The 72,089-nt window shown below is 36.9% G+C and overlaps 1 protein-coding gene and 1 long non-coding RNA gene across 2 annotated transcripts; one reads left to right on the forward strand and one right to left on the reverse strand.

Moving 5' to 3' along the window:
- Positions 1 to 18,949: 18,949 nt before the first annotated feature.
- On the reverse strand, positions 18,950 to 24,471 carry LOC149189455 (exocyst complex component EXO70B1-like). Its single transcript, XM_089410241.1, has 2 exons — positions 24,281 to 24,471; positions 18,950 to 20,969 (listed from the first exon to the last, which is right to left on the reverse strand). Exons 1-2 carry the CDS (start codon positions 24,469 to 24,471, stop codon positions 18,950 to 18,952), a joined length of 2,211 nt encoding a protein of 736 aa, XP_089266367.1.
- Positions 24,472 to 52,294: 27,823 nt separating this feature from the next.
- LOC149189456 (uncharacterized) lies at positions 52,295 to 53,091 on the forward strand. The gene is made up of 4 exons (XR_016256371.1): positions 52,295 to 52,407; positions 52,506 to 52,576; positions 52,652 to 52,701; positions 52,876 to 53,091. It is a non-coding gene; the product is annotated as an uncharacterized LOC149189456 (long non-coding RNA).
- Positions 53,092 to 72,089: the final 18,998 nt, after the last annotated feature.

The following is a 72,089-nucleotide window of genomic DNA, read 5'->3' on the forward strand; positions in this document are numbered from 1 at the left end:
GGACTCTTTGTAATTACAGTTCAGTACTTATGTATTTAATGAGTTAGTTAAGCAGAAGATAGGAGTAGTTAATAGCAACCTTCGAGCTCCCCTCATGCTGGAGGAGGAAGCTCAAGGTGGTTAAGAATGTATTCCTATATATAGATCAGACTTGGATGTAATTGGGGTTGGAGGTTTTTGAGAAACAAAGTTTATTTTGGCTTGTGTAAAAACTTATTTCAGTAATACAAATGGTTGCTTTTTCTTCTCAGGATTCATACATTGTTTCAGATGCTCAAGATATATGTGTTTTGTTTTATCCTTTATGTTTTACAGCTGTATAAATACACAATCACTCAGAATTCACATTGTTGCTCTGACTTCCTGTGTGTATTTGTAAGTTGAGGTTTATTTGAGAGGTGTCTTGAGTGTTTAAACATTACATGCCCTGACTTCTATGAATGAGTGGTCTTATAGTTTGCTGAGATAATGATTAACTCCATGAGCCCAATGGAAATCTTTGTAAGGTCTGTCCAGCCAATTTATATGTTAAATTTACTTTGCAAGAGTTAGCCATCTCATCAATATTTAAAATCAATAACCCTTTAAGAGAGCCCTCTCAGGCTAAGGAGGCTAAGCCTTAGTCAAAAGTCTGGTTTGAAATAGTTACACAGAGTCTAACTGATTAGCAGCTTTCAGTACCTGATTTTGTGATAACAGCACCAAAGAGAGATGCTTCAAGAGAGACCACAGAAAGCAGTACTAGGGAAGCAGTTGAGAAAGCGCTAGTTGACTTTCCAATATATGTAGAAACTCAACTGTTCATAGAAAAGGAGTCAACACTAACATGGTTGCAAGTCCAACATCAATAGTAGAAGGCAACAATCCAGTGCAAGATCAGGGAAGGAGGAAGTTTCTAACATAATACAGGGAGAAGAAAGATGCATATTGAAAGCAGATTTGATATTCATGTAGGAATATTTGGCATCAGAAGCAAAAGGAAGCAGAAGATACAGACATTAGAGAGGAGGAAGCAAGAAAAGCAGAGCTTGCAGGTAGCAGAACTGAGATCATAGCAAGAAGAACAAGAACTGAGGGAAGAACGGTAGCTGAGGAGGAAATAAAAGGTATAGAAGTAGAAACAGGAAGAAGAACAAAAGAAAGGCGTGATGATAGAGGAAACAACACCCATATAGGTCGAAGAGTTGGAACAACTAGAAACAGAGGAGGAGAGTGAACAAATTCATTAAGGAAAGGGTGATAATGTCAGACACCAGAGTGCATCCATATGTCCTTGCCGAAGACAGATTGGCCTATGAAGGAGAAACAAGATCAAATGTTAAGCAACTGATGGTCGAGAATGAACAATTGGCAAAGCATTTGTAGGTTGTCAGGCAGGAGGAAGAGCAACTCCGAGCATCATTGCATAATGCAATTTTCGCAATGGAGGAGATGAGGAAATAATTACTCACTGAAGTATCAAGATTTGAGGATACCATGTAGAAGATCTATAATGGATTTGTCATCGTGCATAAATCAATTTTCCATGTACATGGCCTACAACATTAGAGAAAAGAGTTTGTTCAAACTCTCAAGAACATACATGTTGCCATCGCCCATGTACAAGAGTGGGGAATACGGTACAACGGGGCCGCACTTGACTTAGTTAAGAAGATGAAGCCACAGGCAGAGCTAGAGAAAGAAAAGGTTCAGATGTTGATCCAGAACTATGAACAACTTGCCCCATTCATCAGTAGCATACAAGCCACATATGTGTGGTTGTACAACAGTTTGGATGTCATGGTGAGAAAGCACAGGATCCCATCAATTGGTTCCCTCAATGAGACTAAACCCAAGAACCAAGTCTAGCTTGAGATCAATGAGTACGTGGAGCAGCTAAGATGAGAGGCCACCAGGGAAGACTTGGATCTGAATGCACATAACATGCAAAGGTACATCAGTGGTCCCATCATTGTAAACAACATGATTCACATGCTTCAGGACAAGTTGCATACAAGTTCCAATACCATATACCCAGATGCTATGGATGCAAGAGTCTGCTATCAAAAATACACCATCAAGCAGTTTGGGGACATTATCTCATAGTACGAAGCTTGGCATGAGTACGTAATAGAGAAACACCAAGTGGAGGTTGGTGAGTTGGTCTTTCACCAAACTTCGAATTCATATTGTTTTTACTTGTTAGGTTGTCTCTAGCCTATTTTGTCTCACATGGGTACATGTGGAAAATGTAATATTATTTGTAAATATGTTGTAAGTGAAATTCCAAGTGTCATTAGTGGAATTAGTGTAATTGATGGCTTCTTAGTATACTTCCTGTGAAGACATTTTGTTGCATGTTACCCATATTCGTGGTAGTGGAAGCATTTTATCTTGCTCAAGTCTTTTTTCTTGCCATTATTTTAGCTAGATTCAGGTTTTATTTGGGTCTTCTTTCATTTTCCCTTCTTCCCCTTTCCAACTAATGAAAAATTCTCTTCATCCTCAGCTTTGGATGATGCTCCATCCATTTTATTTCTCTAGAACTCCTCTTGAACCAAATCAAACCACAACCTTTCCCAATTTGGTAATTTTCCCCTTCCATTCGCAAAGTCTTAATAACTATGCCAGGATTTTGGAAGGCCTAGAAGAGCTAGGCTCACCAGGTCATCTTCTGCAACATTCACCCCAACCCCTCCAAGCTCATCTCGAACTTGTGTAAACTTGTAGAGATATTGTGGAATAATGTCATTCTTCTACATTCTAGTGTTTCGAAGTTTATCTTTCAGGGCCAATTTTCTATGGTCACTGCTATTTTCGAATAGCTTAGTCAATGTCTTCCACATAGAAAATGGTGTCTCTTTTCCATGGATATTTGAGACCCCATGGTCTCTCACACCTTCTAGAAGAATTCTCCTAGCCTTTCCATCATCCTTATTCGACTGGGCTAAATCTTGTGCATTAGATTGTTGGGGTTTTGCAATGTCAGTTTTAGCATATTCTAACGCACCATTATCATCAAGCACTGCTTTCATTCGATCCTTTCAGGCTATGAAATTTGAGCTGCTCTCCAAGGCATACTCCAATCTCAATCCGTTGAAAGACATTCTCCTGATCCTGAAGAAAAAATGTTGTACTAAAGCTACAAATTCGAAATTCCTGAGAGACAAGTTTAGAATACTTGTTCTAATGTGATTTCAGGGCTCTTATACCATGTATAAATTTGATAGAAATTGCAACTACTCAAGATTTCAAACTGAAAAACAAGGGAGACAATTCTACCCTACTAATCTGCGGAATAGAAATAACAATTTAGAACAACATGCATAGACATGCAATAATACAAACCACAAGTAAACAATAATTTCTAGGGGAACCCAAGTACGAAAACCCCTCAAGTCTCTTTTCATTAATCAGTTGAATAGAGAAACTATTACAATTTCTTGCTCCAGCTTTCAGCACAACCTGAAAAAGAATAATTATTCTCTCTGTTGAATGGGAAAATCTGGCCAACACATAGCCATTTATTTTATCCTTTAGCCTCCTATTTCCTTGTGTTTTTTCTGAGGAAATTAGCCCATAAAATATAGGAATTTCCTCCTATTTCATTGTGCAATTCCAAAGGATTGATCTCCTGACCCATGCAACACCTGTACACTCAAAACTAGTCCACAACTGATGTTACACTGCCTTGTCATCTCACTACAGCTGAGGAATTTGAATTTCTTGCATGCAATAAACACATATTTCATTAAGATTTGAAAAAAAATGATTACACAGAAATCACTAGAATTTAGTTTTTTGGTTATTTTGAAATTCTATATCCACTATTTAATTCCAAATTTAATAAAATATGTGTTATTAGCTATTTTGGGTCTATTGATTTAGATTGTTGTCCCATTGCATAATTGACCTTCAACTATCTCTATCAATAATTAGAGGTCAATTAACTGAATACAATTGAAAATCATTGAACTAGATTGCTAAAATTTAGCAATCACCCATGCATAACTGAACTCCAAGCCCTCTAATTTGAATTTATTGAGCTAATGAAGTGACAAGAGCCATGTCACACTAGTTAACTGCCTCCAAGTTGTCCCAATGATGTGGAAATTTGATTTACACAATTTGACTAAGGCTAAAGTCAAATTGAGCCTTTCTTGCTACATTTTTTAACAGAATCTAGTTCTTTATTATTAAATATTGTTTGACAACATTTGTATCAAATGTATGATTTTTCATTTATTTATTTTTATCAGAAATTCCTTTCCACAATATGATAATATTCATTAGTTTTTATGAGTGGGATATAAGAGCTCATTTCATCCTATCCCAATAATTTATAATTTCTTATTGGTTAACAATTTCTATTTAAAAGGTTATTGAGTTTCTGAATTGTTTTTGCAGTATTAAGAACTCATATTTTTTCTTGCATCTACTTATGAAATAGTTGTATGCTATTGGCTTGGATAAGTATTTAGTATAGATTACATTTTGTTAATTTTAAATTTATTTTAAGTATAATATTAGCTTAGAGTTTTTCCTCTTTGGAGAATATGTACTTACATCTTCTTTTTTCAATTGTTGATTGATCTAGATATTAATTGAATGGTGCCATCTAGTACTTATCCCTTAGTTGATGAGAAATATTCTTGTCTATCAACAATTTGATGCTAGAAAGAAAGCCTCATAAAATGAATGGTAGGCAAATCTTCACACAAATCTTAGCTTACAAAATGTAGAAACATTTTCTAGTGAAACTTCTTAGTCTACTCAATCCCAGGTAGTTGCTAAAGAATATCATGTTTCAAACTTGCATAGGCAACCTTCACAAGTAGAATCTTTTGATCTAGTACAATCTTTACAATTTAGTCCACTCAAATAATGCTAAACTTAGTTTCTCAAGCCCAAGTACTTCTTGAAGAATCTCATGTTTCAGACTTACAGAGACAACCGTCATAAGTAGAATCTTTTGATCTAGTACAACCTTTACAATAAGAATTTTTTTATTTTGGTGTTATTGGCTAATAGTTATGAGAAGTCCATAAACCCTATTAAAAAATAAAAATGAATGATCACACAAATTGTATTTATATATGATTTATCTTATCTTATTATTTTGTGTATGTTCAACCAATTTAAATTGAATAATTAAATTTTAGTTGTTTTTGGAAGAAAAAAAAAATTACTCACCATTAATATCGTGTAAAGACGTTATTTGAAAAAGAAGAATTTATTTGAAAATAAAGAGAGGCAACGTTGAGTTAAACCTATTGGGATTTTTGCAAAAATAATTTTCAATAGGTTTATTTTAACAAAATCAAAAAATTAAAAGATGAGGTGCTTTCCTATATTTCCTTATATGGTAGAATGAGTTAACTAATTCACATTTAACTTGAGAGTGATTAAGTCGGTAATTTTATATACATAAATATAAATATACAATTTTTTTTATTTATTATTATGTTGACGGTGTTGGACCCGCCAACATGTCCGGGGATCTCCCCGGTAAGAAGTCCCAACTAGACCTCAGACCATTTGGTGTAGGAGTCCCAGCAGTGGGTCGTACAGTATCACCTTGACCGCGGTTGCACGCAGAGGCAAGCGGGATGTCCTTGTTGGTAGTAAGGAAGGTGCATTCAGGGTTCTAACACATGGAAAGGGGAATGAGTGCGCCCCTTAAAAACCTGTGGAAACATGCAACTTGAAACGAAACACATGAGCAAAGATCCAAAGTGATGGTTAAACCAACAACACGTCTAAGTTGGATTCATACATACATATATAGAAAGAGTACATATATACATGTGCAAGAAATCAACTACATATATTATTAGAGTAACCAAGATAGCTAAAATACAATAACAACATATGCATTAAACGTGATGGCTCTGTTATATTAAGAGTGAAACATCCAATCATACAATGCAACGATGACCAACCACTACTTTCGACAGCGGAATGTTACAATCACTACCGCCGGCTCCTCCAAAGAGATATACTTGCTTTGCACTATGGAGAAGCCAAGCCTCGTTACAATGCACTCCAAGCTTTCTCTAAGATACACCTATATGAAGCTTGGCTCCCAAAAGCCTCTACAATGATTTATGAGGTTCTATAAATAGAAAAGGGTGGAGTGACCCTTGACATTCCCCTTTGTGACTCTTCACCTACCCTCATGACTCTTCAACTACTACATGACTGTTATATTCTACTATCAACACTTGTTCTTTCACTTTTACAAGATGTTACATTAAAATCTGCACATGTACTCATGTGAGAAAAAATAGGCTTGAGTAATCCATGCAAGACATCACTAAGACTCGGACAGCTGTGGGAAGACCAACTCTTCGACATCCTTATGAGGATTGATGATGGCGAACCAATGCCAAGCTGGGTAGTCCGTGATGTTGTCCGTGTACTTTATGTTGACATCCTTCTAGAAGCGAACTCTTGCCTCTGTTGCATCCGGGTACACTGATTTGGCTCCTCTATCCAACTCGTCTGATAACATGCACATCATAGTCTTGAGTGTAGCATGACCAGCAAAATACTGATGCATAGTGTCTGTCCTGATCTCCAAGTCTGTGCTGGTGGCTATGTGCATCAACTCGTCGAAGTACATGTCCAGCTCCAGTCGGACCTGGTTCTTTGTCTTTGCCTCAGTGAGTGTGCCAATGGATGGTATCGCATGTGCATGCACAATGACGTCCATGCTCCTGAACACCTGTGAATGCGATCGAAAAAAATTCTCACCCTGTCTGCTCTGTGCCAGCTACCGGCATGGGTCCATAACCTTTATAGGTGAAGTTCCATCTGTTTGTGAATGTTGCGCCTCCTGTTGTACATGTTCCTGCTGTACATGTTCCTGCTGCTGCACTTCCTTCTCTCCATTGCACAACACCTGTTCTACCCTGAGTTGCCTCTTCAACTCCTTCAACCCCTTCTCTATTTCTTCCATCCTCTTTGCACAATCCTCTTGATGCACTGTCACCTCTTGGCCTCAATCTCCAAAGCTCCTTTCATCACAAGTGGATCTGCTTTGAGCTTGCAACTTTGCTCTGCCTCTGTGCTTTCAACAACCTTCCTCTTTCCTTGGTCATGCGCGAGTCTGCTATCCTCTGTTGTTGATGATGGTGCTGCTCTCTACGATGTCGTGACCATTTCATCTTGACATCCTTGTCCATGAACAACTTGGTGTTTTCATGGATAGGCAAGTGTTGAAATTTCTAAGTATTAACCCTTAGAAATTTTATCTGTATTCTCTGGTTTATTTCTCCTACTTGTTAATTACGAACAAGTTATTTACACATATAAATATCGAAATAAAAACAATACAGTCTCAACCATCTACAAATCAACAGCTCAAAGAAATAGAAAACACACAAGTGACAATGTTAATTTTGGACAACTTGTCCCCAAAAAAACCCAACTTGGGAAAACCGGTGCAATAATTCTGAGGGTTAAATTCAATTATGCAATCTATCCTTGAGTACAACTCGGTGCTAAACTGGCTCACCCGACAGAGAAAATAATCTAACAGTAATACCTCTCTATTTGGAAGCAGATATTCAAAAAATTTGCCCCACGAAACCCTATCCAACAACCTTTGAAGCTCAGCATCAGCCTACCTCGCCTCAGCGTTAGCCCAAAACCCTTTGCATCAACCCTCCGAGGCACTGCGTAACCTCTACGGCCCTCTGCGTCACTCCTGCTACCCTCTACGTGGATGACGCAGGACCTTCTAGATATGCATGGCTCCCTCTAGCTCAGCGTTTGCCTCTATTTCTTCTGCGCTGGTCTCTCGACACTATCTCTGCCTCTCTATCTAGTACTCACTTCCCCTCGCTGTAAACTAATCACTCATTCGACTTTTCTTAGCAAACCCCACTCTAGAAAATCAAATGACTGATCACTCTAGTGTGTTCTCCAACTAACCCTCAAGCCTCCTCTTATAATTTTCCTGTTGGTCCTTCAACGGCCGAGATTACATCTCTAATCAACGACTAAGATTAGATTTGGCTTGATCCATGTCATTTAGAACCTTCTAAGCCAGTTTTATATTAATACCCATTAATAATTTTTTTCCCTGAGTTTAGACTTAGGAACTCCATTAAAAATATTAATTATTTTAATATCTCCTAAACTAGGTAGAACCTCCCCAAACCATTTCTCGGTCTTGGAGATCTCATGTGCTTTATCCTGTCCAACAATTTTCATGGCTAGAGAACATTCGATGCTACCCAAATCAACACTCCCTCTTAGTGAAGACCGTGCTCTAGTAATACTCTACATTGAGCATCACTCTGATTATACGGCACCGGTACTTGTGCTGATGCTAGGGCTCCCAGCCCAACATCCTTTGCAATGCTACATCATGTGCTGTTGCCCGTGACGCTGCCACTACCACTGTTGTAACCGTATGGCAGTTTCCTCTACATCTGTGCTGCTACTGGTCCTTTCTCCCAACACTACATATGCACTACAACCCCCTCTCATCATGTTGCATCGTGCTACTGCGTACTACTACTGCACTGCAACTTAGTTACTAAGAGGTACATAACTGATCCACCCAACTACTGACATCCATGTCTAGCTAGAAACACTCCCGATAGTGAAGCTCTCTCTGTTGCTATCAAGTGCTCCCTCTACTGCCTCTGCGCTACTGCAAGAACTCCCTGCCTCTCGCACTGCTGCAAAACTCTCTGTGTCACCCTGCACTATTGCAACCTCCTCTGTGCCTCTCGCACTGATGCAGCCTGCTAGCTCTGCGTTGCCTAGGACTACTGCACTATAGCACTCTCTGTCACTTCGTCCTCATCCGTTTCCACTGACATCTGCTAGTCCTTCTACCCTCTCTTCGAGGCTCCCGTAGTAAGGATTTGATCCAAGAGTTTGGGTACCTCAAGGATCCTGCTCCTCATTGCCTGTAGTCCTCCTGACTACAGCTCGATATCTCCCCACCTCTTCTCTAGAGGTGCATGAGCACTCATGGCACAATCTTCATCCTCCTCGACCTGCTTTTCTGCCTTCACTGGCGCTACCTTGGAGTCAGACGCCTCTCCCTTAGTCTTCTTTCTCGGACACTGGTTCGTATAATGCCCTAGTTCCCTACACTTGAAGCACTTAATCTTGGCGAGGTCCTTTTTCTTCCTCTTCTCCTGCTTCCCCGGAGATGACAAATCTGCATCCTCTTCCTCTTCCTTCTTGATCCAGACTCCTTGGTTGCTACTTCCCATCTTGGATAGCTTCCTGATCTCTTCTTGGCGAAGAGATGCCCATAATTCTACCCAATCTAAAAGATTTGCCCTGCCCAGAATGTTATGGAAAAATGTATCCAACTCCTCGAAGACTGCATTTAGGGTGGTCCTTACCATCAACTCCTGATCTGGCGTGGCCCCTATGGAAGTTAGTTGGTCCTGGATCTCCTTCAATCTACCGAGGAAATGATCTGTCTGCTCTCCCTTCTGCATCTTGTATGACCGTAGTTGATTCTCAAGTAACATCTTCCTCTACATGGAAGTATGTTGGTACAACGTCTTCAAGGCATCCCACATTTCCTTTTCTGTCTCCTTCTCAGCAATATGTTGGACCACATGATCCTTGACCCCATCAAGGATGATGCATTTCACCTTGACCATTGCCTCCTCGTACTTTTCATTTTCACCAAGGTGAACTGGGATAACCATTGTTCTCAAGGTGAAGGCCTTGATGCGATGTCTATCTAGAATGGACAGGATCTTGTCCTTCCAGACCACAAAGTTGGATGCCCCGTCCAACTTGTCTTGATCCCTCAGTCCATTCATGGCCATCTCTCTACTCTTCCTTTCAACTCCTCCGAGTCTCTACTTCCCTCTGGAAGTTCTCTCTTCGACTCCCTTTGAGTCACTACTTCCCGTCTGGAAGTTCTCTGCTAGACTCCCTCTGAGTCTCAATTTCCCTCCTGGAAATCCGCCTGCCAACTGTCGAGTCACACCTCTCCGATCTCCTATGCACCTGCAACACTGATCCGGATTCCTTGGCTAGAAATACTCCTCAATAGTGACTCCCTCTACCTTGGTTTTTCCTTGTTAGCTATTGTTCTGTCTCGACATCGAAAACACCCCACCAGCTCCACTCCTTGCAAACTGCCCACAGCTTCCTAAGCCCCAGCAACTGAACGATTGAACCTCTAGGCTCTACACAATCCTCGCACTAGCTGAAATGCTCCCCCTTCCAACTGTGTCAACCCTCCTGGTGTCTCCGTGGCTGTTCGTGAGCCTTTTCTTGCCCTCCTTAGCCTCTATGTTGACGTCTCTCTATCCCGAACTAAAGATGCATCCCCTCTACGTCAACCCTTCTCTACCGCTTTCTGCTAGGAACAAATCATGTCACTCGGGATGACTGTTTCTACTGCAAATGCTCTGCTTCATTTGATGCCTTCATCTCTCATGTGATTTTCATCCACCCTCTCATACCATGTTGAAATTTCTAAGTATTACCCGTTAGAAATTTTATCTGTATTATCTGGTTTATTTCTCCTACTTGTTAATTACGACCATGTTATTTAAACATATCGAAATAAACACAATACAGTCTCAACCATCTACAGATCAACCACTGAAAGAAATAGCAAAAACTCAAGTGACATCGTTATTTTTGTACAACTCATCCCCGGAATAACCCAACTTGGGTAACTCGGTGCAACAATTCTGAGGGTTATTTTATTATGCAGTTTATCCTTGAGTACAATTGGGTGTCAAACCAGTTCACCTGATAGAGAAAATAATCTGGCAGTAATACCTCTCTATTTGGAATAGATATTCAAAAAATCTACCCCACGAAACCCTCTCCAGCAACCTCTAAAGCTCAGCGTCAGCCCAGAACCCTCTGCATCAACCCTCTAAGGCACTGCGAAGCCTCTATAGCCCTCTGCGTCACTCCTACTACCCTCCGCGTGGATGACGCAGGCCCTTCTGGCCTCTACGCAATCCCTTATAGCTCTGTGTGGCTACCTCTGGCTTAGCGTCTGCCTCTCTCAGCTTCTGCACTGGTCTATCAGAACTATCTCTGCCTCTCTGTCCAGTACTCACTGCCCCTTGCTGCAAACTGATCACTGATTCGACTTTTCTTAGCAAACCCCGCTGTAGAAAATCGAATGACTAATCATTCTGGTGTGTTCTCCAACTGACCCTCAAGCCTCCTCTTATACTTTTCTTGTTGGTCCTTCAATGGCCGAGATTACATCTCTAATCAATGGCTAATATTAGATTTGGATTGATACATGTCATTTAGAACCTTCTAACCAAGTTTTATATTAAATAGCCATTAATATTTTATTTTTCCTAAGTTTAGACTTACGAACTTCATTAAAAATATTAATTATTTTAATATCTCCTAAACCGGGTAGAATCTGCCCAAACTATTTATGGGTCTTGGAGATCTCATGTGCTTTAGCCTCTCCACCAATTTTCATGGCTAGAGCATATCTCATGCTACCTTAAATCAACAGCAAGCTCATAGACACTAGCTCAACTACATCTCTAGCTGCACTCTCAACATTGTCCTTTGACTCTACTCCCTGGGAAGCCATGTGCATGTACTGCTGAGAGGAAGACAAACACCTGTGATACCCGGAGACATAGAAACACTCATGGGAAGAAATCTGTTGGATGAAAACCAAAACAAAATAGAGGACTGACATGTAACGTACTTGTGTGAGTGTCTGTGAAGTTTCACAATTTTCACCAGGAGGCTGGGAGACTGACTGCTGGTAGTGTGGAAGGCACAGTCCGGGCTATTAGGAGGCTGACTAACTACTAGAACTGCACGATGCATAATCCATCCTGGCTTACTAAGGACTGAAACTGTGCAATGTGCAGTTTCAGTGAGCAAGGGCATGCAAACCCAGCAAACTGCATTATGTAGTTTCTGGAGCCAACTGGGCACTGTCTCCCAGAATTTCACAGAACAAGCATGGGGATCAATGATGGCTACTTTTGCACATTTTCTGGGAGGAAGGTAGAGCCTTCATTCTCTGGGATGCGCATTGCTAGCTGGGTAAGGCAAGGTCCGGGCCAAGGCAGCCCAGGCCCGCTGACGGACGACTGAAAACATGAGAAAGTTTGAATGCATGGCGAGAATGAGTGTAAGAAAGAGTGAATGATCATGCATGCAAATAGTGAGTGAAAGATTCAGAAAATGGGTAAGCGAGCATCTATGTGATGCGAGTCGCCGCAACGACGATCGTTAGTGTAGAAATAATGTCATGCATGCAACAACAGTGAGATGCAAAGGAAAACTGAAAGAGTGCTTCTACAAGCTGATATACATCAAAACGACAGAAATCGTTCATTGAAACCAGGTAGACAACACTCACACAAGCCAAAATACAAAAAGAAACAGAAACGCAACACAAGTCATGAAAAACAGACTTACCTTGAAGAAATTGAGTTGAATGTGCCGAAGGCTCCTAGATGTGATGTGGGATGTCAGAGCTGCAAGATCGATGTGAGGAATGAGCTCTGCAACATTTGACAAATGAGTTTTGATAAGATCGAGGTTATGACGTGCATGCCACAAATCTAGGAAAAAGAAACACTTGGTGGGAGGTTTCTTAAACGATCCTTACATGTAACCTCCGGCTGCTAAAAATAGATCCCTAAAATCTAGGGATGATTTTGCTTTTTCTTTTTTAGGGGAAAAGTAGCCCATGCATGCAAATCATGATTACTCAGTCTTGGAGAGAACCAGTCAACCTGACAGCACATGCAACAGCCTGCGAGCCTCGGGATGAAATTTGCGCAGTTTCGGGGTTGAGAAAGGCTAGTTATCCCTCAAGCATTGCATAGTTTCTAGGGCCAGCAAGTCACTACCTCCCAAAATTGTGTAATTTCTGAGCTGAAGCCCAGTGTTGGGCTGGATTGCGCAATTTATGGAGGGAAGGTTGCCTGGCCGGATTGCACAATTCTCGAGCCCAACAAGATTGCCCAATTTTTGGAGGGAAGGTTGGTTCCCCTCCAGAATTGCGGAATTTTTAGGGGGAGAATCTCAGCCAGAGAATTGTCTATGTCTGGAATGATAGCCTGTGGGTGGGAGACAAACAAGTTGACATGCACAGGCTGGCAGGCCACTAAAACTCAGCTGAAGCCTATGTACTTGATAGTGCATGCTGCTAAGTATGGTTGGTGGGGAGGCTCCAAAACGAAGCTAAGGAAAAATTTTGGAGGGTGGTTGTAGGCTCTAAAACATATTATTATTATTATTAAATATAATTAATATTTTTAAATATAATTAATTATTTAAAAGTTTTTATATCAATTTTAAGGTGTGATTTCACAATTTTATCAAGTGAAAAAGAATTATAAAATTAATATTAAAAATATATAATATTGGATATGGAAATTAATTACTAAATTAGTTTTACAAATTATTCCACTACAAAAAAAGAAAGAGTTAGATAAATTTATTTAAAGAAATAATTTTATTTAAAATTTAAAATAACATTTTAATTTCCATATACACATTATATTTAAAAAAAGAAATAACAATTTATTTTGAACAACTAAAATCAACTATGATGATCTCAAGGCTCACAAAATATGAATCAGATTTGTACCCTACTATTATAACCATTATATATACACTATTGCCATAAAATGGACATAAGTAAGTTGATATGTAAACCAAAAACCTTATAATCCTCACACGATATGAGCCATATTTGTACCCTACTAATATAACCATTATATAGACACTATTGTCATCAAGTAGACATAAGTAAGTTGATATCTAAACCAAAAACCTTATAATCCTTACATAATATGCTTTGTCAAAAAATTATATTCTGAAAACTAAAGATTAGCATTAAAAAAATATAATTTTTTTAAACCTATACATTTTTTTACAATCTTTACATAATATGCTTGGTCAAAAATATATATATAAATTTTTCATATATTATATAGTTTTTAAAGTTTTATTTTTTTAACACCATTTTTTAGATAATGTATTTATTATTATTATCATTATTGGTTACTATTGGCTAATACACTATGATTCATCACCCTTATTGAAGGAAAATCATGCCATTTGGGATAAGGGATCATAAGCGGGCAAAATTTCACACATGTATGATGCCTTTGTCACTTAAGAAATTAGCGTCATTCTTTTGGTCTCATAAAAACAAGTTTTTAACCAAACAACAACAATTTTAAGACATACTCCAAATCCTAAAATATAAATATACTTATAACAATTTTTAATATTTTAATTTTGATTTCATTTACAACTTTATGTTATAAAAAAATTACTAATATTCATAATCTTATGTGAATTTAATTCAACTCTAATTAATTTTAATTTGTTATTTTTCTGCTTTTAAATCCATGCCACTTGTAAAGTCGCTGAAGAAAGGTAAAGTGACTCCCTAGCTTAGACGTGATAAAATCTTTTTTTATAAATTAAAATTCTTTGTTTCATATTGATGGAAATAAATCCCTACAATATTCAAAAACTGGTCTGAAAAATACAGTCCTCTTTGAATGGAAAGGGACAACCCCCAAAACTGTTACGCATCGAGTTTCTAGTGCATAGAATCTTTGCCCCTCACATGGCGACTGACCACATGTTCCTGAGCGTATTTTTCCACCCATTAACGAAATCATTTTGGAAATGGCAACATCTCAGAAACATGGCAAGTCCCATTCGCTAGGAATAAATGGTGACACACACAACTAGAAATCAAGTTCGAACTTTTATCTCGTTGGAGTGTGGACTGTGAAACATGGAATCTTACATACCTTTGGCAAAAGGGACAAAAAAACATTTAGATTGTTTCTTAATAGGGCAGTCTAACAGTAGTCTAACTACAAACATGGGATTTTATGCACGTGTAGTCTAACTACTAGCTATATGAGATTTTTCATTTTACCAATTTGAACTGTATTTTTTATCATTTTTAAAACATTTGATTTTTCAGATCCCATAAATGTTTGGACAAAATTGACTCAAAAATTTCTTGTATAGAGCACATATTAGCTTTGTTAAGATATCTTCTAGCGTGCATATTATCTTCTATTCGACCCATTTTTTCAAAGAAACTTGTAAATTTTAAAGCACATTAATGATGTTTTATATGTTCCTAGTCTAGCACATAATTTGTTGAGCGTGGGGAAGCTCCTTGAAAATGGATATTTAATTATTTTTAAGAACAAACAATGCATAACCTATGATAAATATGATCATAGTAAAATTATTGCCAAGACTAATATGTTGCAAAATAGAATTTATGCTTTCAATCTCCCTTGTGAAACAACTACAACATTAAATGTTGCTTATGATGATAGTTCCTGGCTATGGCACATGAGGTATGGACATTTGAATATGAAAGGCATGAAATAGTTATATAACAAGAAAATGGCCAAAGGGTTACCCCTTATTAGTTCTATTGATAAAGTGTGTGAAGTATGTATTCTTGGTAAGCAACATAGAGATTCATTTCTAGTAGGAAAATCATGGAGAGAGTAAACCATTGGAGCTAGTGCATGCGAATATATGTGGTCCTATGCAAACTTTGTCTCTCAACAAAAATTAGTATTGGATTATTTTGGTGGATGATCTTAGTAGAAGAACATGGGTATATCTCATTAAGGAAAAATATGATGCATTTGTCATAGTTCAGCAATTTAAAGTTGTTGTGGAAAAGAGAAGTGGTTATTCTCTAAAATTATTACGCACCGATAGAGGGGGAGAATTCACTTTTAATAAGTTTGATTCTTATTGTAAAATGAATGGAATTCAAAGGAAATTGACAACTAGTTATACTCCCCAGCAGAATGGCATTGTTGAACGTAAGAATAAAACAATTGTTGAGATGGCTAGGAGCATGCTAAAAGGTTAAAACCTTCCAAACATTTTTTGGGTTGAAGTTGTAGCTACATCTCTTTATTTTCTTAATATATGCCCAAGAAGAAGTGTGCAAAATATTACCCCTTATTAGGTATGGTGTGGAAGAAAACCCAATGTTTCTCATTTAAGAATATTTGGTTACATTTCTTATGCTCATGTTCCTACTGAAAAGAGAAGAAAATTTGATGATAAAAGTGTGAAATGAATTTTTATTGGCTATTGTGAGGAGACCAAAGGTTATAGATTGTACAATCCACAAACTGAAAAACTAATGATTAGTCATGATGTGTTCTTTGATGAGAAAGAAGAATGGCAGTGGAATCAAAATGTGCAACAACAAACTCCAAGTATTATTGTACAAGAAGATGAATCTTTTTGTTTCTACAAATTCATTCAGTAATCAAAATACTTCATAGGCCACATCCACTTCATCATCTTCTACAACTTCAAGTCATGTTTCAAGTCCAAGTCCTCCTCTAAGAAAGACAAAATCCTTAAATGAAATTTATGGGTATACTAATTTTTCTTTGATGTCTCAGATTAAAGAAGAGCCAAGATGTTTTGAAGATGTCGTAAAAGAGTCAGTTTGGTGCAAAGAAATGGATGAAGAGATGAGAATGATTAAAAGGAATGAAACATGGGAGGTTGTGGATCCTCCTACTGAAAAAGAAGTTATTTGGGTGAAATGGTTGTATAAAACAAAGTATGTAGCCGATGGATCAGTACAAAAGCACAAAGAAAAGTTAGTGGAAAGGGGACATGCTCAACAACCAGGTATTGACTACAATGAAACATATGCTCTTGTTGCAATATTTGATATAATCAAAATTGTTTTGGAATTGACAACACAATATAAATGGTTATTTTATCAATTTGATGTGAAATCAACTTTTCTAAATGTTGATTTGAAAGAAGATGTATATGTTCAATAGCCCCAAGGATATGAAGAAGCAGTTAATGAACACAGAGTCTACAAACTGAAAAAGTCTCTTTATGGGCTTAACAAAATCTAAGAGCATGGTATAGTAGAATTGACACTTATCTTTTGAAAAAGGGATTTAAAAGGAGTGAAAATGAACCCACATTATATATAAAGTAAAATGGTCATGATATACTAATTGTTTTGTTATATGTAGATGACTTGATATACATATCTTCAAGTGATTTGTTAGTGGAAGAGTTCAGACAAGCTATAACGATTGAATTTGAAATCACTGATTAGGATTTGCTGCATTATTTTCTTGGCATAGAAGTGACGTACATGAATGATATAATTTTTATTTCATAAGAAAAGTATGTTTCAAATCTTCTTCACAAATGGAAAATGGGAAACTATAAATGCATGAGCACACTCATGAATACAAATGAAATTTTTTCTGTATAAGATGGAGTTGAAAAGGTAGATGCTAGATCCTATAGGAGTTTGGTAGGAATAATTTTGTATCATACTACCACTAGGCCTGATATTATGCATGCAGTAGGTTTGATTTCCAGATTCATGCAAAGTCCAAGTGAGATTCATTTAGGAGCAGGAAAAAGAATTTTGAGGTATCTTTGTGGAACAAACAATTATGGCATTTTCTATACTTCATCAAATAATTTTGGGTTGGTTGGTTATAGAGATAGTGATTGGGCTAGATCTCTTAATGATAGAAATAACACTTCAGGTTATGTCTTTAGCATTGGGTCAAGTGCAGTATCATGGTGTTCAAAGAAGCAACCAACTATTTCATTGTCTTCTACATAGGAAAAGTATATTGCGGCAACAACGATAACATGTTAAGTAATTTGGCTGGAAAAAGTCTTGTTAGATATGAAACAAGAACAGAAACATGGCAAAACTATTTACTGTGATAACTTGTCTACCAATTACCATTTCATAAGCGACTATGTGGCAAAAGGAGAAATTGAAATAAAGTTTTGTACAACAAATGATCAACGTGCAGATATATTCACCAAAGAAGTTTCAATACATGATCAACGTGCATATATATTCACCAAAGAAGTTTCAATACATGATCAATGTGCAGATATATTCACCAAAGAAGTTTCAATACATGAGGGATATGCTCGGAATCACCTCATTAAGCATTAAGGGGGAATCTTGAGGATAATGCTTAATTATGTTAGAAGGAGAAATTGAAATAAATTTTGTACAACAAATGATCAACGTGCAGATATATTCACCAAGGAAGTTTCAATACATGAGGAATATGCTCGGAATCACCTCATTAAGCATTAAGGGGGGCTGTTGAGGATAATGCTTAATTATGTTAGGTGATTGATGACAAATTCGTCAACACATTTTTTGTTCGTGAGTTATCATAATTAGGGCAACAAAATAATAGATGTAGTGAGTATTCAAAGCTATTATTCAATAAATTATTAGGGGCAGTATATTAGAATCAGCGGTTAGTCAGGTAATTGATAATCCAATTAGAAATATATTGACTATATAATAATGTATTCATTACTTCCAAGAAAATATAGGATTGGAATGAGACTTGAGTTTATGTATTGAAAATATGGGATTGGAATGAGACTTGAGTTTATTTATTGAAAATATGGGATTGGAATGAGACTTGAGTTTATGTATTGAGAACAAGATTTTTCTAATTTTTATTTTTATTTTTTTACATATTTTTATATTTATGCTCTCAATAAATTTAACAAAAATACACTAACAATCCTAAACACATTAATCTCGCTCAACTCTAGCTCAACTATTTGGATTTCAATACGGTAACAAAACTTTCAATCAAACCAGAAAGTGAAAACACATAGAAACAAGTAATTCGAGTAAATACATGCTGGCTGAACCAGTACTTAGTTTCCTTGGTAATATAGGTTCACTGAAAATAGCCATTAGGAAGATCCGTTATGTATAGTCTCACATGACAATTAGTCACAATCATCAAAGAATGTTCAAACTTAAATTTACATATAGTCGGGGCTGAAGGATCTTAATCCTTAATGTGATGCTTGTAATTGCAAGCTATCTTTCACTTGAGATATTTTTTTCCACAGTAAGAGTCCCCTTCCTCGTCGGATGTCCTAGAACTTATCTCGGATCTCCTTGAACTTAGGATGATGTATTGTTGTGAAACAGATCCAAGAGATGCGTTTCCAGGTATTCAGGAGTGTAGTCAATATACATGTTAGAGTGGCTCCCCGGTGTCAAATACGTTCTCAGTCTGACCAAGAAGGACCGATAAGCCGGTATCATCTTCTCTGCAATTGAAATCCTAAGCTCCTCCCGAAGCTCCAAATCCGGGACCATCCAACCAGAATGTTTCCTAAGCACCTCCTCAATTGCGAAATTGAAACCCTTGAATCTATTCTCCAAGGACTGCTGTGACACCCCACTGTGAATTCCTTCATCGCTCAAGCAATTGAGCGCCTTCATCCAGGCCGCTCTCTCGTAATTTTCCGCATATTGCCTCATCTTGCCCTGATTCTTCCTTAACCAGCCATAACCAAGCAGTGCCATGAGCTTCGAACCCTTGATCTTCTTAACAATGTAATGGAGATTGTTCGTGAGAAACAGAGATGACAGGGAAACATCCTGGTAGAGGTTAGATTTCGCATCTAACTTACATTGCAGACTCGTAATAATCCATCCCAGTCTCACTGAGAGAGCAGAGGCTGGGCTGCCCAGTTCATCACCATGCCCATCCAATTCGCCAAACAAGTCCATGACGCTATTGGGCAGGCCCTTGGAGATATCAGTGGGATCATTGGCTGTTATGTTGGTGAGAGTCTCCTTGTAATCGGACAGAAAAATCAGATAATTCATAACATACCTCGTAAGCGGATGAATCGTACCTCCCGGCACCGGACTCTTTGAATTCTCTTCCTCGATTGCATTCTCGAACTCCCTCAAAATCCCCCGTGCCGAATTACCGAGCAGAACAAGGGTCGTAGACGCTTGCGTCCGCATGCTGGCACATGAGTCGTGGTCAAAAACGGTGTCGATGTGGGGCTTTAGGTCCCGCAGAGTCTCGTACATGTCGAGCACCCTGAAGAGCCTTTCGCTCGACCTTTTGCTCATGGCCACGGATTCACCAAACTCTAGAAACTTCGTCGTGGGCCCCTTGACGACCCCGTAAAAACAGAAATTGCTGACGTCGCTAAACCCGGCAAATATCTCGTCGCAGAGCCGTTTCTCGCTGGCGAACAGAATCCTCACCGCAATTCTCACGGCGCGTATCCACTTCCTGATCTTGATGTCCAGAATTCCCCACTGCATCTTCTGCACATCCCTGGTACTGAGCCGCTCGACTCCAATTCTGTTGAGACACCCTTCGATTACAGGCCTTCTGGTGAGCCCGTACATTCGTACGCACTCACTCCCGTACCCGTTGGCAACCATGCGCTTCGCTATGCTGCGGAGTTGCAGCACAGTTTCGACCGACATCAAGTCGATTTCGCAGATCTCGTCGGCGTTAGAATTACAACTCCGACGGCTGCTGCTGCTGCTGCTTTCATCTTCGTCTGTCAAACCGTCGTCCGACGAACCCTGTCTCGAGTTGCAGTCCTCATACGCCATGGTCGGCTCGACGTTGGTCGACAGAATTCGGTGAAACTCCTTCTCAAGGCGCCCCATCGACATTTCCATGAGGCGGTGCGCATGCACCAACTTATCCGATCTGCTTTGAGTGGCGTTCAAAATTTCCATGACGCCGCGTAGGCCGTCCACAGCATCGAGATACTCGTTGGTTTCTTTTGGGTTGTTCTGGAACAGTGAGGGGTTCAACGAGTTGGAGTCCCAGGATGAGATTATTTTGTCGGCCAAAGCCAAATTGGTCTCCAAATCGGTCGATTTTCCCTGGGGATTGCCGGGATTTTGATTGCTCGGTCCGGAAAGGCGGTTGTCGAAGGTACTGATTGTGAGCATGTCTCTCGTCATGTTCTCAGAGGTGCCCGGAGATTTTTCGATATGATGTGCAGTGGCCACTGCTCTGTCTTCTCCTCCTCCCGCTGCTTCCTGTATCTCTATGGACGTGTGTATATAACGATTATATGATATCAAGATATTGCCCGAATTCTTCGGAATTCGTGAGTACGAAATAATCTTACAGCCCGGAAAATCTGAATAATCCCTATTGTTTTAAGAGAGAGAGTCTGCGTATGAACAGCAGAATGATTAATGAGAATTGAAGCTCCAGAGCATCATGAATGAAATATGAGAGAGCGAGAATGAGTGGAAACGTGAGTGGGGTGCGGTATTTGAAGGAGTTTAGGGATAAATAATAAACACATGGATGGCTGCAAGTTGTCGAATTCTAAATTTGGTTTTGCGTGAATAAGGTTCCCTTCGCGTGAATAAGGTACCTTTCGCTCCCCAGTCGAATGGTGGTTGCTGAGTCAAACAACATTTACTTGCTATTATGAAAAATCAAATGTAGATAATTATTTTATATAATCAAACACGTGTTTTAATTGAATTAAGTGGACAGCTACAGTTAATAACGTTTTTTTCCTCCCAGTTGAATGGTTATTGTTGCGTCAAATAATATTTAATTGCTATTATGAGGAGTTAGTGTTCAGTCAAATAATATTTAATTGCTATTATGAAGAATTAAGGTAGATATCATAATTATTTTATATAGTCAAACATATGTTTCAATTGAATTAAATGGACAGTTACAGTATTTAAACATATATTTTACATACTCAAATATGTCAAAAATATTATATAGTCAAACATGTGTATTATATAGTCAAATATAGCAGATTTTAAATAATACAACAGATCATTCCCACCACACAACCAACACTCCCTGACAAAATATCGAAATTATCTATGCAGTCCATGCTGCTCACATAAGCGCTGAGCCTGTCCTTTACAAAGAATGAGTCCCAACATTCGACGTCGTTTTCTGAAGTGCCGAGTCTTTGCTTGACAAAGGGAATTCTAAACGTTTCATGGTTAGTTTTTTTAAAGACGAAAAAGTTTCAACAATTTACCCTTTTTTTTAATTGTATTTAGGTACATTGTCACTATTATTTGTTTGGGGGCATATGCAAATATATATTCACAACGTTTTTCTGATAGTGAAGTTGACACGCTAGTGAAGGTTGAGTGTACTTTTACTTTATTTTTTTTATTTTTTTTTGGGATTAATTTACAATTTTGAAAAATATTAAAACAATTTAAAAATCAATATTGGTATGGTATATTTTTTTTGTTTATTAAATAATTTTTCTAATTAGTTTCGAATATTTTTTTTTAATTTAATTTTAATTAAATTATAGTTTTATAATTGAGTGTACTTTTACTTTTACTTTTTATTGTTTGAGATTAATTTACAATTTTAAAAAATATTAAAACAACTTAAAATGTATGGTATATTCTTTTGTTTTTTAAATAATTTTTCTAATTCGTTTTGAATATTTTTTTAATTTAGTTTTAATTAAATTATAGTTTTATAATTGAGTGTACTTCCTTGAGCTGGACAAAAGTAACCAGTGGGAAAACTGTGAATTACAATCGAAATGGTATGAGACTTGAGGCTGGACCGCAGTCCTGATGCCCAAGATACCGAACTGCGACAGACTTATTGACTGTCAGGAGTAGGAAGAGCTCGGAGGGGGAAGTAGGAAGAGCTCGGAGGGGGAATCTCGACGTAATCGTCGGATCCGTGGCTGGGTGGAGAGACCTTCCAAGAAAGGGAACTACTTACATAGTTATAAACAAAGCACAAACAGATAAGTAATACAAGATATGCTTAGTAATCGTTAACTAAAATGTGTTATTATTATTCAATAATGGATAACTAGTAGCAGACTTATTACTAGATATATATTCTATCTTGGTATATTGCTAAATATATTCTGTCACTTTATTTAAATTGATGAATCATAATGAAATAATACTGGTAGCTTTAAACTGTCCTAAGAAAATAACCCAACCATTTCGGGATAACATTATATCAACGAATTAGAGAAGTTAATAGATGAACAATCTCGGGCTTTTAGAGCGAATACTACATTTAATCAAACCATGAGATGCTTTCCTAATACATAGAGAATACAAAGATTAAACCGAAAGGCATTCATTCTGCAATTATAAACCTTTCTATAGATGTAATATAAAAAAAATTAAATGTTAGACGCAAACGAAAGATGATATTTTCATCATGGGACAATTATCACAAACCATTGCACAACCAGATCAAACCAGTCTTATCTTTAAATGTACAAAAAAAAATAACTTAATCGTGAGGGTTCTTTGTGGCTCTCAGTTGATTTCCATAGGAAAAACCGAGAGCCAACCGCCCACGCTCCTATCTAATTTCCAAATCATTCAAGCTGTGAACACTGTTACTCATAATGAACATAATAGTGCTAGAACTAACCAAACAAAGTAATAAAATTCATGTATGGAATTTTCTTGAATTATAACTTTATGTCAGAATGGAAAATATCAAAATCAGATTTAAACCCTTATAGTCGGAGTCAAACCAGTTCATAGAGCCGTCCCATCTCGGACTATTTAAAGAACAATACAAACCCTCATATAGGTTGTCTCTAGCATATTTTTTCTCACATGGGTACATGTGGAAAATGTAATATTATTTGTAAATATGTTGTAAGTGAAATTCCAAGTGTCATTAGTGGAATATGAAAGGTCATCATATTATGTAATTAGTTATTTCTAAAGAAGTTGAAGAGGCACAAGGGTAGTTAAAGACTCACAAAGGGGAATGTCAAGGGTCACCCCACCCTTTCTTATAAATATAACCTTATAACTCATAGAAAGGGGATTTTGAGAGCCAAGCTTTTGGCTAGGCTTAAGCTTAGAGAATGATTTGGAGTATTATGATGAGCCTTTGCTTTTCCACAATGTAGAGCTAGTATACTTCTTTGGAGGAGCAAGTGTTATTGAATGTAATGTTCCACTATTGGGGATAGTGGTTGTCAATGGTGTATGTATGGAGGGAAATTCCACCTATAATAACAATAACAGAGCCAACACACTTTCAAGCATATGTTTTTATTGTAGTTGGACTATTCTACTTGCTTTAGCAATGCATGTTGTTTAACTTATGCATTTTCTTATGAACTATTTTGTATGCAATTGTATGAATCTGGTTGAATGCGTGTTTTTGGATTAACCCATCACTTTAATTTGTGGACTATTCCACATTTTAGATTATGATGTCATCCCGCTCATGTATTCCTTTTGAGTTGTGTACTATTATATGATTATAAGGGGCACACTTCCTTTTCACCTATGTCTGTTAGAACCCCCATGCATCTCACTTGATTTGTTGCAAGGTCACATACTTGCTTCAGCCCAAAATTATCATACTTATCTCTGCGTGCTATCGTGGTCAAGGAATTACATTACCACCCACTGCTGGGACTCCTACTCCAAATGGTCTGAGGTCTAGTAGGTACTTCTTACCGTGGGGATCCCCTAAATTTTGGTGAGTCCAGTACCGTCAACATTTTTGGTGCTAGAATGAGGGCCAGATGACAAGCTGATCCCCTGAAGTCTTTTTTGAATTTCTGCACCCATTTCATAACTTCTTCCACAATAAAACCCCCGACATGTTTTTCCAGAGACAGAAAACTACAGGTGTCAGCGAATATCATTGATAACTTGTCACATATTAATTTTAATGGCGAGGGTGAAGCAACCTTGCTTGAGCATACTAAGTGTTTTCTTCAATTTTTCCCAGAGCACAACATCTTCGATGAGGATGTTGCCTGTAGGTTGTTCATTCTCACGTTCGAAGGGCACGTAAGGAAATAGTGTTACACATTGACTAATGCCTTCATTCACTCTTTCAAACACTTTGTCACAAAATTTTCCCATGATTTTGGCAAATATGCTCACGAACATCTGTGCCAAAAAAAATTAGAATTGCAAAAATTACGTGATGAATCGTTATGCCATTTTCACAATCGTTTTGTACATATTTGTTATGAAATTCTAGAAAATAAAGTTGATTGGGATATCTTAACCAGAACATTTCTACATCTTGTTTGCATTTCATTAACTTCTCAGTACTTATAATATTTCAAGTCACTCCAAGCTTAGCACGGGGCTAGAGCTTCCAAATCTCTGACGAACAAGGTTGTTGTTCCAAATAACCCCCCATCTTCTTCTCATCAAAAAACTCTAGTGCCATGGGTTGAGGTGGGAGAAATTCAAAATCTATTTGTTGAACTGTCACCTTCTCTTCCCATATCACATGGTCAGGACCCTTGCATAGTTTTGGACTACAAGCCCGATGTGTGTGATGAAATTTTTTCCCCTTATTTTCCACCCTTCGCTCCCTCTGATCCTCCAAATTGCAGGTTTTTGTGTTCATCTGTTTCAAATATTTTCTTTGATGTTCATGAGGATCAATTTTTGGATGGAGTTGTTGTTGAGCAGCCAAATTGTGATATCATTTGCAATGAGTATGTCTGGAAGTCAAGAGTCAAATAAGAATTTGCGATGAAGGGTGAACCTATTCCTTTCGTAGATCTTCCGCACTATCCTCACACTGTCAATGATTCTGTCATTCCTGTTGAATCATGTGAGAGTTTAATTTTTTATCATATTAATACTTCCAATCATTCATGAAATTCGTGGAATGTTATCTTTTCATCTAAATGCAGAGAGGTTTAATTTGTTATCACGGATCTTCCCAATTCCTCATCATGCCTTTCTAGAAACATAAGGGGTGAAATTTATCATTTTTCATCCTCCCCTCTATACGGTTCATCAGATCACGAGGATGCCCCCATTGGTGATCTTGAATTTTCTGATCGTGGTCGTCGCGACCTGTTCATTGATTCAGCAGGTCACGATGTTGATTCTTCCACTATCAATTTTTCAATGCCACCTATCTTTAATGATCTACGCTCCGATGAGGTGGAACTTCCTCAAGTTGTCGAGACACATCAACCTGAGCTGATGGTTATGTCAGGTTCTCATAGCCTTGAGGTCAGTTCCATGTCTGATTAGAAGAATGTTGAATCTGTTGAGGCTCCTCGTCACTTCATCGCACATATTGAAGATCCTTCTGTTTTACAATTTTCACATCCTCCATCCATTTTTCACAATCCTATCGCTCAATATTTGGGGGGGGCTATTTGGTGAGCACCACGATGAAGAAAAAGTTTATTTCTTTCTTTATGTTTTCTCAACTTCACAGTTCGAAATTTTGCGCGTGTAAGTCTTTGGCTCACAGTGTGTCAGGACACCATGACATAACCGTGGAATGTCTCCCTTACACTTTTCGTTCTTAGTTTTCTGTGCCTTCATTCAAACTTTAAACATTTTGATTTACACTATTTTATCTTTATTGTTTTGTGTGTTACTTGAATATTTTTCTTGACATGTATCCCCTTGCCTCCGTAGGCCTACCAATGTGTTGGTGGCTGCATTGGAAATATCACTTTATGTGAGATTAGCCTACTTTTTTCTTAGGTTAAGAATAGGAGTAGTGATTTTCTTGCTTGTTTCTTGATGTTCTTACTTTGTTTTGCTTTTTTCTTGATTCTTTTCTTTTCTTGTTTTCTTTTGCACCCATAGGTTAGTTTCTTCATGAAATCGTGTTTGGCTTCTTCGATAAGCAGGGTCAAATCCAAGAGGAACTTGTACAACTATAAAAATTTGGTTATCTGTCTATTCTCTCTCATTTGACAAAGTTCTCCAACATCTTGAATCGACACTTTTTCAGCCTTACTTCTCAATGCATTGCAATCTCCCACCTCAAGTTTGTATAGGTTCTTCACTCTAACCCATATCTGCTTCACTTTCCCAGTAGCTATGTGTCTCATAAAGGATTTTCCTTTACTGAAAATAACATCATAACCTCTATCGTCAAATAGTAATATAGAGATCAGGTTCTTCTTCAACCCAAGTAGAAACATAACATCTTTGAGGCGAAGAGGAGAGGATTTCTCCCTCTCAAAGGTGACAATACCAATTCCTATGGCATTGTACCTCCCATCATCCCCAATTTTGATACTCATATGGAGATCCTTCTCCTCCATGCTACTGAAAAACTCATTGTACCCAGTCATATGAAATAAGGAATCGAAACCAAGGTACCACGCACTCCCCATAATAGTGTTGGCCATGCATGCTATCATGGTGAAGTTTAATTCGAATTGTGAAGCCAATGCTTCACCTATTGCTCTTCTTCAAGGCTTCTTTGTATACTTCTTGTGCAAACATTTTGTTGCATAGTGCCCGTATTCGTGGTAGTGGAAGCATTTTATCTTTCTTAAGTCTTTCTTCTTGGCATTATTTTAGTTAGATTCAGGTTTGATTTGGGTCTTCTTTCATTTTCCCTTATTCCCCTTTCCAACCAATGAAAAATTATCTTCATCCTCAGATTTGGATGATGCTCCATCCCTTTTATTTCTCTAGAACTCCTCTTGAACCAAATCAGACCACAACCTTTCCCAATTTGGTAATTTTCTCCTTCCATTCACAAAGTCCTAATAACTATGCCAGGATTTTGGAATGCCTAGAAGAGCAAGGCTCACCAGGTTATCTTCTGCAACATTCACCTCAACCCCTCCAAGATCATCTCGAACTTGTGTAAACTTGTAGAGATATTGTGGAATAATTTCATTCTTCCACATTGTAATATTTCAAAGTTTATCTTTCAAGGCCAATTGTCTATTGTCACTGCTAGTTTCGAATAGCTCAGTCAATGTCTTCCACATAGAAAATGGTGTCTCTTTTCCATGGATATTTGAGGCCCCATTGTCTCTCACACCTTCTAGAAGAATTCTCCTAGCCTTTACATTATCCTTCTTCCATTGGGCTAAATCTTGTGCATTAGATTGTTGGGGTTTTGTAATGTCAGTTTTAACATATTCTAACACAGCATTATCATCAAGAACTACTTCCATTCGATCCTTTCAGGCTATGAAATTTGAGCTACCCTCCATGGCATACTCCAATCTCAGTCTGTTGAAAGACATTCTCCTGATCCCGAAGAAAAAATGTTGTACTAAAGCTAAAATTTGAAATTCCTGAGATACAAGTTTAGAATACTTGTTCTAATGTGATTTTAGGGCTCTTATACCATTTATAAATTTGATAGAAATTGCAACTACTCAAGATTTCAAAATGAAAAATAAGAGAGACAATTCTACCCTACTAATATGCAGAATGGAAATAACAATTTAGAACAATATGCATAGACATGCAATAAGACAAACCACAAGTAAACAATAATTTCTAGGGGAACCCAACTGGGAAATCCCTCAAGTCTCTTTTCATTAATCAATTGAATAGAGAAACTATTACAATTTCTTGCTCCATCTTTGAGCACAACCTGCAAAAGAATAATTGTTCTCCCTGTTGAATGGGAAAATCTGGCCAACACATAGCCACTTATTTTATCCTTCAGCTTCATATTTCCTTTCATTGTTTTTGAGGAAATTAGCCCATAAAATATAGGAATTTCCTCCTTTTTCCTTGTGAAATTTCCAAGGATTGATCTCCTGACTCATGCAACACCTGTACACTCAAAACTAGTCCACAACTGATGTTACATTGCCTTGTCATCCCACTTCAGCTGAGGAATTTGAATTGCTTGCATGCAATAAAAACATATTTCATTAAGATTGGAAAAAAAATGATTACACAGAAATCACCAGAATTGATTTTTTTGGTTATTTTGAAATTCTAGATCCACTATTTAATTCCAAATTTAAACAAATATGTTTTATTAGCTATTTTGGATCGATTGATCAGTTAAATGACAAATCTTTGAGTTAGACTATTGTCCCATTGCATAATTGACCTTCAACTGACTCTATCAATAATTACAGGTCAATTAACTGAATACAAAAATAATTGAACTAGATTGCTAAAATTTAGCAATCAAGCATGCATAACTAAACCTATTGGGAATTTTGCAAAAATAACTTTGAATAGGTTTATTTTAACGAAATCGAAAAAGTAAAAGATGAGGTGCTTTCCTATATTTCCTTATATGGTAGAATGAGATAACTAATTCACATTTAACTTGAGAGTGATTAAGTCGGTAATTTTATTTACATAAATATAAATATACATTTTTTAAAATTTATTATTATGTTGACGGTGTTGGACCTGCCAACATGTAAGGGGATCTCCCCGGTAAGAAGTCCCAGCTAGACCTCAGACTGTTTGGTGTAGGAGTCCCAACAGCGGATCGTACGGTATTGCCTTGACCGCGGTTGCGCGCAGAGGCAAGAAGGATGTCCTTGTTGGTAATAAGGGTGTGACCTACACATCAAGCCAAGGAAGGTGCATGAAGGGTTCTAACACACAGAAAGGGGAATGATTGTGCCCCTTAGAAACCTGTGGAAGCACGCAACTTTAAAGGGAACACATGAGCAAAGATACATCACAAGCTGGAAGGCAAGGAAACAAATGATCCAAAGTGATGGTTAAACCAACATCACATCTCAGTAAGATTCCTACATACATATATAGAAAGAGTCCATACATACATGCGTAAGCAAATAACTACATATATTATTAGAGTAACCAAGATAGCGGAAATACAATAACAACATATGCATGAAACGTGTTGGCTCTGTTATATTAAGAGTGAAACATCCAATAATACAATGCAACCATGACCAACCACTATTTCCAACAGCGGAACGTTACAGTCACTACTGCCTGCTCGTCCAAAGAGATATACTAGTTTTTCACTGTGGATAAGCCAAGGCTCATTACAATGCACTCCAAGCATTCTCTAAGATACACCTATAGGAAGTTTGGCTCCCAAAAGCCTTTACAATTATTTATGAGGTTATTTAAATAGAAAAGGGTGGAGTGACCCTTAAAATTCCCCTTTGTGACTCCTCACCTACCCTCATGACTCTTCAACTACTACATGATTGTTACATTCTGCTATTGACACTTGTTCTTTCACTTTTACAAGATGTTACATTAAAATATACACATGTACTCATGTGAGAAAAGATAGGCTTGAGTAAGCCATGCAAGACATCACTAAGACTCGGACAACTGTGGGAAGGCCAACTCTTTGACATCCTCGCGATGATCGATGGTGGCAAACCGATGCCAAGCTGGGTATTCCGTGATGGTGTCTGTGTAGTCTATGGTGACATCCTTCTGGAAGAGAAGTTTTGCCTCCGTTGCATTGGGGTACACTAATTTGGCTCCTCTATCTAGCTCATCTGATAACATGCACATCATAGTATTGAGTGCAGCATGACCAAAAAAATACTGATGCCCAGTGTCTGTGTTGATCTCCAAGTTTGTGTTGGTGGCTATGTGCATCAACTCGTCGAAAAAAAATTCCAGCTCTAGTCGGACCTAGTTCTTTGTCTTTTCCTCGGTGAGTGTGCCAATGGATGGGATCGCATGCACGTGCACAATGACATCCATGCTCCTGAACACCCATGCAAGCAATCAACAACAATGCTCACCCTGTCTACTTTGTGCCAGCTGCTGGCATAGGTCCATAACTTTTATAGGCGCAGTTTCATATGTTTGTGCATGTTGCGCCTCTTGTTGTACCTGTTCCTGCTGCACCTCCGTCTCTCCATTGCACAACAGTTATTCTACCCTGAGTTGTCACTCCAACTCCTTCGACCCCTTCTTTGTTTCTTTTATCCTCTTTGTGTAATCCTCTTGTCGCATTGTCGCCTCTTGGCCTCAATCTCCAAAGCTGATTTCATCACAAGTGGATCTACTTTGAGCTTACAACTTTGCTTCGCCTCTGTGTTGTCAACAGTTACCTTCCTCTTGCCTTGGTCGTGCGTGAGTCTTCTATCCTCTATTGTTTTTGTTGATGGCGCTGTTGTCTACAATGTCGTGACCATTTCATTTTGAGATCCTTGTCCATGAACAACTTGGTGTTTTCATGGATAGGAAAGTGTTGAAATTTCTAAGTATTACACGTTAGAAATTTTATTTGTATCCTCTGGTTTATTTCTCCTACTTGTTAATTATGAACAAGTTATTTAAACATATAAATATAAAAATAAAAACAATACAGTCTCAACCATCTACAGATCAATAGCTTAAAGAAATAGCAACCACACAAGTGACACTGTTATTTTTGGACAACTCGTCCCTGGAAAAACCCAACTTGGGAAAATCGATGAAACAATTCTTAGGGTTATTCTATTATGCAATCTATCCTTGAGTACAACTGGGTGCCAAACTAGCTCACCTGACAGAGAAAATAATTCGATGGTAATACCTCTCTATTTCGGAAGCAGATATTCAAAAAATCTTCCCAATGAAACCCTCTCCAGCAACCTCTGAAGCTCAGTGTCAGCCTACCTGGCCTCAACATTAGCCTTGAACCCTTTGTAGCATCCCTCTGAGGCATTGTGCAGCCTCTATGGCCCTCTACATCACTCTTGTTGCCCTCTACGTAGATGACGCATGACCTTCTGGCCTCTGCGCAGTCCCTTATAGATATGTGTGGCTCCCTCTGGCTTAGCGTCTGCCTCTCTCTGCTTTTGCACTAGTCTCTCGGCACTATATTTTCCTCTCTATCTAGTACTCACTTCCCCTCGCTACAAAGTGATCACTGATTTGACTTTTCTTAGCAAACCCTACTCTAGAAAATCGAGTGACTCATCACTCTTGTTTGTTCTCCAACTCACCCTCAAGCCTCCTCTTATACTTTTCCTGTTGGTCCTTCAATTGTCGAGATTACATCTCTAATCAACATCTAAGATTATATTTGGCTTGATCCATGTCATTTAGAACCTTCTAAGCTAGTTTTATATTAATACCCATTAATATTTTATTTTTCCTAAGTTTAAACTTAGGAACTCCATTACAAATATTAATTATTTGAATATCTCCTAAACCGGGTAGAATCTCCCCAAACCATTTCTTGGTCTTGGAGATCTCATGTGCTTTATCCTCGCCACCAATTTTCATGGCTGGAGAACATTCGATGCTACCCCAAATCAACACTCCCTTCTAGCGAAGACTAAGCTTTAGTAATACTCTACACTAAGCATCACTCTAATTATATGGCAATGGTACCTGTGCTGATGCTAGGCCTCCACACTCAACATCCTCTGCACTGCTACATCCTGTACTGCTGCCCATGACCCTACCACTTCCACTACTGCATCCATACGGCAACTCCCTCTACATCCATGCTGTTGCTGGTCCTTTCTCCCAACACTGCATATGCATTGCAGCCCCCTCTCACCGTGTTGGATTGTGCTACGGCTTACTGAGAAGTACGTAACTAATCCACCCAACTATTGACATCCCTGTCAAGCTAGAAACACTCCCGATTATGAAGCTCTCTCTGTTGTTATCAAATGCTCCCTCTATTGCCTCTGTGCTACTGCAACAACTCCCCGCCTCTCGCACTACTGCAAATCTATATGTGCCATCCTGCACTATTGCAACATCCTCTATGCCTCTCGCACTGATGCAGCCTGCTAGCTCTACATTTCTTAGGTCTACTGCATTGTAGCACTCTCTGCCACATCATCCTCATCCATTTCCACTAACATCCGCTAGTCTTGCTACTCTCTCTTCGGGGCTCCCATAGCAAGGATCTAATCCAAGAGTTTGGGTACCTCAAGGATCCTGCTCCTCATTGCTTATAGTCCTCCTGACTACAGCTCGATGTCTCCCCACCTCTTCTCTAGAGATACATGAGCACTCGTGGCACAATCTTCATCCTCCTATACCTACTTTTCTGCCTTTGCTGGAGCTGCCTTGGAGTCAGACGCCTCTCCCTTAGTCTTCTTTCTCGAACACTAGTTCGCATAATGCCCCAATTCCCCATAGTTGAAGCACTTAATCTTAGAGAGGTCCTTTTTCTTGCTCTTCTCTTGCTTCCCTGTAGATGCCAGATCTCCATCCTCTTCCTCTTCCTTCTTGATCTGGACTCCTTGGTTGCTACTTCCTATCTTGGACAGTTGTCTGATCTCTTCTAGCGAAGAGATGCCCACAATTCTTCCTAATCTAAAAGATTCACCTTGCCCACAATACTATGGAAAAATGTCTCCCACTCCTTGAAGACTACATTTAGGGTGGTCCTAACCATCAACTCTTGATCTGGCGTGGCCCCTATGGAAGTCAATTGGTCTTGGATCTCCTTCAATCTACCGAGGAAGTGATCTATCTTCTCTCCCTACTGCATCTGGTATGACCGCAGTTGATTCCCAAGTAACATCTTCCTCTGCATGGAAGTATGTTGGTACAATGTCTTCAAGGCGTCCCACATTTCCTTTTTCGTCTCTTTCTTAGAAATATGTTAGACCACATGATCCTTGACCCCATTAAGGATGATGCATTTTGCCTTGGCCGTTTCCTCCTCATACTTTACATTGTCAGCCAGGTCAACTGGGATAGCCACTGTTCTCAAGGTGAAGGCCTTGATGTGATGTCTATCTAAAATGGACAGGATCCTAGCATTTTAGATCACAAAGTTGGATGCCCCATCTAGCCTATCTTGATCCCTCAATCCATTGATGGCCATACCTATGCTCTTCCTTTCAACTCCTCCAAGTCTCTACTTCCCTCTGGAAGTTCTCTCTTCAACTCCCTCCGACTCGCTACTTCCCGTCTGGAAGTTCTCTACTAGACTCCTTCTGAGTCTCAATTTCCCTCTTGGAAATCTGGCTTCCAACCGTCGATTCGCACCTCTCCGATCTCTTATGCACCTGAAATACTGATTGGGATTCCTTGGCTAGAAACTTGCCATGGTAGCGACTCCCTCTACCTTGTTTTTTACCCGTTAGGTATTGTTCTATCTCGACATCAACAACACCCCACCAGCTCCACTCCTTGCAAACTACCCATAACTTCCTAAGCCCAAGAAACTGAATGACTGAGCCTCTAGGCTCTGCACAATCGCGACACTAGCTGAAATTCTCCCCATGCCAACTGCGTCAACCCTCCTGGTCCCTACGTGGCTCTTCATGAGCCTTTTTCTGCCCTCCTCAGCCTCTGCGCAGACCTCTCTTGCCCAAACTGATGACACAGCACCTCTATGTCAACCCTTCTCTGTCACTTTCTATTAGGAACAAATTCAGTCACTCGGGACAGTTGTTTCTACTACAAATGCTCTGCTTCAACCGGTGCCTTCATCTCTCATGTGATTTTCATCCACCCTCTAATACCATGTTGAAATTTCTAAGTATTACCCATTAGAAATTTTATCTGTATTATCTTGTTTATTTTTCCTACTTGTTAATTAAGAACATGTTATTTAAACATATTGAAATAAACACAATACAGTCTCAACCATCTACAGATCAACAACTGAAAGAAATAGAAAACACACAAGTGACATCGTTATTTTTGGACAATTCGTCCCCAGAAAAACCCACCTTGGGAAAATCGATGCAGTAATTCTGAGGGTTATTTTATTATGCAGTTTATCCATGAGTACCATTGGGTGCCAAACTAACTCACCTGACAAAGAAAATAATTCGACAGTAATACCTCTCTATTCGGAAGTAGATATTCAAAAAATCTACCCCACGAAACCCTCTCCAACAACCTCTGAAGCTCAGCATCAGCCTACCTAGCCTCAGCGTTAGCCCAGAACCCTCTGCGTTAGCCCTCTGAGGCACTGTGAAGCCTCTACAGCCCTCTGCGTCACTCTTGCTGCCCTCTGCATGGATGACGTGGGCCCTTCTCGCCTCTCCGCAATCCCTTCTAGCTCTGTGTGGCTCCCTCTAGCTCAGTGACCGCCTCTCTCTGCTTCTGCATTGGTCTCTCGACGCTATCTCTACCTCTCTGTTGAGTACTCACTACCCCTCGCTGTAAACTAATCACTGATTCGACTTTCTTAGCAATCCCTGCTATAGAAAATCGAATGACTAATCACTTCGTTGTGTTCTCCAACTGACCCTCAGGCCTCCTCTTATGCTTTTCATGTTGGTCCTTCAACGGCTGAGATTGCATCTCTAATCAATAGCTAAGATTAGATTTGGATTGATCCATGTCATTTAGAACCCTCTAACCCAGTTTTATATTAAATACCCATTAATATTTTATTTTTCCTAAGTTTAGACTTAGGAACTCCATTAAAAATATTAATTATTTTAATATCTCCTAAACATGGTAGAATCTGCCCAAACTTTTTCTGGGTCTTGGAGATATCATGTTCTTTAACCTCTACACCAATTTTCATGGCTAAAGAACATCTGATGCTACCCCAAATCAACAACAATCTCATAGACACTCGCTCAACTCCATCTTGAGTTGCGCTCTCAATGGTGTCCTTTGACTCTGCTCCCTGGGAAGCCATGTACATGTACTGCTGAGAGGCAAACGAACACTTGTGATACCCGAAGACATAGAAACACTCATGGGAAGAAATCTGTCGAATGAAAACCAAAACCAAATAGAGGATTGACATGCAGCGTACATGTGTGACTGTGTGTGAAGTTTGCGCAATTTTCACCAGCAGGCTGGGAGATTGACTGCTGGTTGTGCGCAAGGCACAATCCGGGCTATTAGGAGGCTAACTAACTGCTGGAACTACACAATGCATAGTCCAGCCTAGCTTACTAAGGACTGAAACTGTGCAATGCGCAGTTTTGAGTTAGCAAGGGCATACAAACCCAACAAACTGCATTGCGTAGTTTTTGGGGCCAGTTGAGCACTGTCTCCTAGAATTGCGCAGAAAAATCCTGGGGGCTAGTGATGGCTAGTTTTGCACATTTTCTGGGAGGAAGGCAGGGCCTTAATTCTCAGGGATGCGCATTGCTAGTTGGGCAAGGCAAGGTTCGGGCCAAGGCAACCCAAGCCTGCCAATGGACGACTGAAAAAATGAGAAGGTTTGAATGCATGGCGAGACTGAGTGTAAGAAGGAGTGAATGATCATGCATGAAAATAGTGAGTGCAAGATTCAGAAAATGGGTAAGCAAGCATGTGTGTGAAGCGAGTCGCCGCAACAACAATTGTCAGTGCATAAACAGTGTCATGCATGCAACAAGAGTGAAATGCAAAGGAAAACTGAAACAGTGCTTTTACAAACTAACATACATCAAAACGAGAGAAAGCGTTCATTAAAACCAAGCAAAAAACACTCACACAAACTGAAATACAAAAAGCGACAGAAATGCAACACAAGTCATGAAAAATAGTCTTACCTTGAAAAAATTGAGTTGAATGTGCTGAAGGCTCCTAGATGCGATGTGGGATGTCAGAGCTGCAAGATGGATGTGAGGAATGAGCTCTCCAACATCCGACAAATTATTTTTAATAAGATTGAGGTTATGACGTGCATGCCACAAATCTAGGAAAAAGAAACACTTGGCGGGAGGTTTCTAAAATGATCCTTGCATGTAACCTCTGGCTGCTAAAAATAGATCCCTAAAATCTAGGGATGATTTTCCTTTTGCTTTTTTGGGAAAAGAAGCCCATGCATGCAAATCAATATTTCTCAGTCCTGGAGGGAACTGGTCAACCTAACAACACATGCAACAACCTGTGAGCCTGGGGATGAAATTTATGCAGTTTCTAGGCTGAGCAAGGCTAGTTGTCCCTTAGGCATTGTGCAATTTCTAGGGTCAGCAAGTCACTGCCTCCCAGAATTGTGTAATTTCTGAGCTAAAGCCCACTGTTGGGCTAGATTGCGTAATTTCTGGAGGGAAGGTTGCTTGGCTGGATTGCACAATTCTGGAGCCCAGTAGGATCACGCAATTTCCAGAGGAAAGGTTGGTTTCCCTCCAGAATTACAGAATTTTCAGGGGGAGCATCTAAGCCAGAGAATTGTCCAAGTTCGAAATGACAACCTGTGGGTGGGAGACAAACAAGTTGACATGCACAGGCTGGCAGGCCACTAAAACGTAGCTGAAGCCTATGTACTTGACAGTGCGCTGCTAAGTATTAATATCAATTTTAAGGTGTGATTTCGCAATTTTATCAAGTGAAAAAGAATTATAAAATTAATATTAAAAATATATGATATTGGATATGGAAATTAATTACTAAATATAGTTTTGCAAATTATTCCACTGTAACAATTTAATTGCCAATTGTCTTGTTATGAAGTATTATGTAAAACCATGAAATTTAATATTGGAATCCTATCTGGGTCAAACTAAAAATAAAGAAAGAGTTAGATAAATTTATTTAAAGAAATCTTTTTATTTAAAATTTAAAATAAGTTTTTAGTTTCGATATACACATTTATTTAGAAAAAGAAATAACAGTTTATTTTGAACAACTAAAATCAACTATGATGATCTCAAGGCTCACAAAATATGAATCAGATTTGTACCCTACTAGTATAATCATAATATATACATTATTGCCATAAAATAGACATAAGTAAGTTGATGTGTAAACCAAAAACCTTATAATCCTCACAAGATATGAGTCATATTTGTACACTACTACTATAACCATTATATATACACTATTGCCATAAAGTAGACATAAGTAAGTTGATATCTAAACCAAAAACCTTATAATCCTTACATAATATGCTTTGTCAAAAAATTATACCCTTAAAACTAAAGATTAGCATTAAATAAAACATAATTTTTTTAAACCTATACAATTTTTTATAATCTTTACATAATATGCTTGGTCAATATATTATATTATATTATACAGTTTATATATATATTATACCTTTTTTTAAGTTTTATTTTCTTAACACCATTTTTTATATAATGTATTTATTATTATTATCATTAATAGAGTTCAGGCTTCTGTGATCCATATCAATTAAGAGAGAGATTTTTTGGCGAAAATCACATGGAAAATCATTTGTCGACGCGTTTCGAACCAACAAGTGTGGTTCATCGTCAGGACAAGTTGAAGAAATAGATGCAGCCAAGCAAGTTAAATAGGCAGAACGGAACCTCCTGACCAACGGCTAGTTTGACTCAAGGATTTCTGCCCTTATTAAAGCCAGACTCGCCTTAAGGAAAACCTGATGGTTTCGTGGAGTGTGAAGGCGGTGCTTAATCCGGGCAAAATTGGGAATGATGGAGGAGTCTCTGCAACGCTTAAGAAAAGCTAGATCTGTTTTCAACCTAGAAACCTGCAAGCGAGCCCGTTCAAAACGATGAACTTTGGAGATAATGGCTTTTCCATGCAGGGGTTCAATAATAGAGTTCAGGCTTCTGTGATCCATATCAATTAAGAGAGAGATTTTTCGGCGAAAATCACATGGAAAATCATTTGTCGACGCGTTTCGAACCAACAAGTGTGGTTCATCGTCAGGACAAGTTGAAGAAACAGATCCAGCCAAGCACGTTAAATAGGCAGAACGGAGCCTCCTGACCAACAGCTAGTTTGACTCAAGGATTTCTGCCCTTATTAAAGCCAGACTCGCCTTAAGGAAAACCTGACGGTTTCGTGGAGTGTGAAGGCGGTGCTTAATCCGGGCAAAATTGGGAACGATGGAGGAGTCTCTGCAACGCTTAAGAAAAGCTAGATCTGTTTTCAACCTAGAAACCTGCAAGTGAGCCCGTTCAAAACGATGAACTTTGGAGACAATGGCTTTTCCATGCAGGGATTCAATAATAGAGTTCAGGCTTCTGTGATCCATATCAATTAAGAGAGAGATTTTTCGGCGAAAATCACATGGAAAATCATTTGTCGACGCGTTTCGAACCAACAAGTGTGGTTCATCGTCAGGACAAGTTGAAGAAACAGATCCAGCCAAGCAAGTTAAATAGGCAGAACGGAGCCTCCTGACCAACGACTAGTTTGAATCAAGGATTTCTGCCCTTATTAAAGCCAGACTCGCCTTAAGGAAAACCTGATGGTTTCATGGAGTGTGAAGGCGGTGCTTAATCTGAGCAAAATTGGGAATGATGGAGGAGTCTCTGCAATGCTTAAGAAAAGCTAGATCTGTTTTCAACCTAGAAACCTGCAAGCGAGCCCGTTCAAAACGATGAACTTTGGAGACAATGGCTTTTCCATGCAGGGATTCAATAATAGAGTTCAGGCTTCTCTCTTAATTGATATGGATCACAGAAGCCTGAACTCTATTATTGAATCCCTGCATGGAAAAGCCATTGTCTCCAAAGTTCATCGTTTTGAACGGGCTCGCCTGCAGGTTTCTAGGTTGAAAACAAGTCTAGCTTTTCTTAAGCGTTGCAGAGACTCCTCCATCATTCCCAATTTTGCCCGGATTAAGCACCGCCTTCACACTCCACGAAACCATCAGTTTTTCCTTAAGGCGAGTCTGGCTTTAATAAGGGCAGAAATCCTTGAGTCAAACTAGCCGTTGGTCAGGAGGCTCCGTTCTGCCTATTTAACTTGCTTGGCTGGATCTATTTCTTCAACTTGTCCTGACGATGAACCACACTTGTTGGTTCGAAACGCGTCGACAAATGATTTTCCATGTGATTTTCGCCAAAAAATCTCTCTCTTAATTGATATGGATCATAGAAGCCTGAACTCTATTATTGAATCCCTGCATGGAAAAGCCATTGTCTCCAAAGTTCACCGTTTTGAACGAGCTCGCTTGCAGGTTTCTAGGTTGAAAACAGATCTAGCTTTTCTTAAGCATTGCAGAGACTCCTCCATCATTCCCAATTTTGCCCGGATTAAGCACCGCCTTCACACTCCACGAAACCATCAGGTTTTCCTTAAGGCGAGTCTGGCTTTAATAAGGGCAGAAATCCTTGAGTCAAACTAGCCGTTGGTCAGGAGGCTCCGTTCTGCCTATTTAACTTGCTTGGCTGGATCTGTTTCTTCAACTTGTCCTGACGATGAACCACACTTGTTGGTTCGAAACGCGTCGACAAATGATTTTCCATGTGATTTTTGCCGAAAAATCTCTCTCTTAATTATTATCATTATTGGTTACTATTGGCTAATACACTATGATTCATCACCCTTATTCAAGAAAAATAATGTCATTTGGGATAAAGGATCGTAAGGAGGCAAACTTTCACATATGTCTTATGCCTTTGTCACTTAATCCATTAACATGATTCCTTTGGTCTCATAAAATCAAGTTTTTAACCAAACAGTAACAATTTTAAGGCATTCTCCAAACCTTAAAATATAAATATACCGATAACAATTTTTAATATTTTAATTTTAATTTGATTTACAACTTTATGTTATAAAAAATTATTAATATTCATAATCTTATGTGACTTTAATTCAACTCTAATTAATTTTAATTTGTTATTTTTCTCCTTTTAAATCCATGCCGCTTGTAAAGCCGCTGATAAGAAAGGTAAAGTGACTCCCTAGCTTAGACGTGATAAAATCTTCTTTTTATAAATTAAAATGCTTTGTTTCATACTGATGGAAATAAATCCCTACAATATTCAAAAACTGGTCTGAAAAATACAGTCCTCTTTGAATGGAAAGGGACAACCCCCAAAAATGTTACACATAGATTTTCTAGTGCATAGAATCTTTGCCCCTCACATGGCCACCAGCCACATGTTCCTGAGCGTATTTTTCCACCCATTAACGAAATCATTTTGGAAATGGCAATGTCTCAGAAACATGGCAAGTCCCATTTGCTAGGAATAAATGGTGACACACGCAACTAGAAATCAAGTTCTAACTTTTATCTCGTTGGACTGTGAACTGTGAAACATGGAATATTACATGCCTTTCACGAAAGGGACAAGAAAACATTTAGATTGTTTCTTAATAGGGCAGTCTAACAGTAGTCTAACTACAAACATGGGATTTTATGCATGTGCAGTCTAACTACTAGCTATATGAGATTTTTCATTTTAGCAATTTAAACTATATTTTTGATCATTTTTAAAACATTTGATTTTTTCATATCCCATAAATGTTTGGACAAAATTGACTCAAAAATTTATATTACAAAGCACATATTAGCTTTGTTAAGATATCTTCTAGCGTGGATATTATCTTCTATTCGACCCATCTTTTCAAAGAAACTAGTAAATTTTAAAACACATTAATGATGTTTTATATGTTCCTGGTCTAGCACATAATTTGTTGAGCGTGGTGAAGCTCCTTGAAAAGGGATATTTAATTGTTTTTAAGAACAAACAATGCATAATCTATGATAAATATGATCATAGTAAAATTATTGCCAAGACTAATATGCTGCAAAATAGAATTTATGCTTTCACTCTCCCTTGTGAAACAACTAAAACATTAAATGTTGCTTATGATGATAGTTCCTGGCTATGGCACATGAGGTATGGACATTTGAATATGAAAGGCATGAAATTGTTATATAACAAGAACATGGTCAAAGGGTTACCCCTGATTAGTTCTATTGATAAAGTGTGTAAAGTGTGTATTCTTGGTAAGCAACATAGAGATTCATTTCTAATAGGAAAATCATGGAGAGAAAGTAAACCATTGGAGCTAGTGCATGCAAATATATGTGGTCCTATGCAAACTTTGTCTCTCAACAAAAATTAGTATTTGATTATTTTTGTGGATGATCTTAGTAGAAGAACATGGGTATATCTCACTAAGGAAAAATATGATGCATTTGTCATAGTTCAACAATTTAAAGTTGTTGTGGAAAAGAGAAGTGGTTATTCTGTAAAATTATTACGCACTGATAGAGGGGGAGAATTGACTTTTAATAAGTTTGATTCTTATTGTAAAATGAATGGCATTCAAAGGAAATTGAAAACCAGTTATACTCCCCAGTAGAATGGCGTTACTAAACGTAAGAATAAAACAATTGTTGAGATGGCTAGGAGCATGCTAAAAGGTTAAAACCTTCCAAACATTTTTGGGTTGAAGTTGTAGCTACATCTCTTTCTTTTCTTAATATATGCCCAAGAAGAAGTGTGCAAAATATTACCCCTTATTAGGTATGGTGTGGAAGAAAACCCAATGTTTCTCATTTAAGAATATTTGGTTGCATTTCTTATGCTCATGTTCCTACTGAAAAGAGAAGAAAATTTGATGATAAAAGTGTGAAATGCATTTTTATTGGCTATTGTGAGGAGACCAAAGGTTATATATTGTACAATCCACAAACTAAAAAACTAATGATTAGTCGTGTTGTGTTCTTTGATGAGAAAGAAGAATGGTAGTGGAATCAAAATGTGCAACAACAAACTCCAAGTATTATTGTACAAGAAGATGAATCTTTTGTTTCTGCAAATTCATTCAGTAATCAAAATACTTCATAGGCCACATCCACTTCATCATCTTCTACAACTTCAAGTCATTTTTCAACTCCAAGTCCTCCTCCAAGAAAGACAAAATCCTTAAATGAAATTTATGGGTATACTAACTTTTCTTTGATGTCTCAGATTGAAGTAGAGCCAAGATGTTTTGAATATGTCATAAAAGAGTCAGTTTGGTGCAAAGAAATGGATGAAGAGATGAGAGCGATTAAAAGGAATGAAACATGGGAGGTTGTGGATCCTCCTACTAAAAAAGAAGTTATTGGGGTGAAATAGTTGTATGTATAAAACAAAGTATGTAGCTGATGGATCAGTAAAAAAGCACAAAGCAAAGTTAGTGGAAAAGGTATATGCTCAACAACCAGGTATTGACTACAATGAAGCATATGCTTTTGTTGCAAGATTTGATACAATCAAAATCGTTTTGGGATTTACAACACAATATAAATGGTTATTTTATCAATTTGATGTGAAATCAACCTTTCTAAATGTTGATTTGAAAGAAGATGTATATGTCCAACAACCCCAAGGATATGAAGAAGCAGTTAATGAACACAGAGTCTACAAACTGAAAAATCTCTTTATGGGCTTAACAATATCTAAGAGCATGGTATAGTAGAATTGACACTTATCTTTTCAAAAAGGGATTTAAAAGGAGTGAAAATGAACCCACATTATATTTAAACTAAAATGGTCATGATATACTAATTATTTTATTATATGTAGATGACTTGATATACATATCTTCAAGTGATTTGTTAGTGGAAAAGTTCAGACAAGCTATAACGACTGAATTTGAAATCACTAATTTGGATTTGCTGCATTATTTTCTTGGGATAGAAGTGACACAAATGAATGATGGAATTTTTATTTCATAAGAAAAGTATGTTTCGAATCTTCTTCACAAATGGAAAATGGGAAACTATAAACGCATGAGCACACTCATGAATACAAATGAAATTTTTTCTGTAGAAGATGGAGTTGAAAAGGTAGATGCTAGATCCTATAGGAATTTGGTAGGAATAATTTTGTATCATACTACCACTACGCCTGATATTATGCATGCAGTAGGTTTGATTTCCAAATTCATGCAAAGTCCAAGTGAGATTCATTTAGGAGTAGGAAAAAGAATTTTGAGTTGTTCTTTGTGGAACAAACAGTTATGGCATTCTCTATACTTCATCAAATAATTTGGGGTTGGTTGGTTATAGAGATAGTGATTGGGCTAGATCTCTTAATGATAGAAATAACACTTCAGGTTATGTCTTTAGCATTGGGTCAGGTGCAGTATCATGGTGTTCAAAGAAGCAACCAGCTATTTCATTATTTTCTACATAGGAAAATTATATTGCGGCAACAACGATAACATGTTAAGTAATTTGGCTAAAGAAAGTCTTATTAGATATGAAACAAGAACAGAAACATGGCAAAACTATTTACTGTGATAACCTGTCTACCATTGCCATAACTAAAAATCTTGTGTTTCATAATCACACCAAACACATTGATACCAACTATCATTTCATAAGCGACTATGTGGCAAAAGGAGAAATTGAAATAAAGTTTTGTACAACAAATGATCAACGAGCAGATATATTTACGAAAGAAGTTTCAATACATGAGGGATATGCTCGAAATCACCTCATTAAGCATTAAGGGGGACTGTTGAGGATAATGCTTCATTATGTTAGAAGGAGAAATTGAAATAAAGTTTTGTACAACAAATGATCAACGTGCAAATATATTCACCAAAGAAGTTTCAATACATGAGGGATATGCTCTGAATCACCTCATTAAGCATTAAGGGGGATTGTTGAGGATAATGCTTAATTATGTTAGGTAATTGATGACAAATTCATCAACACATTTTGTGTTCATGAGTTATCATAATTAGGGCAAAAAAAATAGATGTAGTAAGTATTCAAAGCTATTATTCAATAAATTATTAGGGGCAGTAGATTAGAATCAGAAGTTAGTTAGGTAATTGATAATCCAATTAGAAATATGTTGGCTGTATAATAATGTACTCATTACTTCCATGAAAATATGGGATTAGAATGAGACTTGAGTTTATGTATTGAGAACAACATTTTTCTAATTTTTATTTTTATTTTTTTACATATTTTTATATGTATGCTCTCAATAAATTTAACAAAAATACACTAACAATCCTAAACACATTAATCTCGCTCCACTCTAGCTCAACTATTTGGATTTCAATACGGTAACAAAACTTTCAATCAAACCAGAAAGTGAAAACACATAGAAACAAGTAATTCGAGTAAATACATGCTGGCTGAACCAAATCCGGGACCATCCAACCAGAATGTTTCCTAAGCACCTGCTCAATTGCGAAATTGAAACCCTTGAATCTATTCTCCAAGGACTGCTGTGACACCTCACTGATCAGCCATAACCAAGCAGTGCTATGAGCTTCGAACCCTTGACCTTCTTAACAATGTAATGAAGATTGTTCGTGAGAAACAGAGATGACAGGGAAACATCCTGGTAGAGGTTACATTCCACGTCGTTTTCTGAAGGGCCGAGTCTTTGCTTGACAAAGGGAACTCTAAACGTTTCATGATTAGTTTTTTAAAGACGAAAAAGTTTCAACAATTTACCCTTTTTTTTAATTGTATTTAGGTACATTGTCACTATTAAATTATAGTTTTATAATTGAGTGTACATTTACTTTTTATTTTTATTGTTTGTGATTAATTTACAATTTTAAAAAATATTAAAACAACTTAAAATGTATGGTATATTTTTTAAATAATTTTTCTAATTCGTTTTGAATATTTTTTTAATTTAGTTTTAATTAAATTATAGTTTTATAATTGAGTGTACTTCTATTTTTATTTAGAGAGGCCTTAGAAATTGAAAAGAGACTTGTTAATTTAAGTAGAGATAATGGATAGAGTATCAGTAGAAGTTGGATTTCTGGGCTTTCTTCCTAAAATTTATATATATATATATATATATATATTTTATGGCTCTCTTAAATTATTTTTACTTTGGTGATATGAATAGGATTAATCCTTAATATTAATATAATTTTATATCCATTAATGAGGTTATATAGGTGGTTAATTAATATAATATTATATTCAATAATGAGGTTATATAGAGAGTAATTTTTTTTTAAAATCAATTTATTTAACCTCTTACTTTATAGTAATTTATTCTCCTTAATTAGTTTCTCTTCACTTTTTGGTAAAAAGCCCTTCTATTTTTTACCTTATTCAATATTATTATTTATTTTTATAATAATGTTTGTTAATATTAATAATTTTTAGAATTTCATTTATAATAATACTCATTAATAGTATCTAATTTATGACTCTTAAAATTATATAATGATTTTTTAGAATATTATATTAATTAATTTAGTTATAAGGGGTTATTATTATTATTTCTTTCTAAATTCTTTTCCCTTAAACTGTTTTTGGTCAAAACCTTTTCTAATTCCCACCCTTAGTCAAACTCGTTGTTTTCCCTAACGACTAGTTAACAACTCTCTACATCTATTTATGTAGGACGAGAATATCTCTTATGTGATTTTTTCAGAAAGATGTTATTATAAATATCTCTTGACTTAATTAAGATGAGAGACTCATTTTACAACCCAATATGTTGTGTAACCCTGTAAGTCCATCATCAAAATTGAATTTTTGGTCATGTCGGCCCAAATAAAAATTTAAAAAAATAAAAAAGAATAGATTAAATAACTATACAAAACAATTAAATAGTGCCTGCTCATAAAAAAAAATTGCACGTGAAGAAATTAGATCACTCTTAAAATAGATCTATGCAAGACTTGTGGACTGCACTCGACCTCACTGTCAAACTAGAAAAAAACCTCAGGTTGACCTCTGCCTAGAGGTTCAAGCGAAAATAAAAACCTGCTTTCAAATTTCCATCCAAGTTTTTCTCAAAAGACATCTGCACATTGTGGAACACGACGTCACCAACCTCTCATGGGCTTCCTCCACACCTTTCCCAAGTTCATATCGCAATTCAAAACCTAGTGGCATATGTAATCCATAATCTCTAGATGTGGATTCCAAATCTTGAGGCGAGAATTCTTGGAAAGCTTCTAGCCACCATGTTCTCGACATCAGGGGCAGGAGCATCGACATAAATGAGAGGAATCACCATTATCTGCATCGGGAATTTATAAAATTTAATCTCGCAAAAAAAAAGAAATATTGAAGAATGAATACCTGCTCTAGTGGGTTTGGAGGCGACAGGGATTCTCAAGGCCAAACCTCTCGCCAAAATTTTCACGAACGGTCATGGATCTATTTTTACCAAAAAAATAATAATCTCACAGGGTTTGAAGGTCACAGGGATTCTCAAGGCCAAATCTCTCGCCAAAATTTTCACGAACGGTCATGGATCTATTTTTACCAGAGAAAAAAAAATAAAAAATAATCTCACAACATCATCAAATTGAATCGTGTTGAACCTACATGGTTTGGGGCCTTTGCGGAATCAACTCTTGTAGATATCCACATATATATAAGCCAGAATAGTTTTCCAGACCAGGTTGTTCAAATCTCCCCATTATGACTCGGTCTACCGAAAAGAGAACAGGTTGTAGATCCATAGAGATTTACTAACACTTAGGTGTCACGCTACTAGGTTCCTCTATGATATAAAAAAATGTAATCCTCCTTCTTCCTCCTTCTGTTAAATACCCGTTATCGCATACCCACTCTAAAACCATCTTTTGTCTCTTACCTCTGTACCGAAACATGTGCTAATGCTACTGGTTCATTCAATTAAATCCTTTAGCCGATCGCCATAAACTTCCGTAACCTATTGCATAAAGAATATGGAAAAACTTCGATATTTACTCTAAAAGAGTACTTTAGAGTCTATACCCCGCTTAAAAAAATTTCAGTATTTATGTAAAGGAGTATTTTAGAATGTATATTTTGAGTATAGTAGCTTGCGGTGGATGCTTGAGAAGCAGATTTCCCACTTTCGTTTTGGTGGCACGAGAGTTTTGCTTTGCTAAAACTATAGGATCTTAGTATATTGACTTGCAGGTAGTTGGATGTACTCTTGGTGTTATAGTGGCAGCTACGATGATTGATCCTAGGTCTCCCATAGATTAAGTCTCCCATAGATTAGGACTGACAGTTACCAATTCACCATGTAATTAAAGAAAAAAATACTCTAAAATCTATACTCTGCTAAAAAAGACTTCGATATTTAGTAAAAGAGTACTCTATACTCTGCTAAAAAAAACTTTGATATTTACGTAAAAGAGTACTCTAGAGACTATACTCCCCTAAAAAAACTTCGGTATTTATGTAAAGGAGTAGTATAGAGCATATACGCCTCAAATAATTTTAGAAACAAAAACAAGATAGCCAAGGAATATCCTGCAATTTATTCCGCAACCCTTCACTCGGCATTTTGTTATATTATTTAATTTTTTTAAAGACAAGTATAAATAAAAATTAGCAATTCTATTTTGACGCCTTAGTTTTCACCTCTTGAATTGCTGTGACTTGTTCAGCAATCCCTCCATCCAATCCGTATTCACGAATAACAACCACGAGTTATCAACTTGTACGTATCTAATCCATATCCACAAACCACAGATAATGAAGTTGCAACGTATAATTTCATACCATTTATGACAATTTAACTATGACAGATGTAGGGTTTACTGAAAGTTACGGGTAGGTACTGATTAACGATACAATTGAAAAAACCATTTAAACTTTTCCTTCATAAAACACATGCTCGGCACTTATGCAAAAGCCGACATGGACTAAATAAATTACGTATGCACTTCCACATTGGGTTTGACTAAGCAGATACCATGATGGTTACTTCCAAAACATAAAAAAATAAATCGCAATTCCTTTGTAAAGCACAGAGTCTGCGATTAAGAAAACGAGTTAGAACGCTTAGATTTTTCCCTTGTAAAGCACATGCTTGGACTACATAGATAACGTCTGCATTGTTTGACTCGGAAGAACCATGCGATTGGATTGGGTAGCGCAGCGCAGGATAGGGAACGGAATTTTATTCACGCAAGACTAGAATTAGAATTAGACCACTTACAGCCATCCATGTCTTTATCAAATCCAATCGCATTTAGATTACCCTTTATTTACAAATGAATGGGTTCAGATCAGTGATGGAATTTGACGGGCAATTTTCCATCAGTATCGAAATTTAAATTTTACAATTTAAATTTTACACATTATCAAAATTTAAATTTTACAAGTGTAAAAATCAAATATATCTGTTTCGAAATTCCAACCCTACTTATATTTCACGCCATGCACTGATCTATACTGAAATTCCAACCCTACTTATATTTCACGCCATGCACTGATCTATAATGAGGGGAAGCATCATTTTTAACTGAAAGATATATAAGATTCCATGTTTGAGTAACTTTTCAAACGAGAGTAGAGTTAGAACGACATAACGATTCCCAGTTAGAACTTGATTTCTAGCTTTGCGGCATTTATGGCGATGGAACTGGTATGTCTCGTATATAAGATGTGGAGGGTTTTTGGTCTCGAGAATCGAAATTCTCTGGTGTATAATGGTTATATTTATATGTGCTTAACTGGTTATATTATCAAAATATTTTGGTAAATGAAAAAAAAATCAATTAGTTTTTGAAATTTGTAAATATATTTTATATATTTTATGAATTTTTAATAAGGTTTAAAAAAAATATTAAAAAATCTAATTTTTTTACAAGTATCATAACTTTGCACAAATATCATAATCATATAAAATGTTAATAATTATAAATTTTCTATATTTTTATGATTTTTAAATTTATTTATTGTTTTATTTATTTGGAATTAATAAAATTTTAAAAAATGTTTTAAATACTAATTTCATATATATAATAGACCGGTATTACAACTAACCACATATTAAACTTGTTAATATTGATTTTATTAATAAAGTTATTAAGCCAATAAAATTATGAGGTCACACATAAAGTTAAACTTGTTAATATTGATTTTATTAATAAAGTTATTAAGCCAATAAAATTATGAGGTCACACATAAAGTTAAACTTGTTAATATTGATTTTATTAATAAAGTTATTAAGCAAGTAAAATTATGAGGTATGAGGTAAAATAGCAAGATTTAAACTTTCAAATAATTTATCATAATTAAGAATCTTATAAAGGAAATTTAAAAAATACGTGTACCAAATTAATCCCTCCAAAGTTAAATGAGAACCAATTATCGTAAGAACCATAAAGGAATATAGGAGAATTCATATTTTATTTTTTGAATTCACAATACCCAATATAGGAGAGATGTGTATAATGTCAATGAGTAATGTAATGTAAGTAAATATTTATTATATTCCCAACATTTAATAAATATTTACTTACATTACATTACTCACTGACATTATACACATCTCTCCTATATTGGGTATCGTGAAATTAAAACATATATAAATGTAAAATGTAATGTAAAAGTTAAAATGCTATAGCAAGATTTTTAACCATGCATATTCACTCTCACTTTACCATGGATATTATTAACTTGTAAATATGCTTTGTTACAATACCATGGACCAATACTATGTCTTATCAATAACAAATGCCCAAAAACCATATTTAAATTTAATTAATAAGCACATAAAAGCTTAAAAATTACAATAAACTTACAATATAACATGATTTTTAACTATGCTATTCACCCCTACTTAAACATAAATATTGTTAACTTGTACATATGATTGTTACAATACCATGGAAGCACATAAAAGCTTAAAAATTACAATAAACATACAATATAACATGATTTTTAACTATGCTATTTACCCCTACTTTAACATAAATATTGTTAACTTGTAAATATGCTTGTTACAATATCATGGATTATCTATACCAGATGCAGAAAAACCATAACTCATTTCACAATTAAATTCAAAATAATTTAAGTTTATAACATTTTTTAATTAAATCTTTAAAAGAAAGTTATGACTACTTTTGAGATATTTTTAAACCCTTTAACCTCACCACTATCAAAAATATTTCGTAGATATTCTAGAGAGAGAAGGGACAGAGGGAGGGAGGGAGAGAGAGATAGGGATTGAGCTAGAGAGAGATGGAATTGAAGGGGGAGACAGAGGGAGATGGGATAGAAAGGGAGAGAAAGGACATGAGAGAGAGGAGAGAGGAGAATGAGAGGGAAGAGAGAGATGTTACTTCTAGATGTAAAGTATATAGTTTATTTGATCCTTGAGCAATCCAAGCCTCAAGTGAAGTGACATGATTACTACTAGCAATAGTTGTACAAAGACTGCATGGACACATCTTAATGTTCATACACATGTCTAGAGGATATAGACATGGAAATTTAGGTTTATGATGCTAGGTCACCATGCAGCTAATGCACACTTGTGTATATGATGATTGGTAAATAATATTTAACTTGCTTATATTTTTTAATGTGTTTATGTATTTATGGTAAAATTAAAAACTACCATACTTATTGTTTATATAAACCAACATAGATTCATCTTAACTCTGGATCTCTTGAGGTGCAAACATTTTTTAAAGTGCAAAAAGATTCGATCCTTCTTAGCCCTTAGTAGATCCATAATAATGATGGCTATAGTAATCATTTATATGTAGAATTTAGATTTTTGTAAAATAATAAATAATTTTAATTATGCATTAAGAATTAATTAAAAAAATTAATCATTTTGATAGTGTAACTTTTATTTCAAATAATTAAAATTTATAATATATTTTAATTGCATACATATATATATATATATATATTAAATAGTTGGTAATCATTTATAAATATCAATTCATGATAAGATAAAAAATACTTAACTAATAATACATCTCCTAGGATCAATTTTTCAAAAAATCATAAAAATTAACTAAATTATAATTATAATTATAATTATATATATATATATATATATATATATATATATATATATATATATATATATATATATGAACTAGCTTTTTTCTAGACATTTTTTTCTATATTAATTTTAACCAAGTTTTGATAGCTTAATCTGTAAAATTTGAATATTTTATGGATTTTTCAAAAGGTTGAATCTATTTATACATTCAAAAAAATATTTAAACAAACATTTTATCATTAAAATTCTCCCACTTTATTTTCACTATTATTAAAAATATTATATTTTATAAAAATAAATTATTTCTACTCATCTATTAATTTTATAATTAAATTATAATTCTAAAACCCTATTTCAAAATAAATAAATAAATAACATTTAATTACAACTCCTCATGGAGTAGACCATTCTTATTTATGGGTTAGGGAGAAACATAAATAGAAGAGAAATATGGAGTAAAATAAACCCTCTCAACGGATATAAATATTAATACATATATTAGTTTAATGCATTATTATTATATAAATAATAATAATTTAATTTTTAGAATTGATTTTTTTTCCTATTATAAAATTAAAATATATATTGTTTTAATTTTTTTTATTTTATTATAAAAATAAATAATAAATATAAAAAAAATCGAAAAAAATAAATAATATTATTTTAATTATTTTTGTTTATTATAAAAATAAATAATAAATATAAAGAAGAATAAGAGATTCTTCTTTAAACAATTTCTTTCCTTTCTCATTGACTCACTCACAATGAGAGAATATTTTCTTAAAAATAGATTTCCATATACATGGTGATCTCTAGAAAGTGCTTTACAACTACTTTTGGTGTTTATAAAACTTTAGACAATATTGATGAGGCATTTTTGTGCTTAGTTCTCAAGGCACATGTTCTTAAAGCTGACTATTATATTGCTTTTGTCATTTCCCAAATCTCAAATTCTTTCTCCAAAATAAGTGTTAACTCATATATAATTATTAATCACATATTTCATAATATATTCTTAGTATCATAGCTCTATAATTTAAATGGATGGTAAACTTTTATAGGCATCACAACAATTATCTTGTCGCAACTTTAACACAAAAAAAAAAGTGTTTCATTCCACCCCTATTAACTATGTCATTGGAAAATATCGAGGTCATTAAACAAGTTTATATGAAAGTTAGGACTTAATGATGACTCGTACTTCATATCCTTTCACCTTGGTTAGACCTCCCGTTGGCATATTTAATTGTTTAATGAAACATTTTGATGATGGAGGTGTGGTTCGAGGGTTGAGCTGACACCTGTTGCTCGGACATTAAATGATTGACTCTACTCATTGAATAATCTCGTCCGAACAGTCTGGCGCTTGGTCACTTGGCCGATCTCCCACCGTAGGATCATGGTCTGAGGATCCGACGGTTCTCATGCTCTAGATTCATTCGTATGTTATTTTTCTGGATTTCCGTTGTGTGCAACTTCCATTTTCTCCTTTGCAAAACCTTGGGGTTCGGCTCTGCAACTTGCCTAAGGGATTCAAGAGAAATCATGGTGTCGATTTGATCTCCTCGTCTGATGGGGTCCGACAATGTCCAGGTAATGTTTTCAAGAGTTCCTTTGAGTAATTTCCTCCAGACGCTTTCGTTTTTCAGTTTGAAGTGTTCCTCCTATTCATCTGGTGCTTTGGCATGCAGGTAGTTCCATTGTCCGTTTTTTTTGCACACCCCAGGAAGGATGAGACACAGAAATATGCGCTTTCATGGAGGTAAGATCCTATGCAAGCTACATAATGGTTTTTCGAATTGTTCTGAATATAAAGAGCCACTAACGACTGTAACAGGCCTTCCAGGTGTTCGTTTCTTCTTATCTCCTGGAGTTCCTCCTACGCAGGTAACGATGAAACCCTGGAATGTTTTAACTTATATTAGTCGTTTATTCTTATTTTACTACAATATTTAACCTTGACATTCATGTAATCGCAGGTAAGGTCTCAGCAATGCATAACCGAGGGATTTCATAGTTTGGAGGGTCCTCCTTACGTTGATTACTGTCATCTGGTTACAGGTTGGTTTTATCATCCAGGCTTTTGGTGAATTTATGGCTAGTAAGTGCCTCCAAGCTTCAGCTAGCTGTGAAAGCATTTCACCTTGTTGTGTTTAATGTTAGTTTCTCTAATTTATAAATAAACCCCATATTGAGTCTCGACCATTGTTAAATTCATAGTTATAATGAAAGGAACTATATGAGGGCTTGCATTTTTCTTTGAATAGTCTGAGATGTGACGACTCTATGAATTGGTTTGACTCCGACTATATGGGTTTAAACCCTATTTTGATATTTTCCATTCTAACTTAAAGTTATAATTCAAGAACATTCTATACACGAAATTTTTTACTTTGTTTGGTCAGTTCTAGCACTATTCTATTCATTATGAGTAACAGTGTTCACAGCTTGAATGATTTGGAAATTAGATAGGAGCATGGGTGGTTGGCTCTCGGTTTTTCCTGTGGAAATCGACTGAGAACCACAAAGAACCCTCGCGATTTAGTTAATGTTTTTGTACAGTTAAAGATAAGTCTGGTTTGATCTGGTTGTGAAATGGTTTGTGATAACTGTCCCATGATGAAAATACCGTCTTTCGTTTGTGTCTGACATTTAACATTTTTTATGTTGCATCTATAGAAAGGTTTATAATTGTAGAATGAATGCCTTTCGGTTTAATCTTTGTATGCTCTATGTATCAGGAAAGCATCTCATGGTTTGATTAAATGTAGTATTCGCTCTAAAAGCCCGATATTGTTCATCTATTAGTTTCTCTAATTCGCTAATATAATGTTATCCCAAAATTCTTGGGTTATTTTCTTAGAACATTTTAAAGCTACCATTATTATTTGATTATGATTCATCAATTTATAAAGTGACAGAATATAACCATCAACATAATATTACAGAATATATTTAGCAATATAACAAGACAAAAAATATATCTAGTAATAAGTCTGCCATTAGTTATCCATTATTGAATAATAATAACTCATTTTAGTTAGTGATTACTAAGCACATCTTGTATTACTTATTTGTTTCTACTTTGTTTATAACTCTGTAAGATTACGTCCGGATTCCCCCTCTGTGGTCTTCCTATTCCTCACAGTCAATAAGTCTGTTGGGGTCCAGTATCTTGGGCATCAGGATTGCGGTCCAGATTCCCCCCCTCTGAGGTCTTCCTATTCCTCACAGTCAATAAGTCTGTTCGGGTCCAGTATCTTGGGCATCAGGACTGCGGTCCAGATTCCCCCTCTGAGGTCTTCCTATTCCTCACAATCAATAAGTCTGTTGGGGTCCAGTATCTTGGGCATCAGGACTGCGGTCCAGCCTCAAGTCTCATACCATTTCGACTGTAACTCACAGTTTTCCCACTGGTTACTTTTGTCCAACTCAAGGAAAATCTGGGCAACATAATTCTTGATTCTTTTTCCAACCCCCTTAGGGTTCTCCCTCCTTTTATTTTTGAGGGAACATATGGGCAATTGTTCGTAACTGTCTTAGGAGTTATTAACTGTTTCTTTCATTCTTTGACAAACTATTTAAATTCTTAATTAATAACAAGATATGTTCTAGCTTCTTAGCCTCAGTGCTTTAACAGAATATGTTAAACAAAGTAAAAGCAACATAGGGTGTTACATATCTCATGATAAATTTTACATTGCCTAGATTAAGAAAATCATAAAAATTAATTAAATTATAACTTTATTATTATTATTATTATTTAAAAAATGAATATGTAAGTTAAACATATATACGTTTCAAAAGATATATGGCAAGGCTCTTAACCATGGAAATTTATTTCCACTTACTATGGAGATTCTTAACTTGCAAATATGCTTTGCTACAATACTATGACATGGTACAATACTATGACATGGTATAAATGACTTAGTAATACCACATGTCACAACTACCATAACTCATCATATGACATTTTTTTCTTTAATCAATTTATTAAAAAGACAAAAAAGACATAACTACTTTTGAAACAAATCTCAACATTTAATTTATGATTACTGGCATAAATATTCTGAAATGTTTTTAAAAAGTTAATTCCCTACATCTACAATTAAATTAAAATTAAAATCATATTCTAAAATAACCACACCTATCAATATACTTATTATACAACTATAATTTAATTAAAACTAATTTAAAAAATATATATTCAAAACTTATTAGAAAAATTATTTTAAAAAACTAGAAAATATACCATATCAATATTGATTTTTAAGTTGTTTTAATATTTTTCAAAATTATAAATTAATCCCAAAAAATAAAAATAAAAAGTAAAACTATAATTTAATTAAAATTAAATTAAAAAAATATTCGAAACTAATTAGAAAATTTATTTAGAAAAAAAATATACCATACCAATGTTGATTTTTAAATTGTTTTAATATTTTTCAAAATTGTAAATTAATCCAAAAAAAATAAAAAAATAAAGTAAAAGTACACTCAACCTTCACTAGTGTGTCACGTTGTAAGTATATATTTGCATATGGCCCCAAACAAATAATAATGACAATGTGAATACAATTGAAAAAAAAGGGTAAATTGTTGAAACATTTTCGTCTTTAAAAAACTAATCATGAAACGTTTAGAGTTCCCTTTGTCAAGCAAAGACTCGGCACTTCTGAAAACGACGTCGACTGGACTGCATAGATAATTTCGATATTTTGTCAGGGAGTGTTGGTTGTGTGGTGGGAATGATCTGTTGTATTATTTAAAATCTGCTATATTTGACTATATAATACACATGTTTGACTATATAATATTTTTTTCCCTATTCGAATTTAAAGCTGACATATTTGAGTATGTAAAACATATGTTTAAATACTGTAACTGTTCATTTAATTCAATTCAAACATATGTTTGACTATATAAAATAATTATCTACCTTAATTCTTCATAATAGCAATTAAATATTATTTGATTGAACACTAACTGCTCATAATAGCAATTAAATATTATTTGACGCAACAATAACCATTCAACTGGGAGGAAAAAAACGTTATTAACTGTAGCTGTCCACTTAATTCAATTAAAACTGTTGAAATATTAATTTCACCTGCCGTACGGGAGCATTAAACGGCAACACAAAACCATTCCCGAAAACCATCTATCTTTATCGCACCGCCTTTTGGCAAAAGCTGTTTTTCCTTGGAGCCCTCCGAACACATTCACATGCTGCCACGCGTCTTCTGTACGAACCCAAAACTGCTTTCCCCGGACAGTAAAGTTCGTTCGGTTCGCTGGAGGTTGGTGTGCGAACCTCGTTGGATCAGGTAAGTGTTTTGGACGCGCGATCTCCGCCGTCGATCTCCGGAAGGTGCATGAGCCTGCATCAAATCAATGTTTTGCGTGGAAGTTTTTTTCCGTTGACCGCCGTGAAGGGAATTCAATGGTCTTTAATGTTGTTCATAGTTTTAGGTGCGGCCCTTAAATTTGTGATGGGCATACGTCCCATACATTTAACATAGTTATGGGCACATTTTGATATAAGTTTTTTTTATATGTTTTATATATATACTATGTAAGCCTACGTGAGGCAATAGTTATGTAGTTTTTTTTATGTGCAGTAGTTTTAGAGTGTAGAAATTGTGTGTGATGGCTGCGTAGTGTTGTAACATGCGTCGACCATTTTTTTTGTAATATGAGAGCTTTGGGGGAGCGAAAGAAGTGTGTGCACAGCAGTGCATGAAAAAGAGCAGCATAGAATTTTTTTTATGTGATTGGCCATCATAAAAAGGAAGGAACAGCGAAGTGAATGCATAGTGGTGCATAAAGAAAAATGGTTGAATATGTTGTAAAATTTTGTGTGGCATTTTTGTAAAACAGAGGTGTAAGAAAAACCACGTGTGGTTTTGCACAACAGTGCATAAAGAAAATGGTGGAGCGCATTTGTATGCATATGTAAATTTTGTTTTAGAGCAGTAAAGTGTTTTTCACTGCAGTGAATGTAAAAGGGGTTTTACAGCAGTAAACCCAGCACAGTAATTTCTCAGGTGAAAACAGAGTTTTGGGTGAATGTAATTTTTGGTAAATCCCTCTGAGTGAAAGAGGATGAATGTTGTTTTAGAAATCTTGTTTTAATGAATAGAAATATTTTATGGCTGTGTAATACTCTGTTATGAGTAATTTCTTTTAAAAGGCTTCCCTGTGCAAAAGATCCTGGAACATTGGAACAGTGGAAACAGAGCATTGTCTCTGTGGTGTTAATGTTTGTTTGGTTTTGGTATTTTCCCGTGTAAAAATACCCAACACTGGTATCAGAGCTGGTCCAGGCTCTTTGATGGTGACAGAGCTAGTCCAGGCTCTTTGAAGACTCAAAGAAGCTGAAGGAAGGTGTGGTTGCAGCAGTCAAACTTCTCCAGCAGTGTGAAGTTTCAGCCAAAGGGATTCAGGTATTTCTCAAGTTTTTGAGTTATTATTAAAGACAGTCAGTTGTTTAAAAAAAAAAACACAGTCAAGTATTTGAAGCCTAGATAAGAATGGCAAGGTCAAAGAAGAAAGCCTCCAAGCCTGCTAAAAATGTGTCTCCCTCCTCTACTAAATTAGAAGGCAATCTGTTTGAAAGCATTGTATTTGAGGTTCCAAAGTTTGATGGAAACTTTGATGTATGGGAAATAATGATGAGGGCTTTCCTAATGTCTGAGGGGATTGAAGTCTGGGAGTCAGTGATTGATGACAGCAAGATGGATAAAGAATCCATGGAGTATGATGCACAAGCAGCAAAGACTATCTTGGATGGTCTCCCTGATTCAGTGAAGAGGAACCTTGGAAAATATACATCAGCAAAGGATATATGGGACAGACTGCATGACCTTCATGCAAAGGGAGCACTGACCATGACAATGAGTCAAGAAGAACCCATCATAGAAGCTGAGAATGAAAAGCTTGACCTCATCAAGCTTCAAGTAAAAGAAAGAGATGAAGAGCTTGCCAAGGTTAAGAAGGAGCTTGATCAATGCAAGAGGAAGCATCATGAAGAAGTCATGTCTATGACAAATCAGTTGAACAGAGCAAAGAAGCAGGAAGACGCCTTGTCAAGTCAACTTGAACAAAGGCACAAGATAGTGAACAAACTTGTAGAAGAGATTGGACAGTACAAGGTAGAGGTCACCTCCCTTAAGTCTGAACTACAAGAAGCCAGGAAGCAGGCACAAGGAGCTGAAAAGAAAATGGAGAGCAGTCAAGCAGAAATCTCCAAAATGAAGACAAACATCATCTCTCTTAAAATAGTAGCAGCTGAAGCTACTCGTAGCAAGGAAGAAACTGAGGGACAACTAGCAAAGAAAAATAATGAATGTGAAAAGTTAGAAGAAGAGATTGTCCTCCTCAGGAAGAAGGTTGAAGGGATGAACAAAATGATGAAGAGCTCTCAAGCTTTGGATGACATGCTCAGCTATCACAGATCTCCATCTGATAAATCAGGACTTGGGTATGTAGGTGAACCCTCAAACAAGGATGAGGATGCTTTAAGCAAAGGAGATGTGAAGAAGCCAGAAAGAGATGGTGATGCTCCTAGTTCCAGCAAAGGCAAGGAGAAAAATGAAGGCAGCAATAGAAGAAATCCAGCTCCAAGAAGAAATGTAGCTGATGGCAAAAAGGCAAGAAGTAATGATGATCATCAACAAAGGATCTCAAGGCAGCAAGAATTCAGAAGTACATCAATGAAACCTCCGTCTCCCAGGTACCAAAGTTCATTTTATGGTTATTGTTATGCTTGCTCAAACTTTGGTCATATGGCAAAACACTGTAGAGCATTTCATGGAGATAGATGTTGTGGTCCCCGACAATCTCCAAGAAATAATTTCACAAGAAGAAATCATGAATTTTTATTCATGAATAATGTAGAATGTTTCAAGTGTCATAACATTGGGCATATGGCACGGGATTGTAACTTAAGATGGGCTACTATGCAAGCTAGACCCACACAAAAGAAGAAAGTTACACAAGTATGGAGAAGGAAGGAAATACAATGTGAAAGTCCCTTGAGCTTTGCAACTAATCTAAGTTTCTTTTGAGAAGAGTCAACTGAAAGAAGATATAGCATACATTAAAGGGGAGCTTGTAAATTATTTTTGCTGAACTGTATTAACAGTCACTCCTTGATGGAATTTTTTTTATAAGGGAAGGACATGAAGATAAATCTGCTATAACAGCAGAGAAGAAAAGGAGGCAGCACTCAAATGTGAAGAGCAGCAGCGCAAGAAGAAAAGTATGCAGAGCATGGAGACCCTCACAGCAGTGGGAAGATAAAACACAAAACAACAGTTTGGAAATTTTTGTTATGGAGCACATGCATTGAAATGCATAGCAATGGAAGGTAGTTTCCTTCTATGTAATATGAGAGAACATACTCACAGCAGAGTGAGTATAATACACAGCAGATGGAAAATGTTTTGTATTGGGAATGAAAATGCAAAGCAGTGATAAGAAAATGAGAAGAAGGCAAAACGCAGCAGAGCGTAAATGGCCAGTGGCTGAGAATGCAATGAAATTTTTCACACAGCAGTGAAAAATGTAATCTTTTTGTATACAATGCAACATGCACAGAAATGTCTAAAGAAAAACATGGACAGCAGATTTTTAATGCACATGGATGAATGAGAATGTGTATGGCAGCAGAAAATTGAAAGGGATTGCACAGCAGTGCGTTGTGAAAATAAAATGAATGAAGCTGAAGATTGTGTGAAGCAAGGGTGCATAAGAAAAGGCAGCAGCCCGTGTTAATTTTTTTTTTTGTGGAGAATGAAGTGCCAAGTGTATGTGCACACAGCAGTGCAAATTGCAGCAGCAACACAATAGCAAGTGTATGGACAGCAGCAGCTTGAAGAAAAGTTTTCCCATCGTGAAGAAGGAGAAGCACACAGCAATGCAAACAAGAAAGATGCAGCAGCATTAAAGTTTTGTTGAAGAAATGAGATGTAATGGACAACAGCACATGCAAAAGAAATTTTCCTTACATCAGTAAAGGTAAATGTAATGAATTTGTTGTTCATTGAATTGAAATGCAACATATGCAACAGCAGTGAGTGTAAGAAATGTTTACACACAGCAGTGTAAATTTGTAAGTTGGGACAGTGTAATTGTTCAAGAAAAGACAGAGTATTTGTCTTTGAAAAGTGCACAAGTAGTGCAAGTGTAGACACAGCAGTGTGGGGTAGACACAGTAAAGAAGATGGCACAACAGTGCAACAGAGAATATGCAGCAGCATAAAAGAACATTGTAATGAGTTTGCACACACAGCAGTGCAATGATTGCTTGTTTTGGAACTGCATTTGAAGCAGTCATTTGGTGAAACCCTCTATCAAGAGGATGATGCTTTTCAGCATAGTCATTAGTGAATCCCTCTGTTGAGAGGAAGATGCTCTTTAGCATAGTTTGGTAAATCCCTCTATCATGAGGAAGGTGCTCTTCAGCACATTGTAATGGTGAATCCCTCTGTCATGAGGAAGGTGCTCTTAAGCACAGTTTCAGGTAAATCCCTCTATTAAGAGGAAGACAACTTTGATTGTTTGTGAACTGCATCAGAAGCAGTTGGTGAATCCCTCTATGTGAGGATGATATCTTTGTAACAGCAGTACTGAGGAATCCCTCTACGAGAGGAAGTGTTTGGGTATGACTGAATGCCCAGCAGCTGAAATTAAAGGGGAGTGTTGAAATATTAATTTCACCTGCCGTACGGGAGCATTAAACGGCAACACAAAACCATTCCCGAAAACCATCTATCTTTATCGCACCGCCTTTTGGCAAAGGCTGTTTTTCCTTGGAGCCCTCCGAACACATTCACATGCTGCCACGCGTCTGCTGTACGAACCCAAAACTGCTTTCCCCGGACAGTAAAGTTCGTTCGGTTTGCTGGAGGTTGGTGTGCGAACCTCGTTGGATCAGGTAAGTGTTTTGGACGCGCGATCTCCGCCGTCGATCTCCGGAAGGTGCATGGGCCTGCATCAAATCAATGTTTTGCGTGGAAGTTTTTCCCGTTGACCGCCGAGAAGGGAATTCAATGGTCTTTAATGTTGTTCGTAGTTTTAGGTGCGGCCCTTAAATTTGTGATGGGCATACGTCCCATACATTTAACATAGTTATGGGCACATTTTGATATAAGTTTTTTTTATATGTTTTATATATATACTATGTAAGCCTACGTGAGGCAATAGTTATGTAGTTTTTTTTATGTGCGGTAGTTTTAGAGTGTAGAAATTGTGTGTGATGGCTACGTAGTGTTGTAACATGCGTCGACCATTTTTTTTTGTAATATGAGAGCTTTGGGGGAGCGAAAGAAGTGTGTGCACAGTAGTGCATGAAAAAGAGCAGCATAGAATTTTTTTTATGTGATTGGCCATCATAAAAAGGAAGGAACAGCGAAGTGAATGCATAGTGGTGCATAAAGAAAAATGGTTGAATATGTTGTAAAATTTTGTGTGGCATTTTTGTAAAACAGAGGTGTAAGAAAAACCACGTGTGGTTTTGCACAACAGTGCATAAAGAAAATGGTGGAGCGCATTTGTATGCATATGTAAATTTTGTTTTAGAGCAGTAAAGTGTTTTTCACTGCAGTGAATGTAAAAGGGGTTTTACAGCAGTAAACCCAGCACAGTAATTTCTCAGGTGAAAACAGAGTTTTGGGTGAATGTAATTTTTGGTAAATCCCTCTGAGTGAAAGAGGATGAATGTTGTTTTAGAAATCTTGTTTTAATGAATAGAAATATTTTATGGCTGTGTAATACTCTGTTATGAGTAATTTCTTTTAAAAGGCTTCCCTGTGCAAAAGATCCTGGAACATTGGAACAGTGGAAACAGAGCATTGTCTCTGTGGTGTTAATGTTTGTTTGGTTTTGGTATTTTCCCGTGTAAAAATACCCAACAAAAACAGGCATTTCATTATATAAAATAATTATCTACCTTTGATTTTTCATAATAGCAATTAAATGTTATTCGACTGGGGAGCGAAAGGTACCTTATTCACGCAAAACCAAATTTAGAATTCGACAACTTCCAGCCATCCATGTGTTTATTTATTCCTAAACTCCTTCAAATACCGCACCCCACTCACGTTTCCACTCATTCTCGCTCTCTCATATTTCATTCATGATGCTCTGGAGCTTCAATTCTCATTAATCATTCTGCTGTTCATACGCAGACTTTCTCTCTCTTAAAACAATAGGGATTATTCAGATTTTCTGGGCTGTAAGATTATTTCGTACTCACGAATTCCGAAGAGTTCGGGCAATATCATGGGTTTATAGTTTCCTATTTTTCCTATTTTCCATTTGTGAAGAAGATTCGAAACATACTTTTCTTATGAAATAAAAATTCCATCATTCATTTGTGTTACTTCTATGCCAATAAAATAATGCAGCAAATCCAAATTAGTGATTTCAAATTAAGTCGTTATAGCTTGTCTGAACTCTTTCACTAACAAATCACTTGAAGATATGTATAACAAGTCATCTACATATAATAAAACAATTAGTATATCATGACCATTTTACTTTATATATAATGTGGGTTCATTTTCACTCCTTTTAAATCCCTTTTTCAAAAGATAAGTGTCAATTCTACTATACCATGCTCTTATATATTGTTAAGCCCATAAACAGACTTTTTCAGTTTCTAGACTCTGTATTCATTAACTGCTTCTTCATATCCTTGGGGCTGTTGGACATATACATCTTCTTTCAAATCAACATTTAGAAAGGTTGATTTCACATCAAATTGATAAAATAACCATTTATATTGTGTTGTCAATCCCAAAACAATTTTGATTGTATCAAATCTTGCAACAAGAGCATATGTTTCATTGTAGTCAATACTTGGTTGTTGAGCATATCCCCTTTCCACTAACTTTGCTTTGTGCTTTTGTACTGATCCATCAGCTACATACTTTGTTTTATACATACAACCATTTCACCCCAATAACTTCTTTTTTAGTAGGAGGATCCACAACCTCCCATGTTTCGTTCCTTTTAATCGTTCTCATCTCTTCATCCATTTCTTTGCACCAAACTGACTCTTTTACGACATCTTCAAAACTTCTTGGCTTTGCTTCAATCTGAGACATCAAAGAAAAATTAGTATACCCATAAATTTCATTTAAGGATTTTGTCTTTCTTGGAGGAGGACTTGGAATTGAAACATGACTTGAAGTTGTAGAAGATGATGAAGTGGATGTGGCCTATGAAGTATTTTGATTTCTGAATAAATTTTCAAAAACAAAAAGATTCATCTTCTTGTACAATAATACTGGGAGTTTGTTGTTGCACATTTTGATTCCACTGCCATTCTTCTTTCTCATCAAAGAACACATCACAACTAATCATTAGTTTTTCAATTTGTGGATTGTACAATATATAACCTTTGGTCGCCTCGCAATAGCCAATAAAAATGCATTTCACACTTTTATCATCAAATTTTCTTCTCTTTTCAGTAGGAACATGAGCATAAGAAATGCAACCAAATATTCTTAAATGAGAAACATTGGGTTTTCTTCCACACCATACCTAATAAGGGGTAATATTTTGCACACTTCTTCTTTGGCATATATTAAGAAAAGAAAGAGATGTAGCTACAACTTCAACCCAAAAAATGTTTCGAAGGTTTTAACCTTTTAGCATGCTCCTAGCCATCTCAACAATTGTTTTATTCTTACGTTCAGCAATGCCATTCTGCTGGGGAGTATAACTGGTTGTCAATTTCCTTTGAATTCCATTCATTTTACAATAAGAATCAAACTTATTAAAAGTTAATTCTCCCCCTCTATCAGCGCGTAATAATTTTACAGAATAACCACTTCTATTTTCCACATCAACTTTAAATTGTTGAACTATGACAAATGCATCATATTTTTCCTTAATGAGATATACCCATGTTCTTCTAGTAAGATCATCCACAAAAATAATCAAATACTAATTTTTGTTGAGAGACAAAGTTTGCATAGGACCACATATATTTGCATGCACTAGCTCCAATGGTTTACTTTCTCTCCATGATTTTCCTACTAGAAATGAATCTCTATGTTGCTTACCAAGAATACACACTTCACACACTTTATCAATAGAACTAATAAGGGGTAACCCTTTGGCCATTTTCTTGTTATATAGCAATTTCATGCCTTTCATATTCAAATGTCCATACCTCATGTGCCATAGCCAGGAACTATCATCATAAGCAACATTTAATGTTGTAGTTGTTGCACAAGGGAGAGTGAAAGCATAAATTCTATTTTGCAGCATATTAGTCTTGGCAATAATTTTATTATAATCATATTTATCATAGGTTATGCATTGTTTGTTCTTAAAAATAATTAAATATCCATTTTCAAGGAGCTTCCCCACGCTCAACAAATTATGTGCTAGACCAAGAACACATAAAACATCATTAATGTGTTTTAAAATTTACAAGTTTCTTTGAAAAGATGGGTCGAATAGAAGATAATATCCACGCTAGAAGATATCTTAACAAAGCTAATATGTGCTCTGTACTAGAAATTTTTGAGTCAATTTTGTCCAAACATTTATGGGATTTGAAAAAATCAAATGTTTTAAAAATGATCAAAAATACAGTTTAAATTGCTAAATTGAAAAATCTCATATAGCTAGTACTTAGACAGCACATGCATAAAATCCCATGTTTGTAGTTAGACTACTGTTAGACTGACCTATTAAGAAACAATCTAAATGTTTTTTTGTCCCTTTCGCGAAAGGTATGTAAGATTCCATGTTTCACAGTCCACACTCCAACGAGATAAAAGTTAGAACTTGATTTCTAGTTGTGTGTGTCACCATTTATTCCTAGCAAATGGGACTTGCCATGTTTATGAGACGTTGCCATTTCCAAAAGGATTTCGTTAATAGGTGGAAAAATACACTCATGAACATGTGGCCGGTCGCCATGTGAGGGGCAAAGATTCTATGCACTAGAAACTCGATGTGTAACAGTTTTGGGGGTTGTCCCTTTCCATTCAAAGAGGACTGTATTTTTTAGACCAGTTTTAGAATATTGTGGGGATTTATTTCCATCAGTATGAAACAAAGCATTTTAATTTATAAAAAGAATATTTTATCACGTCTAAGCTAGGGAGTCACTTTACCTTTCTTATCAGCGGATTCACAAGCGACATGGATTTAAAAGGAGAAAAATAACAAATTAAAATTAATTAGAGTTGAATTAAAGTCACATAAGATTATGAATATTAATCATTTTTTTACAACATAAAGCTGTAAATCAAATTAAATTAAAATATTAAAAATTGTTATAGGTATATTTATATTTTAGGGTTTGGAGTATGCCTTAAAATTGTTACTATTTGGTTAAAAACTTGATTTAATGAGACCAAAGGAATCATGTTAATGGCTTAAGTGACAAAGGCATCAAACATATGTGAAAGTTTGCCCCCTTACGATCCCGTATCCCAAATGGCATGACTTTTCTTGAATAAGGGTGATGAATCATAGTGTATTAGCCAATAGTAACCAATAATGATAATAATAATAAATACATTATATAAAAAATGGTGTTAAGAAAATAAAACTTAAAAAAGGTATAATATATATAAATTGTATAATATATATATGACCAAGCATATTAGGTAAGGTTATAAAAAATTGTATAGGTTTAAAAAAAATATGTTTTTTTAATGCTAATCTTTAGTTTTCGGGGTATAATTTTTTGATAAAGCATATTATGTAAGGATTATAAGGTTTTTGGTTTAGATATCAACTTACTTATGTCTACTTTATGGCTATAGTGTATATATAATGGTTATAGTAGTAGGGCACAAATATGGCTCATATCTTGTGAGGATTATAAGGTTTTTGGTTTACATATCAACTTACTTATGTCCATTTTATGGCAATAGTGTATATAAAATGGTTATACTATTAGGGTACACATCTGATTCATATTTTGTGAGCCTTGAGATCATCATAGTTGATTTTAGTTGTTCAAAATAAATTTTTATTTCTTTTTTTAAATATAATGTGTATATGGAAATTAAAATGTTATTTTAAATTTTAAATAAAAATATTTCTTTAAACAAATTTACCTAAATCTTTCTTTCTTTTTAGTTTGATCGAGATAGGATTTCAATATTAAGTTTCATGGTTTTACATAATACTTCATAACAAGACAATTAACAATTAAATTGTTGTAGTGGAATAATTTGCAAAACTATATTTAGTAATTAATTTCCATATTCAATATTATATATTTTTAATATTAATTTTATAATTATTTTTCACTTGATAAAATTGTGAAATCACACCTTAAAATTGATATAAAAACTTTTAATAATTAATTATATTTAAAAATATTAATTATATTTAATAATAATAATATGTTGTAGAGCCTACAACCACCCTCCAAAATTTTTCCTTAACTTTGTTTTGGAGCCTCCCTACCAACCATACTTAGCAGCATGTCTTGCACTGTCAAGTACATAGGCTTCAGCTGAGTTTCAGTGGCCTGCTAGCCTGTGCATGTCAACTTGTTTGTCTCCCACCCGCAGGCTATCATTCCACACTTAAACAATTCTCTGGCTGAGATGCTCCACATGAAAATTCCGCAATTCTGGAGCGAAACCAACCTTCCCTCCAGAAATTGCGCAATCCAGCCCAACACTGGGCTTCAACTGAGAAATTACACAATTCTGGGAGGCAGTGACCTGCTGGCCCTAGAAATTGTGCAATGCCTGAGGGACAACTAGCCTTGCTCAGCTCAGAAACTACGCAAATTTCATCCCCAGGCTCGCGCACTGTTGCATGTGCTGTCAGGTTGACCGGTTCCCTCCAAGATTGAGCAATCCTAATTTGCATGCATGGGATGCTTTTCCCGAAAAAGAAAAAGAAAAATCATCCCTAGATTTGAGGGATCCATTTTTAGCAGCAGAGGTTACATGCAAGGATTGTTTTAGAAACCTCCCACCAAGTGTTGCTTTTTCCTATATCTGTGGCATGCACGTCATAACCTCGACCTTATCAAAACTCATTTGTTGAACATTGCAGAGCTCATTCCTCACATCGATCTCGCAGCTTTGACATCCCACATCGCATCTAGGAGCCTTCGGCACATTCAACTCAGTTTTTTCTAGGTAAGTCTGTTTTTAATGACTTGTGTTGCGTTTTTGTTGCTTTTGTATTTCGGATTGTGTGAGTTTTGTCTGCTTGGTTTCAATGAACGCTTTCTGTCGTTTTGATGTATGTTAGCTTGTAGAAGCATTGTTTCAGTTTTCCTTTACATCACACTGTTGTTGCATGCATGACATTGTTTCTGCACTAACGATCGTCGTTGTGGCGACTCACATCACATGCATGCTTGCTTACCCATTTTCTGAGTCTTTCAGTCATTGTTTGCATGTATTATCATTCACTCTTGCTTATACTCAGTCTCGCCATGCATTCAAAACTTCTCATGTTTTCAGTCGTCTGTCGGCAGGCCTGGGTTGCGTTGGCCTAGACCTTGCCTTGCCTAGCCAGCGATGCACATCCCTGAGAATGAAGGCGCTACCTTCCTCCCAGAAAATGTGCAAAACTAGCGATCATTGACCCCCAGGCTGGTTTTGCGCAATTATGGGAGACAGTGCCTAGTTGGCTCCAGAAACTACGCAATGCAGTTTGCTGGATTTGCATGCCCTTGCTCACTGAAACTGCGCATTGCACAGTTTCAGTCCTTAATAAGCCAGGATGGACTGTGAATTGTGCAGTTATAGTAGTTAGTTAGCCTCCTAACAGCCCAAACTATCCCTTGAGCACTACCAGCAGTCAATCTCCTAGCCTCCCGGTGAAAATTGCGCAAACTTCACAGACACTCACACAGGTACGTTGCATGTCAGTCCTCTATTTTGTTTTGTTTTTCATCCGACAGATTGTTTCCCATGAGTGTTTCTATGTCTCTAGTTATCGCAGGTGTTCGTCTGCCTCTCAATAGTACATGTACGTGGCTTACTAGGGAGTAGAGTCAAAGGACAACATTGAGAGCGCAACTGGAGATGCATTTTAGCGAGTGTCAATGAGCTTGTTGTTTATTTGGGATAGCATCAGATGTGATCTAGCCATGATAATTGGTGGAGAGGCTAAAGCACATGAGATCTCCAAGACCCAGAAATAGTTTGGGCAGATTCTACCAAGTTTAGGAGTTATTAAAATAATTAATATTTTTAATAGTTCTTAAGTCTAAACTTAGGAAAAATAAAATATTAATGACTATTTAATATAAAACTAGGTTAGAAGGCTCTAAATGACATGGATCAATCCAAATCTAATATTAGTCGTTGATCAGAGATGTAATCTCGGTCGTTGAAGGACCAACATGAAAAGTATAAGAGGAGGCTTGAGGGTCAGTTGGAGAACACACTAGAGTGATCAGTTATTCGATTTTCTATAGTGGGGTTTGCTAAGAAAAGTCGAATAAGTGATCAATTTGTAGGGAGGGGCAATGAGTACTAGACAGAGAGGCAGAGATAGTGTCGAGAGACCAGTGGAGAAGCAGAGAGAGGCAAACGTTGAGCCAGAGGGAGCCACACAGAGCTAGAAGGGATTGCGCAGAGGCTAGAACGGCCTGCGTCATCCACACAGAGGGTAGTAAGAGTGACACAGAGGGCCGTAGAGGCTTCGCAGTGCCTCAGAGGACTGACGTAGAGGGTTCTAAGCTGATGCTGAGCTTCATAGGCTGTTGGAGAGGGTTTCGTGGGGTAGATTTTCTGAATATCTGCTTCCAAATAGAGAGGTATTACTGCTGGATTGTTTTCTTTGTCGGGTGAGCTGGTTTTTCACCCAGTTGTACTCAAGGATAAACTACATAATAAAATAACCCTCAGAATTGTTGCACCGATTTTCCCAAGTTGGGTTTTTTCCGGGGATGAGTTGTCCAAAAATAACGATGTCACTTGTGTTTTTGTTATTTCTTTTAGTTGTTGATCTGTAGATGGTTGAGACTATATTGTGTTTATTTTGATATGTTTAAATAACATGTTCGTAAAGTAGGAGAAATAAACTAGATAATACAGATAAAATTTCTAACGGGTAATACTTACAAATTTCAACATGGTATCAGAGGGTGGATGCAAATCACATTAGAGATGAAGGCATCAGCTGAAGCAGAGCATTTGCAGTAGAAACAACTGTCCCAAGTGACAAAATTTGTTCCTAGCAGAAAGCGGCAGAGAAGGGTTGACGTAGAGGGGATGTGTCATCAGTTCGGGCAAGAGAGAGGTCAGCGCAGAGGCTGAGGAGGGCAGAAAAATCCTCACGAAGAGCCACGAAAAGACCAGGAGGGTTGATGCAGTTGGAATGGGAAGCATTTCAACTAGTGCTAGGATTTCGCAGAGCCTAGAGGCTCAATCATTCAATTGCTGGGGCTTAGGAAGTTATGGGCAGTTTGTGAGGAGTGGAGCTGGTGGGGTTTTGTTGATGTCGAGACAGAACAATACCTAATGGGGAAAAACCAAGGTAGAGGGAGTCACTACCGAGGCGAATTTCTAGCCAAGGAATCTTGATCAGTGTTGCAGGTGCATAGGAGATCGAAGAGGTGCGACTCGACGATCGGAAGGCGGATTTCCAGGAGGGAAATCGAGACTCAGAGGGATTCTAGCAGAGAACTTCCAGACGAGAAGTAGTGACTTAGAGGGAGTCGAAGAGATAAATTCCAGAGGGAAGTAGAGACTCGGAGGAGTCGAAAGGAAGAGTAGAGAGATGGCCATGAATGCACTGAGGGATCAAGACAGGCTGGACGGGGTGTCCAACTTTGTGGTCTGGAAGGCCAGGATCCTGTCCATTCTAGATAGACATCACATCAAGACCTTCACCTTGAGAACAGTGGTTATCCCAGTTGACCTGGGTGATAATGAAAAGTACGAGGAGGCAATGGCCAAGGTAAAATGCATCATCCTTGATGGGGTCAATGATCATGTGGTCCAACATATTGCCGAGAAGGAGACGTCAAAGGAAATGTGGGACGCCTTGAAGATGTTGTACCAACATACTTTCATGTAGAGGAAGATGTTACTTGAGAATCAACTACAGTCATACGAGATGCAGAAGGGAGAGCAGATAGATCACTTCCTCGGTAGATTGAAGGAGATCCAGGACGAATTGACTTCCATAGGGGCCACGCCAGATTAGGAATTTATGGTAAGGACCACCCTAAACGCAGTCTTCAAGGAGTGGGAGACATTTTTCCATAACATTTTGGGCAGGGCGAATCTTCTAGATTGGGAAGAATTTTGGGCATCCCTTTGCCAAGAAGAGATTAGACAATTGTCCAAGATGGGAAGTAGCAACCAAGGAGTTCAGATCATGAAGGAAGAGGAAGAGGATGCAAATTTGGCATTTACGGGGAAGCAGGAGAAAAGGAAGAAAAAGGACCTCTCCAAGATTAAGTGCTTCAATTGTGGGGAATTGGGGCATTATGCAAAGGAGTGTCTGAGAAAGAAGGCTAAGGGAGAGGCATCTGACTCCAAGGCAGTGCCAGTGAAGGCAAAAAAGTAGGTAGAGGAGGATGTAGATTGGGCCATGAGTGTTCATGTACTTCTAGAGAAGAGGTAGGGAGACATCGAGCTGTAGTCAGGAGGACTACAGGCAATGAGGAGCAGGATCCTTGAGGTACCCAAACTCTTGGATCAGATCCTTGCTATGGGAGCCCCGAAGAGAGAGTATCAGGACTGGCAGATGTCAGTGGGAACGGATGAGGATGAAGCGACAGAGAGTGCTACAGTGCAGTAGTCCTAGGCAGCACACAACTAGCAGGATGCATCAGTTCGAGAGGCATAGAGGAGGTTGCAATAGTGTAGGATTGCACAGAGAGGTTTGCAGCAGTGCGAGAGGCAGGGAGTTGTTGCACCAACGTAGAGGCAGTAGAGGGAGCACTTGATAGCAATAGAGAGAGCTCCACCGTCGGGAGTGTTTCTAGCCAGACATGGACGTCAAAAGTTGGGTGGATCAGTTACGTACTTCTCAGTAACTAAGTTGCAGTGCAATAGCAGTGAGTAGTAGCACGATGCAACATGATGAGAGGTGGTTGCAGTGCATATGCAGTGTTGGGAGAAATGACCAACAGCAGCACAAATGGAGAGGGAGTTGCCGTACAGATGCAGTAGTCGAAGTGGCAAGGTCATGGGTAGCAGTACAGGTTATGAGAAAAGACCAGCAGCAGCACAGATGCACAGGGAGCTATCGTACGGATGCAACAATGGAAGTGGAAGGGTCATGGGTAGCAATACAGGATGTAGCAGTGCAAAGGATGTTGGGTGGGGAGGCCTAGCATCAGCACAAGTACCGGTGTCATATAATCAGAGTGATGCTCAATGTAGAGTATTACTAGAGCACAGTCTTCGCTAAGAGGCAGTGTTGATTTGGAGTAGCATCGAGTGTGCTCTAGCCATGAAAATTGGTGGAGAGGATAAAGCACATGAGATCTCCAAGACCGAGAAATGGTTTGGGGAGATTCTACCCAGTTTAGGAGATATTAAAATAATTAATATTTTTAATGGAGTTCCTATCTCTAAACTTAGGAAAAAATTTATTAATGGGTATTAATATAAAACTGGCTTAGAAGGTTCTAAATGACATGGATCAAGCCAAATCCAATCTTAGTCGTTGATTAGAGATTAAATCTCGGCCGTTGAAGGACCAACAAGAAAAGTATAAGAGGAGGCTTGAGGGTCAGTTGGCGAACACACCAGAGTGATCAGTCATTCGATTTTCTAGAGTTGGGTTTGCTAAGAAAAGTCGAATGAGTGATTAGTTTGCAGTGAGGGGAAGTGAGTATTGGATAGAGAGGGGGAGATAGTGCCGAGAGACCAATACAGAAGCAGAGAGAGGCAGACGCTGAGCCAAAGGGAGCCACGCATATCTAGAAGGGACTGTGCAGAGGCCAGAAGGTCCTGCATCATCCAAATAGAGGGTAGTAGGAGTGACGCAGAGGACTCTAGACGCTACGCAGTGTCTCAGAGGGATGATGCAGAGGGTTCTAGGCTAACTCGGAGGCCAAGTGGGCTGACGTTGAGCTTCAGAGGTTGCTGGAGAGGGTTTCGTGGGGCAGATTTTTTGAATATCTGCTTCCAAATAGAGAGGTATTACTGTTGAATTATTTTCTCTATCGGATGAGCTGGTTTGGCACCTAGTTGTACTCAAGGATATATCGCATAATAGAATAACCCTCAGAATTGTTGCACTGGTTTTCCCAAGTTGGGTTTTTCTGGGACAAGTTGTCCAAAATAAGAGTGTCA

This window comes from Pinus tabuliformis, chromosome 3_1 (genome assembly GCF_031772625.1).
Source record: "Pinus tabuliformis cultivar Carrire ecotype Pingquan chromosome 3_1, CPIR1, whole genome shotgun sequence".
Classification (NCBI taxonomy): domain Eukaryota; kingdom Viridiplantae; phylum Streptophyta; class Pinopsida; order Pinales; family Pinaceae; genus Pinus; species Pinus tabuliformis.

Bases quoted from the DNA above. Each gene is read 5' to 3' on its own strand.
- LOC149189455 (XM_089410241.1), bottom strand. From the start codon at position 24,471: ATGATATTCGCTGACACCTGTAGTTTTCTGTCTCTGGAAAAACATGTC. The intron at 20,970-24,280 runs GTAAGAAGTACC...TTAAAACAATAG, and splicing joins AAATTTAGGGGATCCCCACG to GGATTATTCAGATTTTCCGG.